The 72,089-nt window shown below is 38.6% G+C and overlaps 2 protein-coding genes across 3 annotated transcripts in view; both read left to right on the top strand.

The window, feature by feature from the left end:
* LOC309720106 (monocarboxylate transporter 12-B-like) overlaps window positions 1-10,590 on the top strand; it is an 11,426-nt gene extending 836 nt beyond the window's left edge. Inside the window, exons 2-10 of one of the 2 annotated variants that reach the window (XM_082556694.1) lie at window positions 1,083-1,159; window positions 1,283-1,516; window positions 3,128-3,231; window positions 3,771-3,914; window positions 7,494-7,589; window positions 7,814-7,970; window positions 8,308-9,027; window positions 9,122-9,183; window positions 9,742-10,590. In XM_082556694.1, the coding sequence (XP_082412820.1) occupies window positions 1,368-1,516; window positions 3,128-3,231; window positions 3,771-3,914; window positions 7,494-7,589; window positions 7,814-7,970; window positions 8,308-9,027; window positions 9,122-9,183; window positions 9,742-9,929 (1,620 nt within the window). In that variant the 5' untranslated portion in view covers window positions 1,083-1,159; window positions 1,283-1,367 and the 3' untranslated portion in view covers window positions 9,930-10,590. Of the gene's footprint in view, window positions 1-1,082; window positions 1,160-1,282; window positions 1,517-3,127; window positions 3,232-3,770; window positions 3,915-7,493; window positions 7,590-7,813; window positions 7,971-8,307; window positions 9,028-9,121; window positions 9,382-9,741 lie in introns of both variants that reach the window. The other variant, XM_082556693.1, reaches the window with a different exon arrangement.
* A 27,265-nt stretch (window positions 10,591-37,855) lies between these two features.
* Window positions 37,856-70,192, top strand: LOC309721043 (uncharacterized protein). Its single transcript, XM_082558375.1, has 4 exons — window positions 37,856-38,038; window positions 40,487-40,872; window positions 47,481-47,602; window positions 64,048-70,192. Exons 1-4 carry the CDS (start codon window positions 38,028-38,030, stop codon window positions 64,198-64,200), a joined length of 672 nt encoding a protein of 223 aa, XP_082414501.1. The 5' UTR covers window positions 37,856-38,027; the 3' UTR covers window positions 64,201-70,192.
* Window positions 70,193-72,089: the final 1,897 nt, after the last annotated feature.

Raw genomic sequence — 72,089 nt, 5'->3', positions numbered from 1 at the left:
AAATGAATATAAAGTGAAATCAAATATTCTGTGGCCACATTTTACAACAAATTACAGTCTTCAATGACTTAATGTAAACTTTTTAGTGTTTCAGAGCCAAAAGGTTTGCATTTTACTGCAGGGTGGAATTTCTGTGTTTCATACGTTTGCTGGTAGCACAGGCATGCAGACTAACAACCTGTTATTTTGTCAAGATAACATTTTGAGCAACATATGACATAACAAAAGAAGCTGCACACAAACCTTTGGACAAACACATGAGTGGAGTTGCAAAAGCACAGATAGGCCAAGTGCAATACTTTACATTTTAGTCTCTTGTTAAGGTTTTAATTGTCTGTTTTTTTTCTGGTGTTTTATTTTGAAGGTTTGCTGTTCTACTGGCTATTCTGTTGTATTTGTCACCACACATAAAGCTAAGACCCAGGAGCTGATTTGTAAACACAAATTTAGCTAATGTGAAACCTGGAGCTTAAGAAATGGAAAATACACATTTTGCATATCAACACAATCTGACATCGCACAGACTTTGTACTCAGGAGCTGGCAGGTTAAAGACTGGCTAATGTTCTCAGCTGATCCTCGCCTGTGAATCGAGTTGGCTAATCATATATAGGGTTCACTATTTAAGCTGTTTGAACCTGCCCATATCTCTTGCACTGCTGCAAGCTGTTTTGCAACACACTTCGACCCCATCCCTTGCTTTCATGCAATATTTAAATAAATAAATATCATATTGGTATCTTTCTACCTGCCTACAACAGAGCCATAACAACACATATAAATTACTTCAGGTAGAAATGACAGTCCCATACTAAAAATATACAAAAGTTTTAACTTAAAGGATCTAAGTGAACTACATATGCACCGTTTGTGGCATTTGCATGGTCAGTGTTTACAATAAATGTACTTTGTTTGAGTTTCTTGACCTACTTTTCAACCATGAAATCTGTGAAGTCGGTAACTAAAACAACTGACTCTAAACTCTAAAGGCCATTATGGTGTCCAAAAAGACTACATCATCTTTCTTTGTTTTTTGTTATTAAAATGTTCAGTAATTGCTTCTTTTGACTGCTCCCATATTAGGAAGGGGTTGGCACAGACTTTTACGCTGCAGCCATCCTTCCTGACACAACCCTCCCAGGGATTTGTGTCTCCTACTGGTATGTGAATGTGTAATAAAAAAGTTTTACACTGTGTATTTATGTGACATAACAATAACAAATACATAGGAAAATAGGTTTAATGTTATACTTATTGATAATGTAATTTCTACAATTTCTCAGGAGGTGGCAGAAGGCACACCGACAAATGAGGGTGATTTAAGAGACATGTAACAGACAGGTTTGCTGACATCAGCTGGTTCTGTAAATGGCTGGAGGGATGGCAGTTACCAAGCAGGAGACACTTGAAGGAGGCAAAAGTGCATCTGGAGTCCAGACCGAGCCTGAAGGAGGCTGGGGTTGGATGATTGTCGCTGGTTGTTTTCTCGCTACCATCTGCACCCGAGCAGTAACCAGGTACCAGTCCTCACTTTGAAGCTAATTATGCTTAAAAACTACAAAATCGCTTATCCATAGATTTTGCTGTGATTTTCCCATTGTCACTACTGGGCACACTCTTTATATGCTTGTGATACAGCTTCCATTTAGTATTTCACTGTATGATTTAATCTGTTATTAATTTAAGAGCACCAGGCCAACAGCAAATTATTTCCACTCGTTGGTGCACTTAAATCTTTATTCTCCACAAACTACTCAACATGACTTCACCTCCAGGTGTACAAAGCTCCAGCTTAGCCTTTTGTAGCAGGTGTAGGATTATTACTATGCAATATGCAGTTTTGACATGTAGCTGTACTTAGCAAGACTTTATGTTCTTAGATTATTAACACCTCAAAGTTATTACTTGGCAATAATCCATTCTGACTCACTTCCAAGGTTTAAGCGTCTCAGCAGCCATATTTTTTTTTCTACTAAGACTTTGAAATCCTGCAGAGATGTTTCCACATTTACGTCACTGTACATTACTTTCACAGGTCTGCCACAATCTGGTGTTTGGCTTTAATTGAAGGTTACCTCTAGATTTACACTATAGAAACTGACTGGGTGAACAAACTGGGTGAAATGTGTAATTTTTAAAAAAAGTGACCTGTATAGTTTACAGCATGTGCTGGGAAGAAGACGTTTGGTGAAGTGTTGTGTTTTTCCATGTAATTTACTAACATGTTCTTTATAATACTCAGTATTTCCCAACCACCCCAGCTCACGCAGGACATAATGTCACTTGCCATATATCTCAATAGATAATATAATCTTTCAACCCTGTGAGGTCACCCCTATAGTTTACATTTGATTTTGAAACCGTAGATTTTCCTGGGGGGAAAAAATATGTTTTTTTGTTTTGTTTTTTAACACCTAACAGGATGTTAGAGAAAACGTCTTAGCTTGTAAAATTGAAGAACAAAGCCATTCATCCTCTAGTTTGTTTCTCTGCCTGAAATAAAAGCTAACATTGCTAAAGCTTTTGTAGTACTGGCAAACAAAGTACAAGAAATGAAAAAGTGTGTAATGATGAAAATAATAATGCATCGAATTCTGTTTTAATGTGAATTTTATCAAGGCGGTGAGTGATTTACAGCACTGTTCTTGTCTGAGGCTTCAAGAACAAGAAGTCCTGCCTGGTGTTAAGTAACAGACAGCAAGGGTGAATAAAAATACAGGTCATGGAGTGCAGAGCCCTCCAACTGTTTGATATAAATGCCTGTCATAACCTGATAAACATTATATTGGTTGCCAAGTCTGACAGACTAGGATTTGGCAAGTATTAAATAGTCTAATTAATATTGCATTTGGCCCAAATCATCACCCAAAGTTAATATATACATGATATAGATAGTGGATGTAAGATCCCATCTTAAACTGACCTGAAGATACGGTGTTAGCCCAACTGACAGACTAATTATGTTTTATCTGTTCTTCGATATGAAGACTTTCTCTTTTCTTATTGACTTAATGTAATAAACCTCTTTGAAGTTGTTATTGAGGAAAGCTACTAATCCTATTATCATCAGTTTATTGCTTTATTTCACTCTTCCTTATTCATGTCACAAACAATCTCTCTGTATGCAGATGTGTCTCCATGTTCTTTGTTGAGTTTCAAATGCACTTTGAGAAGGATTACTCCAACACGGCCTGGATCCACAGCCTGATAGACTCCACCACTATGCTTTGTGGTAAGATGATCATTTGCACCAGTTATCAAAAGCACTTCAAAGGCTAACAGTGTATATTGGGCGATCGTGGCTCAAGAGTCGGGAGTTCGCCTTGTAATCGGAAGGTTGCCGGTTCGAGCCCCGGCTTGGACAGTCTCGGTCGTTGTGTCCTACACTTCACCCGTTGCCTACTGGTGGTGGTCAGAGGGCCCAGTGGCGCCAGTGTCCGGCAGCCTCGCCTCTGTCAGTGCGCCCCAGGGTGGCTGTGGCTACGATGTAGCTTGCCATCACCAGTGGGTGGATGACTGGTTGTGTAAAGTGCTTTGGGGTCCTTAGGGACTAGAAAAGCGCTATACAAATACAGGTCATTTTTTAAAATTTTTATATTCTTATCAAACCATACACAAGTTAGGAGGGTATAGTTTGGCCAGAAGGGGAAGAAACAAATCTTGTTGCGATTAACAGGCGTCTACACAAACTTGCTTTCCTTTTGAAAATGAGGCATTAATTGGAAAGAAAATCTTATGAATAAAACAAATCTACTGAAACTGTCTCTGCAGCTCCTCTGGGCAGCTTTCTTGGGAACCGTCTGTCCTGCAGAGCTACAGTGATTCTCGGAGGCATGCTGTCATCTGCTGGTCTGATTATCAGCTCCTTCGCTAACAGCCTGGAGTATCTTTATATGTCTCTGGGTGTCCTCACAGGTACATGTTCATGATACTCGGCTGTTATCTGTTATCTGTTGTGTACTGCAGATAACAGTTAACAGCCGCATGGGGGACTGCAGCAGTACTCCATGTGCACACGATCCTGTACACACATATCTAACATACACAGCATGATCTTAAATGTAAGCACAGAAGATTAAATGGTAACAGCCATGCGTCAACAGGGAACCTGCCTGGTTGTTGGAGATCTTGTCAAAATCATCTGGAAGGCTCCTGATTGTCATGGAGGGACAATGATGCCACCCACATTGCCAATGCATTAAAAGCATACCTGGATAGAAAAACACGCAGTGTAACATAAGTCATGGACAGAGCCCAAACCTCAACATTATTGAAGCATTGTGGGATCATCTTTATAGTGAATTAGGGCTGCCACGATTAGTCGACTAGTCACGAGTACGTCGACTATCAAAATCGTCGACGACTGATTTAATAGTCGACGCGTCGTTTGAAGCTTTGAAAGATCACAAAAGATGCAGGAATAAGTAGTAGGATTTAAGCGTGTAATAACGGACTGAAACAGAAGATGGCAGCACTGCATGTACAAGGATGCCAGCTGCCGTTAAGCTGTTAGTTTTAATATTAGTCTTATTATTCTTTCTGTGTCACAAAAAACATATTTTCAGGCGAGAATGTAGCTGTGTAAACCTCAAATATCTGCTCAGTTTATCAAGACACCACATATTTTCAAAAGCGCTCTGACGTTTTCGGAGACGTCTGTTACCCACTAGCTCGATAGCTAGCCGGGGTTACAGGCTCACTAGAGCCCGTGAGAACACCGGACTCCCGGCAAATCGTTTTCAAACCCACTGCCGTCTTTCGCTACTCAGGTTAAACATATATAAGTCACTTAGATAACTTAAAAATTTTATTGTTTGGCCTTTTTTTAGTATTTTATTTGTTCCTGAGTAAATCGGTTTGGCTGAGATTAAAGTTATAGTTTTTACACAGCTGAATAAACATCAAGCAGGCAACTGATCATCAGAAGTGTGAGATGCTCGAGAATATACTCCGGTGTGCTGTTATATTTTAGATAGCAAGGAATTTGTTAAACTTCACCGAAACAATCTGCAAATTTCATTAAAATTTAATAAACACTATCATCCAGAGGTGTGGACTCGAGTCACATGACTTGGACTCGAGTCAGACTCGAGTCATTAATTTTATGACTTTAGACTTGACTTGAAAAAATGTTCTAAGACTTGTGACTTGACTTGGACTTTTACACCAATGACTTGGGACTTGAATTGGACTTGAACCGGTTTACTTGAAAAGACTTGATATTTTACCCCAAATATAAAATTTAACATGCATATTATATAGAGATTGAAAATGTGACGTCATTCACGGGTAGAACCGCAAAGGATTCTGGGAACTCGTGGCAAGCGGTACTAGCGCACGCAGGCTTTTAATTAAAATCAGTTATACAGCGATAAAAAGAAACACAAAAATGTCAAGAAGCTGTTGTATTATTAACTGCAATAGCCGGTCACATGACAGCCACGGGAAGCCGACGGGTAAAGAGATCGGTTGTTTTCGGATTACGTCGTTGAAGAGAAATTGTTCAAGCCATGTTTCCGAAGTAACAAAGACGCGACGGATGGCCTGGATTGCAGCCATTCAATGATCAAATATAACGTCCCAGAACACTCCAGCTCACAGGTTAGTCTGCTCCAAGCATTTACACGAAGGTCAGTGTTTTTTAGTAGTTAATACGTCATTTTCATAACATAATTAGTGATATAGGTTACAAGCAAGTCTGGCGCTGAACAGAAATTGTCGCGCTATGCTCCTTTATTTATTGTGTTTATTGTGCATAAATAGTGAATTGTCCTGACACAATATTGTGTTTCGCTTCTGTTATTATGGTACATTGACAAAAACACATACTTTTATTCACAGGATAAAACAGGTTTTTTGTATCACTAATTGCCCAGTACGATTACAGCATACAGTATTATTGTCACTACATTTCTGTAATGGGTACCAGAAATTATTTCCACTACTACCCATCCCACTACTACCCACTACTACTACTACCCATCCGTCGGTAAACTGTACCTGGGCTTGTTGCAGTGACCTGAAGTTACTAAACTTCATGAGTGTATGCACTCACTCCAAGAACCGTATGATTATAAATATGCATATAAATATGCTAAGATGAGATAGCTGACTTCATCTAACTAGCAAATGTTGTCCAGGCTACGTTGGTGATACAGTTTTTTTTAATGTGTATGATATTTTTGTCATGCGATTTTAAAGCTGGTCCTACAACCGCATCCAAGAATAACATGCAGCTTATCTCAGAACTGTCGGTGAAAATTATTCTTGGAGCTAGGTTTAATTGAGCTGCATTTTAAAGAGGTGCAATTTCACAATTTGTGTATATTTTCTAAGTTCACTATTTTGTCATGTGTTGAGAAAAACACAGATTTTAAAATTACATGGTCTAATATTTACATTTAGCATAACTGCAACATTATTTTTTCGTTTTTTTTTTAAAAGACTGGAAAGGACTTGAAATTCAAAGTTTCAGACTTGTGACTTGACTCGGACTTTTACACCAGTGACTTGAGACTCGACTCTGACTTGCCTGACATTACTTGAGACTTGACTTGAGACTTGAGGATAAAGACTTGAGACTTACTTGAGACTTGCAAAACAATGACTTGGTCCCACCTCTGCTATCATCTTGTCTTTACTTTTAGTTAGCACATACCTTAAACACTTAAAGCTGTAAGCTAATGATAGTTATATAAGAGCAGATGCATGCTGGTGCAATAAGCTGTACGTTTTACGTCCAATGGATGATGATCTGATTAGTCGACTAATCGCAAAAATAATCGGTGACTAGTCGACTATCAAAATAGTCGTTTGTGGCAGCCCTATAGTGAATGAAACAAAAGGTGGCCAAAGAAGAACTTCAAAAGTCCTTCAAGAAGCCTGGAGAACTATTCTTGAAGATTACTTAAAAGAAATGACAAGAAAGCTTGCCTAAGAGAGTTCAGAATGTGTTGTACATATTCTGCTACTTATATACTGCATTTCCACACATGTCTGTACATTTGATGTGTGGCTCAAGACTTTGACACAGTACTGTACAAACATCTATATACAAAGACACAAGCTACTTTTGACTGGTCGCTACAGCGGGTAGCTACACATGTTTGATTTGGCACATTTTTACTACAGATGGCCTTCAAAGGGTTTGTGGGTTAAACCATTTAACAGAAAGATACCACCGACAGAACCTCAGGGAGCCTCGACCTATATTGTGACCACTTGAAGGGAAAGGGAAACAGTTTTTTTTCACTTGTTAAAAAGGAGAAAAAAACAGAAGCATTTTTACAGGGGAAAATATAATGATATGAGCCGTGAACGTTAATGATGATCTTACTGTGGCGTTTAAATATTGTTATACCAAGTTGCTTTGGGGGAAATATTTGCTAAGTAAATAGCAGATTGTAGAATGGCACATATGAGAGCTTCTGATGAGATTTGGCAACATATGGCAGATCTCCCAAACTACAAAAACCCTTTATTCATTCTCTGCAGGTCTTGGCTTTGCTCTCAGCTACACACCAGCCATAGCGATGGTTGGGAAGTACTTCAGTGAGAGGAAAGCTCTGGCTTATGGCATTGCTCTGTCTGGTAGTGACATCTTTACTTGTCTTCATTTTTCTTTCTTTTCACTGATACTTTATTTTTCTCACCTCACCTGTTCATTCTTCCTTTCACCGTTTCCACCTGTATGTATTTACTGTGTTCCTCTGTGCTTTTTTCAGTCTGCTTTTAAGTTCCTCATCCCATATTCCCCCTTCACTCTTTTCGTGTTTTATTTCATTCCATCAAATCCAATGTTACCTCATCTTTAGGCAGTGGCATTGGGACCTTCCTCCTGGCTCCTGCAGTGCAGCTCCTTATAGAGTATTATTCCTGGAGAGGAGCGCTGCTCATTCTTGGAGCATTTGTGTCCAACTTGTGTGTCTGTGGTGCCCTGATGAGGCCGCTGGAACCAAGAGGAAGTCAAAGGTAAGTTCTTGGGTATTTTGGTGTATTTTACTTGGATATGAAAGAAATATGTTGCCAAAGTAAAACTACTGACAGGTAAAATGGATAACATTATTCATCTCATTACAATGAAATGTTCTTCTGGTAAATGTTACCCAAATGGCAGCTCATGACGCAAAAACTGCTCAAAGAGCCACAGTTGTTTACCCCCAAATTCCAAATATCCCAATTCGATTAACTACCTACAGGATACACTAGGAAAAAAACCTGATCCATCTTGCCACAGATTTAAAAGATCACCTAATCCTTAAAAAATTGAAATCTAATTATTTTCTTATCTTTCTCACTCTATCTGAAGGACATGGGAGAGCAAGCTGACAAAATTTGGGAAAAACTGCATGAAGACAGTGCTGGATTTTAAAGTCCCTGAACAAATATCTGCTGATTGTATCCAAGTGGACCACAAGCAGCTGGATGTAAAGAACTTAAAGGGTCCTCAGGGGCTCCTCATACCAAACGGAACATTGAAAAACTTTGGACTTGAAAAGGGCAAACTAGGTAACATAGCATTTCTTCCAACCCTGGAGCCATCTGATCAGAAGTTAATAGATCTGAAGATAGGGAAATGCTTTTTATTTAGCAACTCACTAACAGACACAATGCTAGGCAACATTGAATTCTCAGATCTTAAGCTACCCAACACGACCGAGGACTTGATATTGGTGGAAAGCATTAGCTTGAGCAAAAACTTGGCAGACATGGATGGAAAGATAGAAGACTCAAAATTTAATGAAGCCAAACAAAGTGACAATAATCCTTTAGTAAACCCTTCATCCAGAGCTCAGTGCTTTTGTTTCAAGTCCAGGGAGGAGTTTGGCTTCCTTTTGATACCCAGCTTCCTGATTTTGTCCATGTCATTCCTGTTTATGGCGTATGGTTGCAGCCCTCCAATAGTTTACCTGGTTCCTTATGCCCTCAGTTTGGGGGTGCAGCCTCAGCATGCTGCTTTACTCATGTCTGTATTTGGAGTCTGTGGAATTGTTGGCAATATCACATTTGGATGGATCACAGATAGGGGGTAAGTATTAACCTGGAGTGTATTTTTGTTAGTTAATAATTAGTTTGTTGTATTAAATTCAAAGTTCAGTGGTGATGGATTTCCTTCGTTCTAGGTGTGTTAGGAGGTTTCGCATGCTGAGCTACACGGTGGCGATGGCCATGGAAGGCCTCTGCTGTATGTTCATGCCTTTCCTTAGCTCCTTCTCCCTTCTCGTGCCTTTTTCCATACTCTATGGGTACTTTGATGGTGCATATGTAGCACTAATACCAGTGGTGACTTCTGACACTGTGGGCTCCACCTATCTCACCTCAGCTTTGGGTGTGGTTTACTTCCTTCATGCCATACCCTACCTGCTCAGCCCTCCCATTGGAGGTAAGGATTCATGAATATACTACAGCAGAGTTAAGAGTCAAACTTTGTTTGTTCATCCTAATTATTCCCCCATGCATGTTCTAGCCTCTATACCAACCTTTTTAGGTCTTTTTTGCCTTCTAGAATCTGCTGTTTGCAAAGAACGAGCAGCTCTCTCCACTTGTTTTTGTTTCATAAGCCATAAGGCACCACCTAATTTTCATTCTTCATGCTTTTACATCCATATTTTCAGAAATAACTGTGCAGAAGTTTGAGCATAAACTCTGTAAAACAATGCCATTTTGGAGGAAAAATAAGTCCTACTTTAAAATATGGATTAAAAAAAAAAGTGTTTATCTTTTTTCTTTCCTATTTCTCCAGGTTGGTTAGTTGATCGGACGGGAAACTATGCAGCAACTTTCTTCCTCAGTGGGGCTTCCTTTATCTTCAGCTCTGCAGTCCTAGCAGCAGCCATGTTAGTCAGACACTGCCAGAGGTCCAAGTTGAACTCAGCTGCACATTTAAACCCCAGTCACACGGCCGCTGCAGCTCTGCAGAGCATCCTATGACATGTCAACCTTGCTTCTTATTCACTGTCTGCACAGGTGCCACTGGTCTGTGGGTGTACTAAGATAATAATAATAATGTGTGACTGGGCTAAAGATCAAGAAGCAAGTGGCCAGGAAGGAAAAAATATAGAGTTTTAGTTATTTCACAGTGACATTTTCCTGTTTGTTTGTTTTTTGTTGTTGTTTTGTTTTTTTAATGACTGGATAAATATTTTCTATAGTAATTAACAGTATAGTCTACTAACTGTCTGAAGTAATTTTGCTTTTTAAAAGATGATACTTGAGAAGTGCCTTCCAACATAATTTAAAAATGAAAGTTCCTCATGTCTCTTTATTTCTGTTTTTATATTGAAGACCCGCTGAATGTGAAAATGTAAGCTAATCCTAATTGTTGTTGTTTTTTTTTGTGCGATTCTACAACTTCACCTCCAAAAAATGTTGGCACGCTGTGAAAAATGTGAATAAAACAGGATTGCATTCATTTGCAACCCACATTTCATTCACAATAGAAAATAGAAAACATATCAAATGTTTAAAGTGACACATTTTACTGTTTCATGAAAAATAGCTCCTTATATTCAATTTGAAGACACAAAAAAATTGTGAAGACTTTAAATACTTGATGTCATATCTTTTCGAATCTGGAAAACCAGTATTGGATGTCTGTTGTCTTTAGGCTCTGAGACAGCACTGCATTGCAAACAGGCATGATTCTGGCATAGAAATCACTACATGGGGTCAGGAAAACTTACAGAAATCATTGTCTGTGAGCACAGTTCACTTTGGCATCCACAAATAGAGGTTAAATATCATGAAAAGTGGAGTCCAGAAAAACTGCTGTCATCTCTGGGTCAAAACTCATTTAAAATTCACTTAAGCAAATGGAAGCCTGTTCTGTGGTCAGATTCATCAAAATTTGAAATGTATGTTTTTTGGAAACCATGAATGCTGCCTCCTCTGAACAGAAGAAGACTGGGACCATCCGGCTAGCTGCCAGCACTCAATTCAAAAACCAGTCCAGTGTCTATAATGGCCATTTGCAATATAGAAAGACACCATCAAGCTTGAAAGGTATGTGCAGATTTTAGAGCATATTTTCCTATCCAGGTGCTGTTATTTCACCTCATCTTTAGGCAGTATTTTCTGCATATTTCAGCAAGACAATGTTAAACTGCATACTCCAGTTATTAGAGCAGCATAGCTTCTCAGTAGAAAAGTCAGGGTGCTGAATTTCCCTACTTCAATTCAGCCCTTTTACCGACTAAAAAGATTGGGAGCATAAAGAAATGAAAAAGACTTTATTTATACAGCATCAAATCACAACAACTGTCACCAAGGCGCTTTATATTGTAAGAGAAAGACCTTAGAATACTACATTCAGAGAAAAATGCATCAATCATATGACCCCCTATGAGCAAGCACTTTGGCGACAGTGGGAATGAAAAACTCGCTTTTAACAGGAAGGAACCTCTGGCAGAACCAGGCTCAGGGAGGGGCGGCCGTCTGCTGCGACGGTTGGGGTGACAACACTGCTCTCCTAGAAGTCGAGCAACAGCTCAATTCCCAGACATTTTTCGATTAATGTTAAAACACGAGGGGAAGCTACACAGTGGTAAGCACAGCCCAGTCTCAACTTACTTGACACACATTGCTGCCATCAAAATTAACAATTTTTTTAAAATGATGCATCATATTGATATGTAAAAAAATTTGGAATGTTCTGTTGTGAATAAAAAACGGGTTCACTGCATTCTGTTTCTATTTGCAATTTACGCAGCATCCAAACTTTTCTTGGAAAATTACATCAAGGTTAAGGGGGTTGTTTTTAGCCACCAGGGGGCAGTAGGCCCATGTGTGCACTGTTCACCCTCTGTCACTAAATCATTTAATGCATTTCAAAAAGTTCATTCAAAACAGATGTTCTTGCAGAGACTGCTTATTGATGTGGGGAAGTGTAAATTCAGCTTGAGGAAACCAAAACAACAAAGCAAAATAAATGAAAGTTTACAACCGAAATTCCCTTGTCACCAACAATTATGAAGTCTATGCTGTTTTAGAATGAATCTAAACTAGGACCGTATTTGTGCTGAATGTGCATTGTTTGATCCCTTTATTGGAAAAATAAAGAATACAGAATAGCTATCTTTACAAAAGTGGAAGTCAAATTTAATGTTAGTACAAACTGTAAAAATGGTGACAATTTAAACAGGTTTAAATTTGGACCTTTATGTGTAATAAATAATTCTGTGTGAAAACAAAATGTCCAGTTAGGGCTTTTGTGAATCATCTGAATGCTGGACATACACTGAATTTGTTTATGATTTGTGGTGTGTTATCTATGGATTTAGAAATGTGCATCGTGTGAGTTGATGCCTGTGCATTCAGGTGTGTGTTTGTTGGTAGGGGTGGTGTGGGGTGGGGGATGTTCACTAAAGAGAACATCCCGTTCTGGGTGTATCCGCCCACACACGGGGAGCCCTGCATTGTTCCGCTGCTGAAACCACCATTTGTGTGTGTGTGTGTCTGTGTGTGTGTGTGTCTGCTGGGTATTTTTTTTCTTCTTTCTTTTCTGCATTCTGAACAGTGACTTTTGTGTGTCTGTCTGTGTGTGTTTACCTATCACACAGTAAATGCATGTGTCTGGCTTTTTAAAAAATTATCAGCACCCTAATATCTTCAGTTATTCTTTGTCATTTTTGTGTTTGTTAAGCCAGAACCAAGTCGTCACACAGAAATGACAATAAATTAAGCATTTTTACGACAAAATACTACACAACTATACTTTTAGATCAAAGGAAAACATCAGTTTATCAATCAATTAAAAATGGTAAATGGCCTGTATTTATATAGCGCTTTACTAGTCCCTAAGGACCCCAAAGCGCTTTACATATCCAGTCATCCATCCATTCACACACACATTCACACACAGGTGATGGCAAGCTACATTGTAGCCACAGCCACTCTGGGGCGCACTGACAGAGGCGAGGCTGCCGGACACTGGCGCCACCAGACCCTCTGACCACCACCAGTAGGCAACGGGTGAAGTGTCTTGCCCAAGGACACAACGACTGAGACTGTCCAAGCCGGGGCTCGAACCGGCAACCTTCCGATTACAAGGCGAACTCCCAACTCTTGAGCCACGATCGACCCAATTATATCAGTATCCGTCAAAAAAAGAATGCCGTCCATAAAAGTATTTTACCTCTACATTTTCACAATGAGCCCACCCGAAACCTTGGCTGATTGTGACCTACATTGTGACATGTTTTCACACCTTGGCAGTGTGATTAGGTAGAGGATCATTAGGGGGTCCATTATCCCTCTGGGGGGGACACTCCCACAGGGCTTAAATCTGGGACTCTCCACCATTTGACCCTAGAACCGAAAAAGCTTCTCGGATGAGAGGTGAAACATCTTCAAACAACTTAAAGAAGTCCAGCGCTTTTCTTTCTGAGCTCCTTAGACCTCTACTTGCAACATAGATTTTGTTGATCTGTCACAAACATCTTTTAACCTTCAGTGTGTGAATGGGTGGATGACTGGATGTGTAAAGCGCTTAGGGGTCCTTAGGGACTAGTAAAGCATTATACAAATACAGGCCATTTACCATTTACCGAGATGACTTCATACGATGCAGTGTGCTGTGAAAAACGATTGATAGCACCCAGTCTAGAAAAGGGTGAGCTATTCAACAAAGGTTGTTGTGGTCTGTCTGTAGCTGTATACAGACGTGTGATGTTTTCTGTGAAGCTAGAAATCTGATAAGGTAGTTCTGTTTCCAGTAAGCAGTTTTGTGTTAAACTATGCTGTAATCCAAAATATACAGTTGCATACATTAGGTGCTCATGAAGGTGAGCCACTGCATTTGGCTATATGGTTATAGTTTCTCACTTTTAGTCTGAAGTGTGTGAAAGAGAATCCACCTCATTGATTCACTTGTTTTTTAAAGCAGCTGGTGAATGTTGTTAGTAGCACACAATTGCTGTCAGATAAATGGTGGCATAAAAAATACACAAGTTCTTACTTCTGTAATTGTTTTGTTAAGTAGGAATGCTAAAGTAAAATACAGATACCTCAAATCTGTAACTGGGTACATGACTTCTGTTAGATCATCTGAAAGCCTTTACAGGTGGCCTTGGTGATTAAACCTTGTGTGTGTGTGTTTGTTTGTGTGTGTGTGTGTGTGTGTGTGTGTGTGTGTGTGTGTGTGTACTTTTTAGTTAGAAGTTTCCAATGTGTAGGTGGATGCGTGGGAGGCAAGCAGAGGAGGGGTTTCCTCTGAGGTTGGCATCCCCGAAGACACCAAAAAAAGAGAAAAAATACAGAAAAAAGGACTTCCCCTGTAATAACTCAAACACACACACACACACACACACACACACACACACACACACACACACACACACACACACTTCTCCTTCCTGTTTCATGTTCGTGCTTGCATAAATTTAACTGATTAGGCCCACATTAGAACTCTTCATACATTTGCCTGGTTGCTTGTACAAGAGTTTTTTTTAGTCTCATTGCATTAGCAGATTTTCACGTATTAAATATAACACATTTGTTATGTCATCATGATATTCTTTCTTCTTAATGTACTTCTTACGTTTGCTCCAGGATTCAATTAGATTACTAATCCACATGAGTGGGCAAAAACCATAATGATGTTTCAAAGTGTCCTTTGATACTTTCTTTGATATTCTGGGAGAATTTCAGAATATTAAAGAACAAGTCCTCTGCAATACATTCAAGCACTTTTCAACTTGTCCTTTAATGTGTTTTTCTCTTGTTTTGCATATATTCCTCTTGTTTGTTATTGATTCCTGGTGTCTTACTATTTATATTTTTTGCACTGTTGATGTGAAGCAACCACAACTTTATTGTACATGTTTAATGACAATAAAGGGCTATTCTATTCTAATTTGCAACCATCCCCATTAATGTTATGCTGCTTTGACCCCTGCAAGTAATACAACTGTGGCTGGCTGTGGAGAAGCTTATCTTTCTTGCAGATATTTAAACCAGTGTCTTCTTAATATTTCATTCCAAGAACTCAGTGTGGGTTGTGGCTAACAGAAACCAATATCACACGTTCACAGGAGGCCAGCACATGCAGATTTACTGGGTGCTTACTTACTGCTTTACTGCCTTAAAACAAGATTTTACCTTAGGATTGATCTGCCTTTAAATTCAATAAAGTGAATTATTGTAATTTAGATTTAAATAATATCTTTTTGCTGTTTTAAAGACCGATACTGTCTAACTACAGAACAGCACTGCTGCTGTGCATGGGGAGAGGTGATGTCACACATACGCACACATAGACAGCACCTGCGTTGTTGGTTTACACTAGATTCACTCTCTGATAAACTTTTGTCATGCAGCAGCCAGGTGCATAATGCCACTGTATGTCTCTGTGTGTGTGTGCTTTACCACATCACTCACACACACTTCTCTGTGGGAAGACAAACACTGTGAAAAAACAGAAGATGCTCCTGAGGAAACACAGGTGAGAAGGACAAATGTAGACACGCATGCATGCAGACAGATACTGTATGTTCCCTCAGTTGTTATGTTTACTCTGGAATAGCAACCCGGCTTGGTTATTTTGTAACATTCTGTCTGCCATGTTTGCTCTGAAATAGTGACCTATCCACTGTGTGCCTTGTCTCTTAACCATAGTTAGCTGAGATAGGGTTTAGCCCACGTGGAAAGGGTTTAAAAATATGCATGTATGACATGATCATTTTTCATTAGATGTCTTCATCTTTATTTTCATATTGTTTTGTGTTAGGGTTAAACTTTTAATACAATCTTTCTGTTTCTAGTCCTGTGGCTGGCTGTTTGTGTTTGTTTTGTTTGTGGCCTCAGGTCTTGGGTGTTTTTGGAGGGTTTGGTTCACAGGGTTGTGTTTTATGTGCTTTTGCAGATAAAATGCTCTTGGTTGGCTTCCTCAGCTGTGGTACAGCAATTTTTTCCTTGGCTATTTGTTGTAATTTTAACTGTGACTGATCTGTCCTCTTCACTGAAGTCCTGTATTTGGATTCACGTTTGCTACAGATGTTAAAGGCACCAGTGTGCATAATATGTCCTTATATAAGATAATCAAGCATGTAGGAAACTATCTAGTCCTCATTTAATGCAGTGTCTGCATATCTATTAATTGTATGCATGTATGTTTTAAAATATGATTGCATACCACCTGAACTGATAACAAGCCGGATAAACCTTTTCCTCTTCAGTTCAGAGGACGTGGCAACAGTTCTCCACTTTGCCTCAATCCATTTTATGCTGCTGAGAAGACGGCAGCGTTTTTGGATTGATTTCACATATGGGTTTTAACTTGCATTTGTGAATGGTACAATGAACTGTGTTCACAGGCAGTGATTTCTGGAAGTTGTCCTGAGCCCATGCAGTGATTTCCATATCAGAATCATGCCTGTTTTTAATGCAGTGGCGCCCGAGGGACCGAAGATTGATTTTCGGCTTTCTCCGTGCACACAGAGATTTCTCCACAGTCAAGGAATCTTCTGATGATATTATGTGCTGTAGATGTTGAGATATTCGATGTCTTTACAGTTCACGGGTGATCCGAAGGGCCAGCTCTGTTCTAGGATGCCCTCTGGACCCAGTGGAGGTGGTGAGTGACAGGAGAACGGCGGCTAAGCTGTCATCCCTGATGGACAACATCTCCCACCCCATGCAGCAGACTGTGACAGCACTGAGCAGCTCCTTCAGTGGGAGACTGCGGCACCCACGGTGTGGGACGGAGAGATTTCGCAGGTCTTTCCTCCCCACTGCTGTCAGACTCCATAATAAAGACTTTAACTGATCAAGCACACACATCCATACATATGCAATAATACTAAGTGCAATAATCCTTTCTGTCATCGTTGTATTTTTACTCAGTTGTATATAGTATTTGTATTTGTATTCTATTTTTATCTTATTGTATATTTATTTTATTTTATTCTACTGTATATAGTATTTTATTCTATTCTGTACAGTTGTGTACTGTATTTATTCTTATTGTATTCTAATTTTTGCCTCATAACTTTTGCACTGTCCACTTCCTGCTGTGACAAAACAAATTTCCCACGTGTGGGACTAATAAAGGTTATCTTATCTTATCTTATCTTATCTTATTTTATTGAGGACCATAATTCTGTATTTGTTCCACAATTTGTGGATGTAGCTTTTTGCAGAGTGGTGAGCCGCTGCCCATCTTTTCTTCAAAGAAACTCTGCCTTTGTAAAATGCTCTGTCATGCTGCTGACTCATTGCCAATTCCAGATCTAATGACTTGCAAAGTTCCTCCAGAAGTTTCATGCCAATATTTCTGACACACATATTTGTTTAGATGTTACACAGCATTCTAACGTTTTTGGAACTGGGATTACAATAATAAGGCTTTCTCTTTAGAGCATTGTAAATAATCAAAGTTTTCTTGGATTCATGTTTCAGAAGTTGCTATTTCTCACTATAAATAACTACATATATCATTTCTGTAATATTTGGAATATAAATGTACTTCTTAACATGCATATTTTGGCTGAGGACTAGCTTAGAAAAGATATGGCTGGACTTTACTCTCTTTGCCTTTTAAAATAGGATTTTAACAAGCCAGAACTCTAAACGGAACTCTTTGTCCTTATGTGCAGCAGGCCACTCTTCACATTCAGTCACAAGGCTTCAGCTCCACTCAACATTTGAAAGCAACTTTTGTCAACTGCTGAAGCCAGAATGCATTAAGTGACCTCTCCCAGTGCAGAAAATCAGATTTTCCTTGCTCTGATGACAAGCAAGAAATTCAGCAGGCTCACTTAGGGTGATGGCTGATCTGTGGAGACATGGCCTTGTAATTATATTAACCCATCACTTTGTACATCTCACTAAAAACCACATAAGACATGCAACTTGCATTTTCAGACCAAATTACAGAACCAGAAAGATGCTTGTTTCTGTAACCAAAAACAGCAGATCTTCATGGGCAGTCCTAAAACAGTTCTCATCAATCCAAGGATAAGGAACAAGCAGATGTGATCCGCTCTTCTGCTGCTTTTTGAGTCGACATCAGGGACTGAGTTGTGGTTCATATAGGGCTACTAACACATTGAATAATGATTAAGGTAAAGCTCCACGGAGTGAATAGCTACTGACTCGCTTTCAACCAAGTAACTCAATATATATATAATAATAATAATGGATTGGATTTATATAGCGCTTTTCAAGGCACCCAAAGCGCTTTACAATGCCACTATTCATTCACTCTCGCATTCACACACTGGTGGAATGGTGGAATATATACTACATGCACTTTATATACACTCGTCGACCACTTCATTAGCCACACCTGTTCAGCTGCTCGTTAACACAATCACATAGCAGCAACTCTGAGCATTTAAGCTTGTAGACATTGGTCAATATGACCTGCTGTAATTCAAACCAAGCATAAGAATGGGGAAGAAATGTGATTTAATTGTATTTGGTGCCAGCCAGGCTGATCTGAGTATTTCAGAAACTGCTGATCTGGGTTTTCCCTACACAACCATGTTTACAGGCAATGGGTGGAAAAAAGATAATATCCAGTGAGTGGTAGTTCTTGCTGGAGGAAAATTGTCAAACTGCTTAAGGCTGTTAGGAAGACAACAGAAACTCATCTCAACTCATCTTTGAATCCATAACAGGTGCACATCATACTCCAAAGCAGATGAGTTAGAGCAGCAGAAAACAACCCCGGGTGCCACCCCTGTCAACTAAGTACAGGAGACTGGTTACAATTTACATGTACTCCCCAAAATTGGTCATTGGAACATTGGAAAGACATTGTCTCAGTCTCAATTTCTCTTCTGCAACATTTGTTGCAAGGGTCAAAATTAGGTGCCATCCCACCTTCTATCAACATTTCAGGCTGCTGGTGGTGTAATTATGTGGGGAACAGTTTTTTCCCCTTCGTAACAGCTAGCCATCATGTCAGTTCCTTTATGACTTCAGTGTACCCATCTTGTGATGGCTGCTTCCTGCAGGATAATGTTCCTTGTCACAAAGCTCAGATCATCTGAACATGACAGTAAGTTCACTGTACTCAAATGGCCTCCTCAGTTACTAGATCTCAATCCAACAGAGCCCTTTTGGGATGTGGTGGAATGGGAGATTGATTTCATGGATGTAAAGCCGACAAATCTGCAGCAACTGTGTGATGTTATCATGTTGAATTCCTGATGAATGTTTCCAGCACCTTGTTGAATCTGTGCCACCTAGAATTAAAGCAATTCTGAAGGATAAAGATGGTCCAAGTGGTTGGTGAGGGTAGCATACCATTATAGTGATCATTTAATGAAGTTTTAAAGTCTCTCTCTCTCTCTCTCTCTCTCACACACACACACACACACACACACACACACACACACACACACACACACACACACACACACACAGAGAGAGAGAGAGAGAGAGAGAGAGAGAGAGAGAGAATAGTCTAAATGGCTAAAAGCAAATGAATTAACCATAATTCTCTCCCCAAACTCAGTGATTTACCATCTGAGAAACTCTCAAATACTCTAAAAGAGAGTGTTTATTATTTTTGGCCCTATTTTGTTGAATTTTCAACAAATAATATGGATTTGAAGATCTAATGCTTTTCAATGTAGAGAGCACTGGGGATCTAAATAAATAAATTGCACTTAATAGCCTTTGAGAGGCGCTGTTTATTTAGTTTAGTGTGCTTGTGTGCTGTAACATGACACCTTACTGAATTGTGTTGCCAAATTTACAAACTAGAATGTGTGATCTGTGAGCGGGAACAATGGCTACTACTACTACTACTACTGCAGTTGAATGTACCACAACTAGTGGCTTAGACACCGTCACATGATATTAATGAAACATAGAGGGGGAAAAAGTGGACAGACTTGCTTAAGATGTGACTCTTCATGGTGTCAAGTGTTCCTGGAGCTGAAGTATACACACAAACACGTATAAAGAGCTGGTAATACTTAAGTTGGTGAACAGCCAGTGTGATACTGCTGGCTACTGATTGTTCGACTAGTTTGTGTGGATTTGGATTGTAAAACTGATGCACTATTAATCTGTAAAAATTAGAATGTGATGTTCAAAATATCAGAATTTTGTCAGCCAGCTTCACACACACATTAAAGCATGATGCTATTATCTCCCGTGCCAGTATCAGTGGTAGTCATGTGTTTCTTTTACCTAAAATTTTGGCAGGGTGTGCAGTAGACACAAAGTTAGATTGTGATTAACTTTATGCACACTGCTTCAGGCGGTCGAGGTAAAGTAAACCACACTTTTTCACACCCCAAAGGCTATAATCTTTCCAGTCCCCTTTCTTTACCCTCCCACACAAAAATGCGCACACCTTTAGAGAGTTGCAAGAGGTTAAAAGAGAAGAGGAAATAAAGAATAAGGAGAGCGCTGATGAGAGTGACAGAGACAGAAAGAGACAAAGAGAGGCAGAGATAGCGAGTAAAAAAAGGGATTTGCGTCTAAATTTTAAAAACCTCACAGCGTGCAAGCAACAACACAGATGAAAAACAAACAAGGTTAGAAAAGAGACACAAAAAGAAAAGTTAAAGGTGTGCTGCTTTGTTGTGGGAGATTTCTCTGCCTTGCCGGTTGTTGCCGATTCTCACCTGCTGTTTTATGTTCACCACAAGAGTTTTGATTACAGTATTGCAGTCTTACAGACTGCAATACTGTATGATAGCAACTCAAATTAAAACTTACAAGGCATACAGTGAAGAAGGTTTTACCTGAATGCTTGTGTTAATCTTTAATTACAACTAACACTACACAGTATTTTTTGCCATAATGTATATTTATGTATTTAATATTTTGTACATAATTTGTCCTTTTTTACTCTTTTCTGTCTGCTGTTTAATCTTCAAAAGACGCAGATGGGCAGACCCACCTGCTGAGTGGTTATCACACATAATACAGTATACATAAGTATACATACAAAGTTCTGCGTCTCCTTGGATGATCTAAGGATGTAATACAAGCTAGCCTGGATAATAGTATGATTATGTTCAGAATCAACAAAAAAATAAAGCGATAGATCTTACAGAATATTTATGGAAAAATAATCTTATTATTCCCATTTTGCAAATCTTGCATTGGAAAGCATTTTTATGAGTCTCAAAGGAAGTAAATAAAGATATAAGTCATCTAGAACGGCTATTTTTCTATTACGTAAGGATAACAGAGTATAGATGACAGTTGTTCCATCCATGTGTCATCCCAGAGTCATCCCATTATGTGCTCACGGGCGAGCGTTATCTCTGTCGACATGTCGGGATTTTGCAAGTGTAGCATGAGCAGGTTTTACTCTTTGCAGCAATAGCTCTCCAGCGCAGGGATACTGGTTTCTGGATGGTGTCGTTCAAGTTGATACAGCTGTCTTTCTGCCGCTTCTTTAGTCTTTAGTCCATTTTCCTCGTTTGTGCATCCACCATCAAACTAAAACGTCAGCTTGATTCAGACAAACAAACATACAGCAACCAAAAAGTCAACTCACATAAATTTGGGGCCAAATTCAAAACTGAATACCATCCATGTAAAGTCACATGTCTTGGAAAGCTTACATGAATTGACACTTTGCTGCAACTCAATTGCAGTAATCTCTACAATGGAGGTGGTGAGAACAACATTAGCATGAACCACAAAGCCACAATAGCCACATTAATGGGAAATACACCAGGGAGAAATGAATAGAAATGATCTGTTAAGACTAACGTTTATGTAAACAAACAAATTGACATTCTTTCAGATTTTAAAATAATGTAAATTCAGCTCCCTCTTTAGACATCTGATCTCTTCTGATGAGTATGTTGGTATTTTAGTTGCTCTAATTTCTACAAAGACAACACTGTGTTTGCCTCGGCTGTTTAATGGTGTGTGATGTTACTGCATGTCGGTTTCACATTACAATATTCATGTGTCAATGTCAGTGTCACTGTGCTTTGGATTCTTTCATTTTTAGTGCATAATCTTTGCATTATTGAATATTGCATGTGTGCATGTCTGTGTGAAACCAGTTTTCCACTCATCTTCTGTCTCAAAGGCTTGTAGAGGAAACAATGAGTTTTCATTTTGAGTCAGCCCACTGTTCTCAATGGAAACTTCACACACAATCACACACAAACAAAGAGATATGGTATATGATGGAACATGCTGCTAACATGTGTGTATCTGTCTGGTTTGTTACCAATAAAACCCTGATATTTTGATATGAACAATACAAACAAGTAATAAGCATGCTAAAGAGTACTGGCTATATTATTCCACATTCAGAGTATGCTGTGTTGTCCTTAAACCTCAAACAAAAACCTTATTTCTTGCATATTGTGTTCCTTTGTACTAATCTGCCCATTTGCAAGCAAAATGAGGCATGTGAAGAGGAATCACATGCCTCACAACAGTTGCAGCAACCTGTATTCAAATTGACCTAACTTTCCATCAGCTTCATAGGAAGCTTTTCTCTTCTTCTCTCGTGCAGACACCATTAGAATTGAGGAAGACAGTTGTTTCATATATGTTCTTTTTACAGAGTATCAGTTCACAGCTTAATGCAGATTCATTGTTGGGCAGAGAGGTGTATCGGGGGAGATTCTTGTGTATTCCTGAGGCTTATTTTGTGGTTAACCAGTCAGCAGTACTTCAGAGGAGCAGGGAGATGTATTTTACTGCTCATACTGAGAGGATGTAGTGTTAGGGAGTGTCAGTACTTGGCTGATAACATTTCTGCAGGCCAGTGTTAGTTCGCAGCAAAGCTGCTGTAAATCAGTGACATGCAATGACATCTAATCCACTCACAATTTACGCAAAACAATTCCACATAACTGCAGACCATAATCATGATACAGAGAAAACATTTTGCTCATGTCCAGACTGGTTCTGTGGCTTGGACTGCAGCTCACTTGCACACTGCTTTTAATGAAATGCTAAAGCAATAAATGGAAATGATATCTAGCAGTCAGGCTCACTACCTTTTGGCAAAATGGCAATGAGTTTCCTTTGATCGTAACTGTTTTTTCTAAGTCTGTCATTCATTGAAAGTCAAGATATGATACATTACTTGTGAGAAATCTATCATGACTTTGTGACTGCTTGCAAACTCAAATTGTGTTGCCTTCAGAAGAGTCCAGGTCTATTTAAGGGGAAGTCCACCTCATATTGAGTTATTGTTTCAGACGGTTAGCAATGGCGGTCATCTCCCCCTACACAAAATCCAGCATTTTGGTTTTATGTCTTCTGCTTGTTAGAAATTACATTTGGTTTTTATTTTTCCTTTAATAAACCAAACTGCAGGTTCCCTGTTAAAAATATTACATCTCTTTCAAAAACTTTTGAGCATGCTTATTTTATTTATTTATGTATTTATGTCATAAAAATGCTAATATTATAAACATAAAATCGAATCGCAATTTTAGCTCCAATGTATTAACGTCACTGAAAATACAGAAACTTGCCTCTTATCTCACAATCTCATTAGTTTCCTAATAATAAAAACAAACAAACAACATTTTTAGTATTATAGCACAATGACATTGATATTTTTTGCTCTATACCCCAATGTGGGACTAAAATGACACCAGCCCTCTGCGGGGGGAAACACCGAGTGCATATTCTGTTTCTACTTCTTTCATCTAAATATGCATACCGTCTCAGAATATCACCTTTTGGGTTTTTAGGGGAGTTTGTGGTGGGTTTATTTTTCACATGTGCTGTGCACGTGTGCTGCACAAGACAGAAATTTTAAACACACACGTACACGCACACACAGAGGAAAATTCAGGTAAGAAAATGTTATGAGGTCATGTTGTTGAAATTAGATGGCTCCAAGGTAGACCGCTTTGACATTTCAGCAATCCTTTCTTTGGCAACATGCTTTCGCATTATGTTTTGAAACTAAAACAAAAGCTTTTTTTGGTTGTTGGCATGTTAAATGCCATGTCTTTTTGTGCAAATAACTTTTACAGCAGTAAAAGGGGATGTGTGACTGATCTTTCACATGCAGGTGTATAATGTGTGCTTGCCCTTTTGTTACATTGCCTCATCTCAAAATTTCAAAATACCTGCTTTGAACAAGGCCTGTGGAATGAAATTGTGGTGTAGTGACAACGTGTATCTGGCACCAATTTACCACAAGAAGGCTAAAATGTTGCTAAAATGAAATTTTTGTAAGAAAATTTACTAACGTTATGCTGCTATCTGTATCTACACAAACCCATTTTAAGCCCTGACAAAAGTAATTTTTATTAACCAAACTCAGTGCTTAGAACAAACAAACATCCTGACACGATGAAACGAAAGACTGAAATGTGCATAGAGAGATGAGCTCAGAACATTTTTTTTCCAATTATTGGGTCAAATGTGATAACAGCACAAAGGTGTGTGTTTTTTCCACTCTTTGATTTGACCACATGTGGCAGTTAAGATACACAAACACAAACATACACAGGCACTGTAGAGACCATCTATTAGAGCAACCATGTCTATTTTTCCATTTCCTCTGTTCACACTAAGCTGTTGAGGTACCTCTCTAACCACGTGCTTTTCTTTTCCAAAAACGAAATTGACTTTCACCTCACAAAACGCAGCTCATTTTCTTTGTTTTGCACCTTTGTGTGAAGCTGTGCACGTGCACTGCTCAGCACCTGACGGTTTTAATAAATGTGCTTTTTGTTTGCTTTGCTGCTTCGTAAACCCGCCGTGGCCCTTCAGATGCAACAGTCCCCAGGTTCAGCAACTGCTAAGGCAAAATTCGCCCACACAAAGTTGCAGCGTTAAAAACAGCCGTGTTCAATATATATAAAATCAAAATAACCATACAAGACTTCGGTTGGAAAGATCTCATGCATAATCACAGGGACAGACAAATTCAGCAGCTGAAGGACTCAAAATCAGTCAATTAAAATACTACTGCAAATACTTCAAAGGTCAGCCTGGAGGCCACAAAAGGAAGCAACAAAGCCATCAGCTTGAACTTGAAGTTTGTAGAATTCACGTCATGGAATAGTAAATGTTCGCATTTTTATTTAATCTACTCAACGCAGATTCTAGTCAAGGACCCCTTTGCTATATTAATGTTTAACTTGACCTAAGGTTTACTTAGCAGGAGTTCAGTTAAAAACTGTTAAACTACATGTAGATATGTAGTAAAATATAGGAAGTAGATATGATAAATATATACACTAGTGTTTATGGGTATGCAGTGTGAGTAAAACATGGTCTTTATGATGGCTAACAGTGAGCTGGATTAATAAAAAAATAAAAATAAAAAAAAAGACCATATCTGAAATGAACCACTTTGCATGTGCACATCATGAATCTGAAAAAAGCACTAAGATTCTTTGATATTTTGATTTCGACGGTTTCTCTCTGACTTTTCCCTACAGTCCATGTTGTTGTTGCACTTCTCATTCAATACCATGAGGGTTCTTTAAAGCTAAGAATTACAGCATGTGTTTAACAATCAAACCAACATGTTGCTTTGAATGTATGTTATTAGTATAAAATCCACTTTGTTGTTGAATGTGAGGAACTGGTAATTTCCCCCAGTCAGCATCTTTCTGTCTTTTTTCTTCTTCTGCCGCAAGAAAAGAAGCTTAATTTTTTAATTGTATTACAAATAACACATGCAACACTTCTGACAGGATAGTTACAAGAATTACAGAGGCATTTTTTGCGTTGCTTCATGTTGGGCACTTTGTGTTCTTTCATTGTATTTTAGAATGGTTCATTCCTTTAATGGAGGCACAGAACACTTGAACGTATGCTGCCCATCAGTTTACATCTTTGTGGCGTACTAAAAGTGCAAATTTCAGCAGAAATTGCAAACCAGTATTTCTGTTGGTCTTTTATCTGTTAGCCTTTGAGGTTTGTTTGGTGTGTCATGGCCTGAAGGATAAACAATATGCCGAAAGGGGTTCCAACCCAACGTGACAACAGAGTAAAGTATTTAATTAGAATGATCCACGACACAAGGTGTGTGTGTGTGTGTGTGTGTGTGTGTGTGTGTGTGTGTGTGTGTGTGTGTGTGTGTGTGTGTGTGTGTGTGTGTGTGTGTGTGCACATGAGTGTGTCTGTCACTAGTGTTTGATCACAGCAAAGTGAGAACAACTGTATTACTGGACTGCTGGAGCAAAACAAGAGTATAAAGGATTATAAGCAGAACTGCGAGATGAGGGTAGAGACAGAAAAAAAGGCAAACAGGGAGCGGTTACTTTGGTCATTGTGCTATACAGCTTCCTGTATTTGTGTCTTGCAAATCAGTAAACAAATTTATGTAGAGTGAGCTTCTTTTACAGGTTAGTTAGGCTTCCAGTGAGGTTAACGAGTGTGGTCATGAAGCAACAGACTGCAACTGACAGTTTCTCATCAAAGCAGAAGATCTCCTACAGATTTTCCAGGTAACAGATAGAGTCTTTTGTCCCTCTGGGGGTAGAATTGCATAATAAATAAGCTTATTCAATTCCCAAGACAAGATGCGTAGATGTATGATCTTAAGCTGCCTCGACTAGATTCTTTTGCGTGTTAGTGCATTTTGGGGAATAATTGAACCCTAAATCTTTAAAAGTAAATATGAGTGTAGCAAAGTTTTAAAACATTTTAAATGATTTTGTTCTATTTTTATGGCTTGTTTATTTATTTATTTATTTATTTTTAATCAACATTTTCTGTGCTGGCATAGATTTACCAAATGAACTGGACCATTGAGACGAGACAGTACAGAAGACTCACTATTTGGATATGTTTGAAAACATATTTGGATGAGCTAGTGGACAGACATAATTAGTCCACCAACATACTACGAGCATACTGAGGTGAGCCTAGAATTTCATTCACCAAAAATGGATCACAGATTCTTTAAACACAGTCTTATGTGGCGTTAAACAGAAGACTGCATAATCACTGCACATGAACAAAACCTCAGGAATGCACCAACACCACAAAGTCTTCTGTATCAGCATTTACCCGTCATTCGAAGTGGCCACACCCCTAATTTTAAGCTTTACTTTCATTTAAAAGGCTGAATTAAGAAAAAAAACATACCTTTTTCACTCATCTTTTTCAGCAGACAGGACAGAGGCTACTGGATCACCTGGTATCTGATTATAATCTAAATTTAAACAGATGTCATGGGCAATCACCACAAGTACATGAGCTGGATTCAGATGTTGCATGTGTTTTTTTTATATATATAAAATGATCTACTGTGCAAGTGCAGGGTATTATATTACTAATGTAACAGCCTCTCAACCTTTATGTACCAATTTAAAAGTATCTCTGTAGCATTGTTTGTTTTTTGTATTTATCTTTAAAGACTTATTAACAGAATTATGGGAAAAAAATGAACCCTTTTACACAAAAATGCTTTGTGTGTCAGGCTGTAAACATTCTTGCTTCTGCTTTGATGCTAGTGATTTTCTCAAGAGTCTAATGGGACTGACTTGCTTTGGAGCCAGCCTCAAGTGGCCACTGGAAGAATTGCAGTTTCCCTTTTTTAGTTGTCCCTAAGACAACTAAATCCTGTTTGAGCAACAAATCTTAAAAGTTACATTATCGTGATATTTTGGAAAATATTCAGCTTCTATTAACAACTTACATTTTTCACATAAGCAAACACGCTGTTTGTTTAGTCTTTTTTGTAGGATAAAAGAAACAGTTCAGCCTCTTTCGCATAAAGTGCCCAACTCTTGATGTTCAGAAGTAAATAGTAAAAGTAAACTGTCCTTTTTTTCTTCTCTTTTCATCATTTTGATATAAGGTGAGTGTCCTGAGTTGCTTCTTTCACAGCGTGTCTTCATCTTGTCTTCCTCCTCTCACCCCAATTGGTCACCCGTCCTTGAGCCTGGTTCTGCTGGAGTTTTCTTCCTGTTAAGAGGGAGTTTCTCCTTCCCACTTTCGCCAAAGTGCTTTCTCAGTGGGTGTCATATGATTATTGGGATTTTCTCTCTTTTCTTTGTATTATTGTATAACTGTTGTAGTGATTTAGAGTTATACAGATAAAAATGAACTGAAAAAACTAAAGTCCAGAGTACTTTGTTGCAAAGCTTAAATAGTTTCAATTGTTTTATGAACGGAAATCTTTTTCATTTTGAAATTTGGTAGAGCTCCACATCCTGTGCTGAATTTTCTGAGGTTAAACCTTGATTATTAACATGGACACATATTTGTGGATTTCCAGTGTAGAGTCCAGAAAAGCAATGTATTACACATTATTGGTAGCATGTTAGTCAACTACTAACTGGAGAAAGTAGCTGCTTACAGTATATTTCTTTTACACTGTTTTCTTGTTAGTCTGAAAAATGAACTGAAACACATTATCTCTTAATGCAATGTGAGACAATATCCATCTTAGACTAAAGTCCCACATAAAACACAAATTCCTATCCTAATGAGGACAATCTTTCTTTTGTTTTTTTTTTATGTATGATCAGAAAGCTGACAGCTGCATAGCAGCCTTAATTCAAATCAATTTTATTTATATAGCGCCAAATCACAACAAAAGTCGCCTCAAGGCGCTTTATATTGTACAGTAGATACAGAGAAAAACCCAACAATCATATGACCATAAGAAACTTTAAAGTGATTCTGTTTTAGAAACACAAAGAGGCAGAAATGTCCTGCTCATCACTACTTCTGTTACCTGATCAACATCAGGTTCTGGCTGCTGGACTTAGCTTTGAAATCACTCTAGGTTCTTGGCTAGCTTTGTGTTAGCATGCTGTCTTTGCAAATGTTTGCAAAGAGCCAAAATTTTGTTAGCAGTGTAATAGTTGTTTATGTCCTGCATGAAGTTTCCACTTCACCACTGCGCTCTTGTCCTTTTGGTGCAATAAAAACAAAAGTAATGTCCACGTCTTCACTCTTCAAAAGCTGTGTGGCTGTATTGCTCCACCATTTTCCTCCTCCCACACACAAACTGAAATTAGCTGATGATAGTGTAAGTGCTAGAATACGGCATGTCTGATGTTTTTTTTTCTTTCTATGTGCCCAGAGAACAGACAACAGAAGAAACTTTGTAATGCAGAAAGAATGAATAAAAGAATGTTCTTAAGAAATGCATTAGTACAGTAATGCGTTACAAACTGTGTTACTCAAAAAAGGGAAAGTGACTACAGTAATGCGTTCCTTTGTAACATTACTTTACATTACAATATGTTACTTTGTAACGACCCAACATTGCTGATGTCCTGAAGGACACTGTGACTTGCTGCGTTTTCTTTGCCATGCAATCCACAAATCTTATGTTCTTCTCATCATTAAGTGTGGTTTAAATAACAAGAAACAATACACAAGGAGCTAAGAAACATTTAAGAATCAACCAATCAGTTACTTTTGATTCCTTTTTCTGTCTCACATAAAATTCTGTCTGTGTTGCAAATCCGGTAAGCCAAAGTTTATAAATTATTTTTTTTAAAGTCCATGATTTTACTTCAAGGAGAGTGTGTAGAGGCACAATGCCTAATGAAAAAATAGAAAAAAAAAGAAAAAAAAAGTAAATGTGTGTGCACATGTGTATGCGTGTATGCGTGAGTGTGTATGTGTGAGTGTGTATGCGTATGCGTGAGTATGTGTGTGTGTGTGTGTGTGTGTGTATGTGTGAGTATGTGTGTGTGCTTGGAGGTGGGGGTGGTTATCACATAGATGTGACCTCTCTCAGCATGGTGTTAGGTCTTCAGAGTCACAGTGCTATTGTGTCCTGACCTCTCACATTACAGCCGGTCAACACTAAGTATTATGGAAATACTTGCATGCTTGGACACTCACAAACGCACACTCATACACACACTGTTGGTCCAGGTGGTCAGTATTGTCTTCTTGGGGGAGGGGGATGCTTTGCTTCAATGCTTGAGCACTAGCTGGTAGTTTCCATTACCACTCAATAGCCTGGTAATCACACTTTTTTAAAACTCAGACTTAAATATATGCCCGTTGCTCCGCTTCCTTTTTAAATAATTTGTTTTAACTCAGAATGCCTCTAATAATGGTTTACATTATTAATGTATTTTTCAACTAATTAATCATTAATCACATTGTCTAGAAAAGTGCTTGAAAAGTAAAAGAATGTTCAGTGTGAGAAATAGTAATCAAAACTTTTCAGCACCCAAGATGATTTCTTGTGTAACCTGAAGGGACTCAAAGCGTTAATTATCATTTTGCATTGCAGAAAACTCATTTTCTGTCAATCACTGAATCACCAAATAGTTTCAGCTCTAATATTTATTATTTGAATAAATAGGCAGCAGGTGGCAGTAAAGTTGAACTTAGACTGTATAGTTTCCAGTATAAAAAGTGTTGCATGTTATTCTTTCTGATTTCTTCGTTTACAATGTTTGGCAGAAGTGATTTTTTTTGTATCTCTGTAACAGCTGAGAACAGGGCAGGACCAAGTGGGCAGTGTTTGGTAGAGCTTAGGTAATGGGTGATACACAGGACACTAGTTACTTTCTCTCTAAACTGGTTTAGGCAGTGAGTAAAGCTTGGATGGATATTTTATGACGCATGTGGCCCTCTTCCCACACACACACACACACACACACACACACACACACACACACACACACACACACACACACATACAAGTTAAAACTACAATTCCAGCTTTGAGTTCATTTGCAGTATTGATGTCCACAGAGGGAGAAACTGATTCTTCAGTGACCGTTCGGTGAACGTTTGCTTCCTGATTGGGCCTTCTCACTCAGTTACTGTCCTTCCTTGATTCATTGCGCTGAAACAAAGCAACAGAGCCTCTACTTCCTGTTTAGACTGGCACATGCATACCCAGTGAATGTGAATTGTCATGTAACATTGTGTAATAGTCCTTATTTCTCAAATGGTGCCGAAGCATTTTGTAACCTGAGATCGTTTTTGTTCTGCAATGCAGTTTTGAAATGAAAGTGCGTTATCATTTTCTGCCTCTGATGCTGCGATGTCCGTGTACGCCGTACAGATGGAGGTTCAAAGAGCTGGTTACAAGGCTTGCTAGGCGTAACAGTTTGCTGCTGCAACCTCATCTATTGCTAAACAGCTCTGATGCATATGTTCATGTGAATCTTAATGTGTTTCAGAGAATGTGGTGTATCACTGTATATTATTGAACATAGCTCTTTTTTTCTATTTAATGCTCTAACGTTCTGCCTGTGTGTTGTTAAATTTGTTTTTGACTATTTCTAAAGTATATTTGCTTAATGTTTACTTTCTTGACTGATTAAAAAAAGAAAAAAAGCTTCTATGTACATATATTTAAATAGAATATATAGGTTTTCAAGGCCAAAAGAGTCCTGTCTGTACACTATAAGTTGTGTCTTTCTTGCTGAGTAAACAGCGAGAAGCCTGACTCAAATTTTCAATGCTTCATTGACTAACACCTGGGTCGATAAGCTGTAATGAAGCCTGTCCTGAGGCAACATATTTAGTGCAGTGACAATAATCACAGCAGTAAAATAAGCTTTAATTTGTTTATTACCAACATTACCAGCAACTACTGAGGGTGCAGCTGTTAATATCTCCTGTTTCTCAATAGGGAACTGATGCCTGGGGGAGTGGACTGCCATAATAACTGTTATAACACTGATAGAGTTTGTGGACAAACTGTGAAATATTTGTCACCCCCAACCTACTATTTATCAGGTCATATAGACAGGCGACCTATGGCCATCATTTTGTTAGTATGACAGAATTGCTGAGTTGGCACTGCAGTAGAATTAACAGCTATTTGTGTGTATATTGTGTCGACTGTAGTGAATAATCTGTAATTACTGTTAAATTCCCTGGGGGCAGCTGAAAGTTTCAGTGTTCCTGCAGTGTTGAGCTCCAACAATGATTTGCCTGTTTAAACCGATTTGCTGAGGAGAGCGCAGGCAGCCACAAACATCATTGTAAAGCGGGAAGCACTTTAACAGCCGTGAAATCAGCCATGCGTGAACGTCTCTCTTTCTTATCTCGCCCCTCTGTTAACTCAGCAGAAGTGATAGCGTGACAAAGGCCACGTGTATTTCAATTACCTTGATGGCATGTTAATTCCACCCAGCTTCTATGACCACCTTAAAAAATGTCATCATGCTATCATGCTGTTCCTTGAAAGCACATTACTTATCGAGGTGCTTATCTAAGTTTAGCTTGTTAGCATGGTGACACCTGTAAGTACAGGTGAGGTTGTATAATAAAACTTAGTAAGTTTTATTCTCCCTTTCTGATTTCTCATTTTTGTCGCACTTACATCCAAAGCTACCTAGCCCTATTTTAATAAAGTAATTGTGCTCATTGTTAAATCATGAATGAAGAAACCATCGTTTTTAGAAAGCTGAGATCAATTTTACTGGCAACACCCAGGCCTGGTTACTGCCAGACCTGTGGAATTAAGAAATCACTTAAGTAGAACCTGTCTGGCAAAATGAAGCAGGCTAAAAGATCTCTAAAAGCAACATACCATGCCATCAGTTTTAAAAGAAACTCAAGAATAGCTGAGAAACAAAGTCATTTATCAGTCTGAAAGGGTTACAAAGCCATTTCTAAGGCTTTGAGGCTCAAACTGCAACAGTGGTGCAGTGGTGATGATTTCCAGGATTGACCAGCCTACCAAAATTAGTCCAAGAGCACAACAACGGCTCATCCATGAGGTCACAAAAGAACCCAAAACAACAACTAAAGAACTGCAGATATCACGTGTCTCAGTTAGGATCAGAGTTCATAATTCAACAATAAGAAAGAGGCTGAGGAAAAATGGGAGCGTTCCAAAGTGAAAACCACTGCTAACTAAAAACAAGACAATGGCTCAGCTCACATTTGGCAAGAATGCCATACCTGCAGTCAAAGATGTTGGTGTTGGTCTGATGGTCTGGGGCTCCTTTCCTGCTTCAGGACCTGAATGACTTGCTGTAAGTGATGGAACCATTAGTTCTGCTTTCTAACAGAGAATCCTGACAGTTATGCAACAGGACATCGAAAACAAACCAGTAAGTCCACCTCTGAATGGCTCAGAAAAATGAAGTGGAGAGGCCCAGTCAAACATCAGACTTAAATCCAACCGAAATGCTTTTCACAACCTTAAACAGGCTCTTCGTGCTCAAAAACCCTCTAGTGTGGCTGAACTAAAGCAATTCTGCAAAGAAGAGTCCTCTACGGAGATGTGAAACACTCATTTCCAGATATCACAAATGCTTGATTGCATTTCTTGCTGCAAAGTTGTTAGATTAAAGAGTCACTCGTTTTTTTCACACAGGGTAGGTCTGGGTTTAGATATATTTTTTTCCATTGGTAAATGAAATCATGATTTAAAATGTTTTTATTTACTGGGGTTCTCTGTAACATTGTAATGTAACAAATATATATAAACTAAGAAATCAGAGAGAAAAAATTTTTTCTGCTCATTTGCTAAAAGAAACATAATGATGGTGTGTTTTCAGGGTCATGGCTGTTCATTGCTTTCAGCAGACATGAGTATATGTAACATGAGCCAGAATAAAAATACATAGGCCTTTGGGGAATGGATTCCAGTCTGTAGAAATTCCTTTGTCAATTTAAGAAATCTAGACATGTTTCTAATACGGTCTGAAGAATCCAAGACTGTACTTATTGAACCATTCAAAAGTAGCCAATGGAAATAATTAGTGTGTTTTAATATCAAACAAAATCAGGGACACACACATTTTATTTTAACTTTCTTTTATTCAGGCGTTACTGCCCGTGGCATTGTTGCAGTAATAAAACCATTTTAAATTATAATCAAGGAATTGTTAAAGTTATTACACGAAATTAAAGTATTTACCTAATTTCATGCTCATTAGCCAGTGTGTATTTAGTGGTTCCATTGTGTAGTGATTTGTACATTTGCCTAACAAGCAAAGGTTTCCTGGTTTGATCCCCAGAGGACACACAAATCCCTTTGGGGTTGTGTCAAAAAAGGCATCTGGTATAAAAATCTAACATGTGGTGACCCCCTGTGATTAAGGGACCAGATGAAAGCAGCTTATTTAGATAAAGCTCCCATATTCACCACACCCGGTAGCTCCTCATGTTTTGGCAAAGTTTTTCTGGTGAATGCCCTTCCTGACACAACTCCAAAGGGATTTGTGACTAAACCAACAAATTATAAATTCTGTAGCACTACATAAATGGTAATTATATTAGACCATAGTGCTGAAAACCACTGATATAAGATATTCATAAATATATTCTTATCGATATATTTTTTTTATCTTGCTCAATTTGACTTATAACCAGTTATCAGCAGGTGGGTTTTGTAAAACACTTGATGAAGATGAAGGTTATTATGTTGTTTACCACTCTTGCTATTTTGGTCTCGTAGTTCTTTATATTATCTTTCTCATCACTGGCACCATCGACAATATCACCTGCATCATCATCATCACAATAAACAGAGTTGTAAGCCTCCCAATGAACACAAAAAGGCAGAGTTGTAGAGCAGTTCACACACATTTTTCCCACACTCTGAGCAACTGATTGGTATTGATTACATGCAAATGGTACTGAGTGTCTCACTCTTGTCTGTTCATACTGATTTGTCTGTGTGTGTTTGTGCATACGTGTGTGCAACTTTTCCCTTAGTCCTTTATCACTGCAGGTGCTGAAGTTGTGTAGATTGGGCCTCCCTTATTGTTTCTTGGCAGTTGATACTGTAATGCAACTTTTCCATTTTGCAGCAAAACTCCTCCGCGCCTCACTGTGCACAATACAGAGCAGGCGCTCGCAACGAGATGGGAGACTTGTCTGAATGCAGTAGAAATGTGTAAATGTCAAATGTCTGCTCATATACGGTGTGAACCTTAGCTGAAGAAGGAATACAATACAAACTTAAGGTTACCTGTTTGATTAAATTATATGTATATATGTGATCAGAGGTTTCTGAGAACAAGTCTATAAAAACTGAAAGTTTTAACAAGATCTAAACAAATTCTTACAACTCAGGGTCATCGCCTCATGCCCCTTAGGACCATTATCTGTGCTGCTATTTGATGATTTCTCAGTTAAAGTCTTGCTATATTCTCTTGCATGTGCTTCTGTGATGGGCACTTGATCTCTTCCAGTGCGTCGAAATGCTGGTCCTTCGACATGACATTTTTTTTTTTTTTTTTAAGAAATTGACAAAGGTTGATATAGAGAAATGGATAAAACTGCTAGATTTTTAAAGCCTACTGTGGCAGCATATGCTAGTAAGCACACCACAGTTCCTAAAATGTCTTCTGAATCTCTTTCAATAGAAATCAAAGGATGTTAGAAACTGTGTGCTGACAAACTCACTCTTGTATGCAAAATAGTGATGAGAATGATGAGATTTCTTTCGGTCTTTCATCTCACCTGATTTGAAAGTGTAAGTGTAAGCTCTCATTAATATATTTCATATCACATTTGCTTTCTGCCCAAGTTTGAACTCTCAAAGTAAATTGCGGATTATACAGCAGCCATGCTAGAAGCTGCTTGGTCAAACCTGAGAAGATAAACTTGAGTATGAGACTGGATAACTTTTACAGGTACACTTTTGGACTTTTATGGATCTTTCACAACAAAATCATTAAGCGGTCACGTGGTGAAGGAATATATTATATATTAATTAGAGAATGGCACACCAGAATTTAAGCTTTTCTTACCTGTGTTTGAATCATTCCATTATCTTACTGTATGTTGTTAATCAGAATCAGATGAACTTCCTGCAGTGCAGATATAAACTGTAAAATCCATGTTTTGTTGCATCCCCAACTAACTTCTTTAGGTGTTTTTTTTTTTTAAATATCTATCTTAAGGAATACAGTTATGGTACTAAGACGGCCTTAACGATGATTCATAACAGCAGTCCTATCTCATGTGTACTTTCACGCTAGCAGTCATATGTGTAGGTGTCAGTTTCATCCAGATTGTGAATGTCTCAATTTCAAATGCAGAAGATGCATGAGGCCAAATGGCAGTTAAAAGGAAAAAGTAGTAGTAATTTCAGTTTATGAATTTCTTGAAGAAGTGTGTGGGGGTTGGGTGCACAGGGGCAGGTGTTAATTTTGCAAATCATTCTGTAGTTTTAACTAGACCGAGTGCGAAAGCCTTGAGAGACCAATCAGTTCTTTATATTTTGCTTCCAAGGTGTCAGATGTTCTTCTTTTTTTAAAGTGCTCTTCAGCAATATTTCTTTAAGTTTCCTGAATGTCTTTTAGAGTTTTTCTTTGAGAATTGGCTGCTTTTTCATTCATTTTTAATCCAGACCTTATACCTGACAAGGTACTTAACACTACTACAAATCATTCAAGGCACCTAACTCAAGGGATGAACCACTGGACTGTCTACACATACCAGACAACTTAGCAATGAATAAGTTTTAAATGGTATCTTTAAGCACTTTGTAACTAGTAGCGTGTTGCAAAAAGAGATACTTTGTTCCAGTTTCTTTAGTCAAATCTAATAACAGGCCGAAGATATCAAGATGTGAGCATTCTCAGGTTATGTGTCAGATACCTGACACATAACCTGAGAACGCATCTGGGCTTTCAGATGACCCATCTACTGTTAGCTGAAGCCTCATCAGAAATGGTCTCAGTGAAAGTGACTGTCTTATGGAAGGGAAACAGCGAGAAAAAGATTAGGTATTCCAAATTACACAAAAACTGAACTGAAAATCAGTGGTAATCGATCTCATGAAGCGATGAATCCAAAGTTACAATTTTTAGTTCAAATTATCAATATGCAGGGAGGGAGTCAGGAGAGAAATATAACAGTGAGTGACCACAGCCATCTGAAAAACACAATGGAGGCTCTTTGGTACTGATCTTCTCATAATTGATGGAATTATGAATGCAGGAGGTGTCATCAGATTTTGTTCCACTATGTAATATCATCTGAAGAGCTCAATTTCTCTGCATGATAATGATCCCAAGCACACTGCCAATGTGCTAAAAGCATACCTGGACAGAAAAACACACAATAGAATATTATCATTCATGGACTGTCCTCCTCAGAGCCCAGACCTCAGCATTATTAAAGCAGTGTGCAACAAATGCATCCAAAGAAGCTTTAGAATGTCCTCCACAAAGACTGGAGAACTATTCCTGGAGACCATGTAAAGAAATTAAAAGAAAGCTTACCTATGAGAGTTTAGACTGTAGTGAAGAATTATGGCATAGCATTTCAAGCTCATTGTGGTTGCAGAAACTTTGTTTTTGCCTTATATACTGCACTTCCATTTATGTTTCGATGTTTCATAAAAAACTGCTGCACAGATTTCCCATTTTCCTAGCAAAATACAAAGAAATGATGGGTACTGTAATTTTGTATACAAATCCTTACATCTGGACTGTGCCAGTGCACTTTACCAGATTTATGAAACTTGGATGAGCAAACTTGTACTTGCACCTTTTAAAAAGGGTGCAAAAAGAAGAAGGTAAAGTATTATACCATTTATTTTTCATCTTGTTAATGTCCTGCAGTGGAAAAAGGGAAAACCAAAAAATCCAGCAATAGGCTTAAATCTTATAATACTGAATAATGTGTATAAATGTAGGCAGATGTAAAAGTGCCAGAGAGATCACAGAGTGCCCCCTCCCTGTTTTCAGTCATTGTTCCAGCGTGCATACAGCACTTGTTTAAAATTTGGGAATCAATCATTTGCCTTTGCCAAGTTATAAACACAAACAATTGGGGCCAGATAGCCTGTGGCATAATGAGTGCAATGACAATTTTGGTTTAACAAAACTTTTTGTAATTACATTGCAAATTTTGTTTCTGTAACTTTTAATAATTGGTGTCCTTACATTGAGCACAAAGAAAGCCTCATGGGTAGCCACTGGAAATGCTCCTCTTGACATACAGAGGTCGTTCAAGAGCTGTAATAGGCTTTAAAGCATTGGTCCCTCCCAGGGGCGGACCGACTGTTGGAGTAGATAGTGTACTGTTACGCACAGTTTGCCTTATTGACGCGACATAGAGAAAGGGAGAGGAAGCAAACAAAGGGTTGAGTTTGTTTACAGGTTTGCAGACTGATTAAAACACTTCATTCTTTTTTGTTGTGTTTTCATGTTACTTTTTTAAGCTCTACTTGGATTATGTACTCAGAGGCACGATCCTGAAATGCATTCAAGGTGAGTTTTAAGGACGGGCTCCAAAAAATATGTGTGTTACTTAAAAAAAATACACAAATCTTTACAAACGTGCTCTTTAGATGTTTCAGTCGCTGTGTCAGGTGTCACGTTGCAAACAGCCGACACCTGCCTAGTATATTGGTAGATTTGTGGAAAAATCTAGAAATCAGTAGATCTAAATTTGAATTATTCATATTATTGTGAAATGTCACTGCAATCACCATGAAGACATTTTTGTTTAAAAGGTGTTTTAAACAAAGGTGCTCTTCCCACGCATGTCTACTAAGTGGTTACTAAAGCAATTAACAAAGTAGTGCAGTGGGTGTTTGAAACGACCGTCCCGTGTTTGATGGGACTTTCTTCTTTTACATTAATCTGGATTTGGGTGTGAATTTTGCAGCGACCCTCTGACTCCGCCGGTATATTTGGCAACGCGGCGCGCTGGCTCGAGTTCAGCTTATTAATCTGCTAACTCTGTAGACGGGTGAACGTCTGGTTTCACCCGACATCGGTTGTGTTGACTGTAAAGGAGATGCTGTCAATGCCGGTGTCCCCAGGGATGCAGAGAGGGGAAAAACATGCGTTTTATTTGCTCGATAGAGTGACGACAGCTTCTTTCAAGAAATAAGCACACGCTCAGTGGGTTGAGGATTTAAGCGACAATTCTCCATTTAAACTCCTCAGAAGAGCTGATTTTTTTTGTTTGTTTTTTTGTTTCATCTTTCCCTTGTTAAGGGAGGTTAAAGAGTTCGTCCGCGTTTCTACTTAACGGCTACTGTCAGGCGATGACGCCCGCGTGGGAGATTTTTATCCACTCCGGCTAGTTGGCTTGAACTTTTCTCCCATTAATTCTTGTGATAATGGGCAATTACGGACACTAATGGATATGTTTGGGCATGCTACTATGAGACTCCCAGGACTGGAGATGGCGCACGACACCACTTGGTTTTGCAGATAACCATGCGAGGGATAGCGAGTAAAGCCGTACGCGCACACGGCCGCTCAGCTATTTTGCTGTTTGTGTTTTAATAGTTAAGTGAAACCTAATATGTTAACCGAGAGGTCACTTTCTTCTATCCGATGATAATGTCAGCCGTCACCCACGAAGACACGGAAACCTCTTTGTGTTCATAAAGTTTCGGTGCAGACGTGTCGCCGAGCGAATTTTCTTACATCTTCTGCCCTGTTGCACCTACATAAAACACACCGAGTTAGTGTTCTCGTACCGGCTTTGCGGATTTTTCTTCCTTCCCACTGTGTTGTTTCCCTCTTGGCGTAGTAGCCGCACGAACGTGTCACTGTTATTTCTCTAGTGCGCAAACTGTCTCCGGAGGCGCTCGGATCGGTACTGAAACCCACAAGGAAAGTAAAAATTTTCATATGGTTGAAGTACGGCCATCGCGCCCGGTTCACACAGTTGTCGCTCCTCCTCTGCTCCTCTAAAAGCAACGCTATGATGAATATTTACATTAGAGATGTGCGAAATAAAAGCGCGAATACCGGCGAATAAAAAAAATGTCTGCCTAGAATTTCATTTTGGCAGACGCCTTGCACTACAGGTCATTACAGCGGGGGATTCGTGGGCCGAGGAAGCTGCAGTTTATTCTGGACAAACAGGAAGTGCCGCAACAAAACATCATTTTCATGATTTTGTTTTGTAAGACTGTCACATTGAGAGTCTGAAGCTCAGTAATCCAAACGGAAAATGGCACATGTGTAAATCGTTGTTATCTCAGCGCAAATCACCTTAAATAAACTGACTTTGCAGAAACCAGTAGACTACTTGAGTGAACTTGATTTCACAAATCCCTTTATTAACTGCTAATAAGCACCGATGTGAGAAATTCAAGATTGTTATATTTTACTTATTTGAAAATGCTGATATGCAGGCTGATTGCGGTCTGTTGCGGCGCATTTATTTCTGGCTGTTTCTCTGTGACGCAGCTGAAGTCACTCTGGGGCTTCCTCATGCTTTTCCTATCAGGCAAACAGAGATGTGCCGCAATCAGCTAATTTATTTTCAAACAATGGAGGCGCACCGGGCAGCCAGTTGGACAGGAAACCTGGGCCACAGAGCAGGAACACGCTCAGCGCACAGCCAAACACTCGCTCCTGAACTCCCTGTGCTTATCTGAGTTTCAGCTACACAGAGAAGTAAGTTACAATACAGTACCGTTTCATAAAAGTCACTTATTGTTAGCACGTTACATCTGCTATGATTTGGCAAAAAAAGGAGAGAAAAAAAGTTGGCGCGTGTGTAAAATTAAGTTAAGTGACAGAAGTCCCGCAGTTCTGATGGGATATTTGGAAACAGAGTCACGTCCTGCCAGCGGATCGCTGGAATACGTGCGCCTGAAACTCCAGACGAAACAACAGCGAGAGGCTGTTGGCTGTTTGAGCACAGGGATGACCAGCCAAACTGACGGTGCCGCTCTGTTCATTCAACAGACCACCAAATTCGTCCGATGGCTCGACCGCAGTAACAGCATCGGAGGCCAGCGGAGGAGATCTACCACCTGTCGGTGCCACAGGAGCGCAAACGTCCCGTTTAAACCGCGGCTCTACCGGAGGAGGAGAACCGGATTCGCCTTCCTGGTGCAGAACCCCGAAGAGCTTTGACGTTTTTCAGAGCCGGACGATATTCCGCTTCCCTCGCCGTTCCTCCAGTGGATATTTTTCCTCTGACTGCGACTCATTGCCAAGCTCCCCGCTCTCCCCGAAGCCAGTGATGTCTGACAAAGCGATACAGACCCCGAGCCTCACCGGACAGGTGCTAATACACGCCCTGCAGCGCATGGGTGAGGTGCACGGTGAAGGACCGGGCACGCAACACGGTGAGCACAGACTCTTCATGTATAACTCCCGCATTAATGTGAGTGCACGCACGTGGAAGATGTTCAGGTGTCTTTTTGTAAAGTCGTTTCCCAAGTGATGGAGTGACAAACCGAGATGCAGGAACTCCATTTGGTAATGTAAGGTGGCTGTACTTCACATTACGGTAAAGGTGTTTCTCGCCTTGCGCCTTTCGTCATGATGTTGCTGTTGTTGTAGATGGTAAAAGAGGACATGCACACAGTACAATTTTCATGCTCACAATAAAGAATGCAAATTAAAGTGTAGGAATTTGTCTAAATGCCTAAACGCACTGCTAATACTGTTATAGGTGTGGGTGAAAGTTTGACCTGACTCAGTCAATAAAGACTACCCTGGACGTAAGACGGCTGTGTGGGTATGCAGCTTAATAGGAAACTAGATAGGAGTCTACAACTAGTTCCCTCACGTTTCCTCTATCAAAGATTTGGGGCTTTGGGCGGTCGGTGGTGTTGAGTGTTACCAATGATAGTGAAAAGATGAACAAAAACATACTTAGGATGTTTTTATATCTAGTTTCATACTTAAGATGTGTTTGTTTTCACCCCTTTCTCACTCTAGAGCTTAGTCATGAAAGAGAGCCGTTTTTCCACTACCTTGATGTGCTATGCTTGCTATTCTCACATGAGTAAGGCTGTTGCTTTTTTGTTTTTGAGATTCTGGTTTATTGACTAATACTCTGCATGTGCTACTCTGTTTGCCCTTGAAGAGAAATCCAACAAATCCAGGTGGAAACATGCTTATATAAAACACACTAATGACTCCTCCATGCTGCTAAATCCACTTCTGCTGCTTCTCTGTTTTCATTCCACTGTAGTAGTACTTTGTTTTTCTGGCGAGTAATGCCTGCTGCCTTCGAGTGTGTAAAACCTTTCTAAAACCTGCAGGATACATTTGAATAACATTCTCAGGTTTAATTTAAAAGGAAACTGTTGACTTGTTTATACAAAGGGTGAGTGATAGTTATAACATTGTGGACAAAGGTGGATCCAATAGGTTGGATGTGTGATTTTGTTTTGCAAAAAACAAAACAAAAAAACCCATAAAAAAAAAGCAGAAACGGTGACAACTTGTATTCACATTAGTTTTCAAAGTCTTAATCCCACCCTTACTCTGTAAGGGTTTGTCATTTTCATCTTCACATTGGTGGTTTGAGGGAGACAAACACATAATGGTGTAATGCGTGATGACCATTCTGTACCATGTTTCTGTTAGGAGTTGTTAATCCTGCTGATGTTGGTTTGTTTCAGACGTTGTCCTGACTCATGGCTAGACTAACAGGGCCATGCCCAGGAATGTGTGCATGTGTGTACTATTCCACACACAATGTAGGAACCTGTCAGTGAACCTAAAGAAACACATTTCTACTGACATCATCGTTACTGCCACGATGTCAGATTTATATACACTTTTATTAGTCAAACTTAAAATGATGTGAAAGAGTCATAATGTATCAGTATTTCATAATGATAATTGAGTCTGTACTCTTAAAGACTCTTGACTCCTCAAAGTAAGCATTATTTAGCGTTCGCTAAGTATCACTTAGCAAACTTGCAGGTGAAATGCAGATGTGAAACACACAAACATTGAGCAATGGCTGAGCATGATATTTGGTAATGGAATCTTTCTGGTTTCCGTTTGTAGTCCAAGTAGTATTGGTTGGTCACATTTAAGTGGGCTGTGTTTGCATGCTTTAACAGTATTAAAGATGGCTGAAGTTTCCTGCTTTGAAAAGTGACAACACAGAAGTACCTTAAAGCTGCATTCTGTTTAATGGCCAGTAGGGGTGCAACTGAAGGTTGGCAATAAACTTGTAGTTGTAAAGTATAAAAGCCTATGTGGGAAAATAGGCCTCAGCTCTTTTGCTCTTCAACCTCAGAAGAGACTTACCCAATGGGGTAATTGCTGGTTTAGGACACATTTATAAAAAATAAAGTTAGTTTTTGTAAACTGTCATTACTGGAGTAAAAAAGAAAAGTGTTCATCCTGGATAATCTTATTGATTATAAATAATAAGTCAATCATAAGTGTGGATGACAGTGAGCATGTGGTGTCCCCGGGTTTCACAGTCAGATCCACCTCTCACCCATTATATTGCAGAAGTTGACAAAGAACATGCTCAGTTCTAGGATTCATAAACTAAGGTTAAGGTCAGGTTGTGTTTTAGATAGTCTAGGGTTGCATTCTGCTAAAAAAAAATGTGTATAAGCTGAACTACATGTTGATTCTCCAAACTGCACCAATTTCGTGTCATACTTTAGCCTCCATCAGCATTGATGCAGACTCAGGTTATACCATTCCACAGTGTGAAATATTGTTGCTCCTCAGATGCTGCTGTTGTTGCAGAAAAGGTGTCCATTTGGTGTTGGACTCTTGTTGGTTAGGTTTAGGCATCAAAAGTACTCGGTTACACTGAGTTAAAGATGAAGAACTTTGTCCCTTCTCAACATTAATTTAGTATGCTGAAACATAAGGCTTACCGAGTGTGTTTAAATGTGACACTAAAAGTATTGGACCACACCTCTTAATCTTTGAATCCAGGTGTTTTCTGTCTCATTGGTACAGGTGCACAAAAGCATGCACCTAACCAAACCATGTAGCCTGCTTTTACAAACATTTGTGAAAGAATGAATCGTTTTAAAGAGCTTACGTTGATGCCACCTCTACAAGTCAGTTTGAAATGTCTTCCCTCCTAGATATTGCATGATCAGCTGTAAGTGGTATTATTGCAAAGTGAAAGCGTGCAGGAACCACAGCAATTCAGCCACATAAAGTTACATAGCAGGGTCACCAAAGGCAGTGGTGCATAGTGTGTAAAAGTCACCAACTCTTTGCTGACTCAATAACTGCAGAGCTTCACGGCATGGGTTTCCATGGCCGAGCAGCTCCAGCAGGTGTACTGAGTAGGTGGCCTGGTACTTTTGTTCATATAGCATATCTGATGAGTGTGGATTGAGGCCCTTATTGCTAGTACCTTTATCCATATGTCCTCTGCAAACATACCGGTAACAGCAGTATTTGAGGCCTTCAGGATGCTAGCAGGTTGTTACTAAGAATTTATGTATTTCCCTTTTTATGGAATTAATATATCGATTGAGGTGTAAAGTAACTAAATACATGTCAGTTAGCTGTTAATTAGAATGTTCAGTTGATACTAAAGTAGAAGTAGAAGCTGTTTAACTTATCCAAAGAGCTTAAAATGAAATTCAAATTGCCATAATAAAAGATGAAAGCAGATAAAGTTTTAAATATTATAAAACAGGAAGTGCAAGTTATGAGCTTAGATTATATCATCATATAAACACATTTTCAAATGTGGACATTAAAATGTTGTGCCAATATTATTTTTTAATCTCTATACCACAAACTCATTACAAATCATTCGTGCCACCATTGTATTTAGATGCTCATTAAACGTTAAATATTTAGTGTATACTCCCACAGCAATTTTATGACCAACGGTTTTGAGCATACATTGAGGGATTCCCCAAAATGTTTTTATCGGTTATCACAGCCTGGATCCTATTTTTATTGTTTTCTGTTTATTTCAATCCCAAACAGAAATGAAAGAACTGCCACCTCCAGCATCACTGGTCTAAAATAGTGCTCCAGTTGTCTTGTTTACATCAGCACAGCTTAGAAACAGAAGGCTCATACTTTTAGCTGTGATGCTGTTGGCTAAAGTTGCCCATCCTGTTGCTTGGTAACAAACAAAATTTTGCCAGGAGGTTAAAACTTGGCAAAAAAAAAAAAAAAAACAGATAAAAGTACTAACAGAGTAAATGCCTTCACAGTGTTGCTGCAGTGGAAGGCAAATAAATCTTCTATGGAATAATGCTGTTCTGTCATCTTAATGAGAATAAACCTATTTGTTTTGCTCAGACTGGTAAAATTGTGCGGTTACGTTACATTACAGTCTAACCCTCTCTGTTTACATCTCAGCTTTAATCCTTCAATTTGTTTTTCTAAACACAATGGGGTTTTATTTTTTTGTAAATATCAAAGTAATCTCCTAAGGCTGAAATAAAACTTCTGAAAACCTGAGCATATTCTCTGCTTTGTATGTGTCGCTATTCTTTTTCATAATAGCAGCGAGTAGCTTTGCTGATTGCCTTGTGTCTCTTTTATTCTCTTTCACTGAAGCCAGACAGACAAGATAGCAGTCAAAACAGAGCAGTCCATGTGTGTGGTTACGTGTTAAGTAAGCCACTCAAAAAAGGACTCAGTATGTGTGTTTAGTAGCCAAAATAGGCTTCAGGTCTTTTGTAAGATGCAGACAGTAACTTGCATCTCAATCAGTCCACTGCATTTGCAAGATAGGACCAATAAACACAAACTGACTTGTGCAATAAGTTACACATTGTCCCCCCAATCACACACAAAAGTCTCACTTATCAAGATTGCTAACTTGTTTGTGTGTTAGATATGGTGCAGGGGCTTAAGGAAGATCTGTTTATCTTGTTGTTGCTGCTCGACATCGCAGTACTTCCTCCTGCAGCAGCAGGAAGATCACACTCGCAGTGCAGTCAGGTTTCTTCAGTTTTAGAGCAAAACAGATGCCTCTTGTGAGTTTTTGTCCTTAACACAGTCTAATTATAATACAACCTCAGGGCTGGATGGAACAAAGATAGATTTTGCCTGAGGCTTTGATCTTACAAATAAACTTTAGCTGAAATTCAAGTTACTGAGCTGCACAAAGCCGACTTACTGTCTGTTAGAGGAATTCACTATTTATTCAGGTTACTCTGGTACTCTTTTGACCTAAGATGCGACTGTTTGCTGGCATTTGTTTTTTGCTTTTTAACTGAATGCCCTTCGGCATGAGCAAACTGTGGATTATGAGCCAAAATCGGTTGTCAGCAGATTGCATTACAGCAGCCAGGTTGATGTCTTAGAACTGCTCCTATACAAAATCAGTATCATCATGTATACTATGTATAACTGTCGTTTTGGTTATTGTGGTCATTGTCAAAGGAACATCCTGATAAAGTAAGTCCTCGTGCATGATACAGTATTTAACCCGCTAAGTACATGCAGTGTTACTTAAAAGCATCTTGGACGTCAGTACAGAAATCTTTGAAAGGAGGAAACAAGTAACATATGCAAAACTTCATAGGAGTTCTTGTTTTGTGTTTTAAAATTCATTATTTGATGTCTTGAGCATCCTGGCATCGCCTACCTGCACCGTTCGTAGCTTCCAAACCCGAATAAATCAGTGAGATTCAGTGATTACTCAGCATTTATTACACTTTGAGGCATTGTAGCGTAGCTCCTTGCCCATATCGCCATTAAAATCCCTCTTGCTGATGCTGCAGTCAGCAGCTTGATGGATTGATTGCTGTATTGGTCTCGTCAATATCAGAGGATGTGAGAAATATTAAGTCTGGGTTTCATAATGGCGTGCATGAGTCATAAGCGGAGATCGGTAAGAGGTCAGAGCCTTTCATAATCGTATTGTAGTTCAGACTGAAAATCTAACAGATTAACCACGAAAACACACATTCACGCGCACTGACACATGAACGCACTCGCACTTTTCCTCATCCTGGTCAGCTGGCAACTGTAACACCATGAAGCACTCAAAGTGCACTAAATGTGTCTGATAACCTTCTCTACTGTTAATAATTAACAAATATGTTTGTCATTTACCTATTCTGTCTCACCTCGTTGAATAAGTACCCTGATTTACATCTCCTCTGGGGTTTTTATTATGTCACTGTGAGCATGCATCGATTATAACATCAAATAAACTGAACTGGGTCAAAACCAAAGGAGTCTCACTTTATGAATCACACTCTGATTGTTTTTCTTCTTTGTCTGTCGTATAGTTTCTTCAAAATTTTACCATTAAAAGGAGTTTATTGGTGTGTTTTTTTGATAAAAGCAGTCATGGATTGGCGGGAAAGCCGAACATGCACATCACATATGATTTTCTCCAAAACAACAACAACAACAACAACAAAAAAAAAACGATGAAGGTTTGAGTTACAGTGCTTTTCTGTTACATCTGTTCATGTTTTTTTTTTAAAGATTCAATATCAACAAGTGAATCAAGTTCAAAGGAACTTAGCTTGGCTGCAGTCAATTTGGTGTAACCACAGTCTGAGCCATGTGCCCGGTGATGCCCAAAAGGACTTTATTTTCTTTCTGGGCAACCTATTGTTAACATAAGTTACGATCAGAGAGCCGCCATTTTGAAACACCTCGTATGTAAAGCTATGTAAATACATGCGCTCGGTTTCTGTGTTCCTTTGTGGTTTCTCTTAATCTTACAAGTCATATTTCAAATATCTTTGTGCTGAAGTTTCACAGTGTTTTCAAGTCTGAACCCCTAACCACAAATAAAGCTCCAAATACTTTTTGGTTATGCTTCACTTATATGAAGCATAAATAAACACATATTTTGTCTCGGTGGATAAGTTTTGAGCATTTAACCTCTTCAGAAATGTAATGAAAGATCATGTGAGTTAATGCTGTTGCACCCTGGAACTGACACGCAGGATGTATAACAGTTGTTTACCTGATCATCATATGCAAAGATGGCATGTTTTCTTTTTACTTTGTGTTGCAGATCCGTCACCCAGCCCCTCTAGGACGTGGCAGCAAAACGCAGCAGGGGACATGCAGGCAGAGACATTCGGACAACAGCTCAGACGAATAGGAGACGAGTATAATCATCTCCTATTGCAAAGGGTTAGTGATCACTGACACTATTTCTGTGTGTGCGTGAGAGAGAGAAAGAAGTCATATGTGTGTTAAAACCAGCCTGCAGCAGGATACATTTTTACATCTCTTGACCAGAAGGCTGAACACCCTGCAGCTGTGGTAGTGAAGCTGATCAGCTGACAGACAAGACTGCCATTAACTAAAGGATATAAACGACTTTTGCCAAATCATCTCATCTCAGCAACTCAAAAATATATAGGCTGTTGGAAAATTGCCTTTTTCATTCAGTGTTTCTCTGTGAATCCAGATTTGCAGCTGGATGCTGCTGAAATGAACCACATGTTCAGCAGGGCAGGAAACAAGAAAGGAAAAAAAAAAAACAGGACAAAATGTGTGTGTGTGTGTGTGATCAGAGTCTCTTAGCAGCTGGTCATTTCCACTCTGCTTTGGTTGATAAAAATAAAAAGACCTGTGATCAAAGTATTACACGAACAGACAGCCTGAATCTGCAGAAAATCCAGATGCCACAGTTACCACTGTAGTTAAAAAACATACCAAAAAACAGGAAAACAGCCTAATGATAGAAAAACCTCAACAGTGCAGGAGCAGGTGATGGATAGGTTAAGCGTAGAGAGAGGAAAGCAATGTTTACAGAAGTTGAAAAGAAACAAAAATAAACCTTGTGATACAAATTGACCTTTTAATGTGGGGAGAGTGAAAGAAGTTCATTATGCAGCACACGAAAACACATATGTTACATAGATGTATTTGTAAATGCCGAAGGTGAAATTCATCAGAGCTTTTTCAGTTTATTAATATATATCGCATTTGAGATGTTAAATATTTTCTGCATGCTATGCTGCTCTAGCCTCTCAGTTACAGTATTCTTGAAACTTCCTACTATATACCCTTTAGGCCAAATCACACACAAAAAATACAGGTTTAAGAAAATTCCTATCACCTTGCTTGCTTCGGTACTTGTTCCATGAGATTGCAGTTGCAGTATTCTGACTATTGCTCTGCTAAAGAGACGTTCATATTATTCTTGGGAGTATAAATCCTGTGAATGGTGCAGTTGTGAAGTTGTAATCAGACTTAATTTCCTCTTGGCTTCTTTTCCTTGGCAATATTTCGGCATATTGCATCACTCCGGCTTTATTTACTCCTCTATCAAAGAGCTGACTGGAGCTTTGGGAAGACAGAGAGGAAGCGAGAAGAAAACATGATCTAGTTTAAATTCACTTTAATCTCATCACAGAAATGGGTTAAAAAATAGAAGTCAAGAAAAATGCATGACAGGCCTATTATATCTCAGTAAGGAGCTTAAAACACTCCCTCAGTGTCAAAAGCTTAACAGTTACAAAGCTGCAAGTCTCCATTCGAGTCTTTTGATGCATGAGAAATCTGCTTCACTCACTGAGTGTTTTTTTTGTCTGTGTAACTAATGAGCTGCAAACAGGAATAGAGTGAACCTTTTCTGCAACTTTGCTTCTGCATTTTTTCCTAACCAACTCATATATCTGATCTCTAGTGACCCTGTGCTTACGTATTAGAGATTCAGCCGTGTAAACTGCTAATGCATTAGTAATATAAACAAGCACAAATGTAGAAATCAATGATTAAAAAATTATTTTTCAACATTTGTTAATATTTCTCAGCATTCTAATGTTTAGGTTTCCTCCCCCACACACTAAACAAACCTAAATTAGCCAGTGCTGTAATCACTGACCATACAGTTACTCAGCTACGGGAGTCATGATTTTGGAATGTTTTCAGTAAAAAAGCAGTAAAAAAGCTGGTGTTTCTCACATCCTCTGTGAGCAATTTCCATTATTCAGTGCTGAAGATGGTGAGGAAAGCAGAGTACAGGCTCTGACTCAGCACCTTGTCACACAAGTTTGGAACGTGTGTGTATTTTAGTGCCTCCGTTATCTTGATTGCAGAACCAACCAGAAAGTGAGCGCATGTGTGTTAGGTAACTTAACAAACTTACAAAGAAATAGGCTGGGGATGTTATCCACTGTCCTGACATTGTGATCGTTCACCCTAATCTACTCGGCTAACTGGCAGTTGCACTGAAGCACTGAAGCTTACGTAGCTTGCACAGGAAGGTCAAACGTTAAACGTAAGGCACTGTGACTGATTAAAGGCCCAAACAAAGGAGCTCAGGATGCGATACCCAATGAGGCAGAATATAGTTTACTTTTACATATATGTAAGTGACATAAAGTTGCATTTTTTAATGTTAAAAAAAGTAAAGGCTATGTTAGTTCTATTGCATGTAGATACCTTTATGATATAACTATCAGTTTGGGAGGGGTTTTTTTGCTCTTAAAGAAATAAACACACTGACTTTTCGATCAGTCAGTTTAATCAACATTTTAAATTACTGATGTTAAAGTGACCTGTAGTTTGTGGGACTGATTCTATATGTTCCTCAAAAGTATTAGCTTACTATAGCCCACTTTAGTAAGACTGATCGGTTCATTAAGTCATATATTAATGCCACACATGTGTGGAGATTTATAGTTGAATGAAGGAATATGCAGTGCTTGTGGTAAAAGACAGACTGTATATAGCCTTGACACACCCATGTTGTAGTTTTTGTTTCATAACATCTGAAACAAGGCAGCACGGTGGCACAGTGGGTAGCCACACAGCAAGAAGGTCCTGAGTTCAATTCCACCATCAGGCTGGGGTCGTTCTGTGTGGAGTTTGCATGTTCTCCCCGTGTTTGCGTGGGTTCCCTCCGGGTACTCCGGCTTCCTCCCACCGTCCAAAGACATGCAGCTTGTGGGGATAGGTTAATTGGATAATCCAAATTGCCACTAGCTGTGAATGTGGGAGTGAATGTGAATGCGAATGGTTGTTTGTCCCTATGTGTTAGCCCTGCGACAGACTGGCGACCTGTCCAGGGTGTACCCCGCCTCTCGCCCTATGACAGCTGGGATAGGCTCCAGCATCCCCCGCGACCCTGAAAAGGATAAGCGGAAGCGAATGGATGGATAAACATCTGAAACATACATAATACAAAAAGTACTTCCTCATGAACAGTGGCCTCCAGCCCCTTTAGTTTTATAGCCAGCATCACCAAACAATATGTCAGCACCCAGCCTGTAATGTAAGTGCTAACGAGATAAAGTGAAAGCCTTCATTTACCTTTATTTGTTTTTTTTTTGATGAATTAACTCCATCTGCCTTAATAAAATATAATGTCACTATGCTGTTTTCACTAAGGTAGGTGAGACTGGTTGAACTCAAGAGCTTAACAGATTACAGTATTACAACTCAGTGCACTAACGTCGGGGAAAGTATTTAATTTAGTCCATATGTGAACAGTCCCACGAGCTGGGATTTAGTACGTGATAAGCGTCAGTGGCGTGAGCCTGCCATGGCCTCAACGGCTTCGAAACAAACTTAAACACAAAGAGGCTGGATACATGTGAGAACAAAATGAGTTAAGGCTGTGACTCAACACCTTGTCACACTATCGCACTGCTGTGGAAGACAGGAAGAGATAGGTGTGCGCGTGTGTGTTTTTTTTCCAGTGTGTCTTAGTGGGAAATCATCTGTGAACGTGGTTGCAGAATCATCCAGAAAGTAAGTGCAGGTGTGTTTGTTCTTGCTGTAGAACAATAATGAGACGGAGAAAAGAGGAACGTGGAGACTTGTTCCTTGTTCTCTTGCCAGGTGTTGATGCTGCAGTGTATAAATGCACATGTGTGGTTACACATAAGGTTGACCAGGTTTCTCACTTTATGGGTGATTGCACAGTTTTAATCCCTCGCCTTTCATCCCACATATTGAGACAACAGTGCGCATTTTGATTAGCTCTAGTTTCCAAAAACCAGGACTGCGACACAGGCACACTTCTGATGTCTGGATTTTATCCACTAAAGAAAGCATACAAGGAGGTCATCGTGAGTGAAGTGCTGTTTAATCTACTTGAGCTATAGCTAATTTAAAAAATTGCATGCAATTACAAAACCTCAGGTCATACAGATTTCAGTGTAATATGATGGTAACTACAAAAAGGAAAAGGAAATTCAGCTGTAATAAACAGTGAAAGAGAAACTGCTCAAGTTTCAGTGAAACTGGTGAGAAATGATTGTCAGAGATCTTTTTTCCAGTTTTTAATCATAGTTATCTTGCAGTTTTGCAAGGATGAGAGTATGAAAGCAGTCTTACAAGAAATATGCGGTTTACAAAAAGATCGGGCTATCTGTCGATGCATCTTTATGAAACAGAACAGTAGCTGAAATAAGAGTACACTGATCAACCTTAAAAGCATTAAGTTTCAACATTAGAAATAAACATCTGAGTGCACCAAGAAGTAAAATAAACATATGAACTCATGTTGATATATTTTTCTACCACTGTGAGTTTGTGATGACAATTAATTCATAAAATTAATGATTTTCTGCAGCGTAATTCTCTTGTCTACTTTGCAGCTGCAGGGTTGTATTTTACTGTTATATTATTTCTGTTCTTTATAGATATCTATCACCCGTTCCTCTTGTAGCACCTCGTGCTCAGTTGATCTATTTTACGCAGAAGAGTCAAATGACCCATCAGAAGCTTTGATTTATGTGAGCGCACTAAGAGCCTAAAGCAGAAAGCCCGAGTTAACAAACAAATCCGATAACCACCATTGTGATACCAGTTTTCTCTGACTAGATTTTAGACTTTTTCAAGCCAGCTGATACAAAGAAATCCTGGCTATGTTGAGCATGCTTCATAGTACGTCCTACTGGTCACTCAAAATACTTACATTTTCAGAAGGTCAGCAACAAGACATTTTTTAAAGATAATTAAATCCATCTATCTGAATAATGTGAATTATTACCACTTCAAATATTGAAGTTTTACATTTAGCATTCTTTTTATGGTTTTTTTAAAGCCTTTATTATGACAGGAAAGCTGGGAGAGAGCAGGGGGAAGACATGCAGGCTCTAAAATAGCCTTATTGCATTATGAGTCACCTGTTCAACCCGGTGAACTCAAATGGCACTCCATTCTCGTGTAATTCAGAAAGCAAATTCTCAACAGATGTTCTCTCACATCCCTCAGGTTTCTTATGTCTTATCTGAGTGTTTGTGAGTGGCTGTGTCTGCGTTGAGATATCCTGGTGGGACTGCATCCTTGAAGTGACCTGGAGAGTTGAACTTTAGGAAGATTTCTGAATACAAGAAAATATAAGAAGTCTTCAGCACTGCCACGAACTTTACACCGTAATCAAACCGACACAGCAGTAAATGATGAATCATCTGGCTCCAGTACAGCCGGGCTAGACAAGGGTTGAACTGAGGTGATTAAAGCATGTGGTGTGACTGCCTGCAACCCTACACCCTTTTGACCTGTTGCTCCTTAAAACTAAAACAGTTTTCACTTCCAGCTTCCTTAACTCAAAAATGCCAAGCCGGCTGTGAGCATTTCTTCAAGTTGCATTATTTCACATACATTTTTGGATCTCTACTGATCCAATAAAACCATCTAAAAATATAAGATCAAATTATCAGTCTTCTTTTCTGCACATTTACGTGCTCCACAGAGAATGATTTCTACTAATGTTGATGGGCCTCTAACTTTTCTTCCAGCGGATCTAAAATGCTGACATTTTGTTTGTTTTTTTACCAAAATTTCCAAACAGTTTTTAATTACAATGCCACAAAATTTGGTACATGGTACACGGATTGTCACATTTGGTAAATCACGGTTCCAAGATGATCTATCCTTATGTGACTTTGCTGATATGCTCTTTTCTTCTATAGTTATTAGAATTACGTTTCTGGTCGTGTGTGAAACATTATAACAGTTATAAGAAAGATTAGAATGAACTTAAACTCTTACCACCAGGTCAACAGTTGAGCTTGAAGCTGTCCAGACCTCTGGGTTATGATCAGGAAAACTAATGACACATCCAACCACCCTGTTTAGAGTCATCTCGCAACCCTGCTTCTTTGGCACTCCTCAATTTAGGATTGCGAGTCACTGATCCAAAGGTGTCTTGAAATATCTATGAAAACAGGATCCAGTTAACAAAATTTTATACTTAATAGGGGAATTTATTATGTTTTTAGCTTCAAAATGAAAAACATTATTATCAGCCCGTATCACATTACTTTTGAACACTTAGCTGCCAGCATTGCTAAGGTTGACAGAAGAGCTTTATTCGACTTCATTGCCTGAAGCCTAAGAGATGCCTGAAGGATAAGAAACAGTCTGCCTCACTTCAGACTGCAGAGTGACTCACAGAGACGCTACACTGACACAGACTCTGGGTTTAGTTCACTTTACTGCCTGAGAAGTTTGAAAAGCACTTACTACTGTAACATACCATGCAACCATACTATATTATAGTGGTTAATTATTTTGCTGGAAAACATATGCAGCAGTGTATAATCTCAAATGTAATGAGTAAGCATTTGTTTTTTTAGTAATCTTCCACACACTTAGCTTTTTCTCCTTTGCCCTCAGTTAATCCATCCAATCTCTCTCTCTCTCTCTTCCTCCCTGTCTTTATATCTGTCTCTCTCTCTCTGTCAAACATTTACACAATGTGTGCATGTTTGTTTTCAGACTTCTGTGAACATGCCCAAAATGGTGTCCATGCCCATGTGTGTTTGTGTGTGTGTGTGTGTGTGGTGCGACAGCCCAGTGTCCGTGACAGTGTAGATTCATTATGGCTCAAACCTGCGGTTACAGAACTCTAAGGGAGCAAAGCACAAGGTCTAATTATCCTGTCCAAACACACACGCACACACACACACACACACACACACACACACACACACGCTTACAGAAACTCCCAACACACACTGTCTTTCAGTAAGAGGTACAAGCCTTTGTCCTGAAGACAGAAATAACTCTGAGGAACACTCTGGACCAGTTGGGTGTCACTGGCTGGCTGCTTGTATTTGTGTGTGTGTGAGAGAGTGATTGAGTGTGTATGAAAGACAAAGGGCAGGACAATATTTTTAACCCTTGCTTAACCATCTAGGTTTGCCTACAGCACTGTTTCTGTGACTACACAGTGCCTGCCGTAGGTTCTGCCTGTTTATGGCCTGCTAGCTGAACAGTTGTTTTGTTAAAGGCGTTTTCTGAACTTAAACACCATTATCAATTTCTGCTGTCAGCTATTGTAACGGAAGGAACTTTGATGTCTCAAAGTTTCAAAGAAACTAGGACAGTAGTCACTGAGAGAGGAAAGTTATTTCAGCATCAATACATTTTTTTTCTATTTGGGGGCTTCAAATATTTCACTATTGACTCATTTGAAATATTGACTAATTTCAGGTTTCTAATATAAATCTTTATAAATGCATAATCATCTATTTCTCTCAGTCATGGCAGTCAACACCACACCTCAGTTTACTTTATTATTGCAAGATTTGGCAACTTATCATGGCCTTTTATCAATATTTACCCCACTCAGGATAACATAAAATCTCTAGGTCAATGCTAGCACAGCTTTCCCTCCGTTTCTCGAGTGAGATAGCAGAGAACTGCATCACTGTGATGTTCACCCAATCTGGTGCTTCGAGCTTTCTCTCAGAGGAATAATTTTACTTGTAAATATAGCGACAATGGTGAATTAATGTTATGGTAACTATTTGTTTCTGAATACCACCACCTCTCTAAAGCCCTCAAAAGAATGGTATTCAGAACACCCCAACCTTTCACCCATTATTCAAGTACACACAGAAAAAGTACACAGAAAAAAAATTAAATCTTTCAACTCAGTAGCAAGAGTTGGCCATTGTTATGCAAGTATTTGTAGCCGTTATTATGCATATTTCCCAGTGCAACTCTATGAATGTCAGTTTGGACAGATTGTGCAAGATCAATGAGTAGATGTTCAAGCTGACAGTAAAGACATATTTTACAGGAACAGGAACTTGTTAATACTTGGTTGCAGTACTTTTGCATTCAGAACTTAAATTTTACATTTATTTTAGCAATGGTATGTGATTAAGTGAAGCTATAGCATGCATGTAAGACCCATGGCATATTTTTGTTTTAAAGCTTTTTTTTTTTTAAAAAAAAGAGAGACAACTGAAAAAGAAAAGAAAAACACTTTAATTCAAAGTGGCACAGACACCACAGAGATGGTAATAGTAGATAGAAAAATAATGTAGCAAAACCTGAGTCATTTTGCATTGTGTGCATCAGTGTGTGTATGTGTGTGGTTGAAAGTGTAGCCTTGTTTTGAAAGCTATTTTTGAGAAGCAGCATAGTAAGTTGTGGTAACCAAATAAAATCACACGAGCTCTTTGGAAGTGGCTGACTCAATGTTTCCACTGTGAAAGGAACGAGGCAAGAAGAAGAGCAAGATAGAAAGATGAGAAACTTAAAAACCCTTGCATCAGAGATGTCTGTCTTCAAAGACTTTGGGCAGAAACAATCACTTGCAGAATGCGCACAACTTGGCTGTCTTTTCATTCGCATCACCTTTTGCATCCACAATTTTTAGATTTCTGGATCCAAAGTGCATCTTGTCAACTTTTAATATTTCTCAGTGTCATGGTAACACTGCAAAGGTTTTTAAATATGCTGCATTCAAAAGCCAGTGGGGAATCTTCGACTTCAAATCTCCTTTAGTGCTCTAAAACTGGCAGAAAGGCACGATGTTAACAGTAAAGGATTCATTTACCTGTGGCTTCCCAAAACAAACAGACCAAAATAATTCACTGTGCAAACATGAAAGAATCTGCAGTAATTGTGATAAACTGTTTTATCTCTAAGTAGATGAATTGTATCATCTTGTTTGACTGATGGGCTGAATTCTGTTTTTTTACTGATTAAATGCCTGACTGGTGAATTGCCGATGATTGGCTGACTTCCTGCCTTTCTGAATCTGTTTTTGTGAAAGTTTGGCTTTTCGTCCTTTGGCATCTTTGTCACACTTTGCCTGCTGTTATATCCCGCTAGCAATTACTGTGGGTGTGTGCGGGAAAATGCATGCACTGTACACGGTACCTTCGTGTGTTTGCACGTGCTGTTTGAATTACTTGTTAGGAGCCTGCAGAGTTGCAGTGACAGCAGGAAAATGATTTGTGGCAGCAGGTTTTCTATTCTCAGATGAAGGATGAGGTTATTTGAGGTAAGAGTTCAAATGAGGAAACTATTAGAGAATTACCAATGTGTGTCTGGGTGTGCATGTGCGTGTTTCCTTTCTGTAATCCTGAGGTATACAGTAAGCTTGAAAATGAAAAGTTTTTTGGGAAACTGGTTTTGGCTTCATGTCAGTCTCTCGGCCCGCAGTTTGTCAGCTAAAGGAATACATCTGCTTCTGATTGCAGTGCAATTCAAACCTCTTATACTGACTGTGAAATACAACCAATCGTCCAGAGTAACAGATCAACCCTATACACAGTGTTTCTGATTTAAGATGTTTATTGGTTTATCCCTGGATTTACAGTAATGTTAAAACAGCAAAAGAAAGTAGTTAAAACATGTTAATGTGTGATATTGTAAAGCACTGTTTGCTGTTCTTTATCATAAGCAAAGCTAAAAACGTTCTGCTCTCATACTCAAAGCATGGACATGACACTGAGATCTTCTCATCAAACTGCCAGCAAGAAAGCAAACAAGTCTGTTTGCCAAAACGGCAGACTATTTCTTTGAAATCTATGAAGTAAAGAAACTTCCAGCATGCATGTTATCAAATAAAGTATTATTAGTCCAGTTCTAATTATAGCTTAGATGCAGTTAATTTGATAACAATGAGAGGTGGTTTTAGATAGTCTGCATACAGGCTCCTCTCAGGTACACCACATCCTCCTGTTATGTTGTCATTCATAGTTTCTCAGCTTTCATTTGCAGCCAAGCATGACTATAGATCAGCACATACTGTGATTTGGAAGGTCATTCAGAAGTGGAATTTTGGCCTTTTTGATCAGGATATGAAATTAATCCAAATCCTTAATTTGGAATAAATTCACATGCTGTGAATCCAAGCAGTTCCTATTGAGCTTCCCTGTTTTTCATTGCACTGGTTTTGATAAACCACATAACCCATGTTCTTCAGTGTACCAAAAACAGCTAATATATTATAATAGTATCTAGACATCAATGGACCATTAAATAAAACGTTATAATGAAAAAAGCTTTCAGTAAGATTGCTTTGCGTCATGAGACCCATACATCTGCCAACAGGAGCCCTTCCCTTACTCTGCAAGCTGAAGACCATCATGACAGTCAAATCATTACAGTGGTTGGTGAGGTGACGAAAGAGCGCAGAAACGCTGCCAACTAAAGCAAAAAAAACAAAACAAAAACCCACAAACCTTGTGTCTGTGTTCCAACGCTGCTTTGAGGAGAGACAAGTCTCTAATGTGCAACATGATAAACATTGCTGCAAGCAAATTAACAATAATAATAATAATCTCACTGTTTCCATAACAAGAAGGTATAATAACATCTCTGAAGGCCTAGAGAAAATAAGTTGCCGAAGGAAAATTGCAACTCTTTATTGCTTTTACAAAAGTTCTTATTCGGGTTGAAATCCAGTGTAATATTCTACTATAAACAAAGGCAAAGCTCTAATGGTAATGTGTGATGTGAGACGCCAATTTTTGATGCCAAATGAAAGGGGAGGCTGAATTAATGGGTATTAACTTCACTCAAGACAAGAGTCTTGATATATAGTAATGGCAGACGTTCAGGTTGCGGAGATGAAACTAAATTGCCAAAAAAGTCAACATGTGGAGAATTTACTCTTCACTTTGCTGCCAAATACAACAGTCCCCTGATGACATTCAGGGAAACTGAGCCTTAGAGAAATCAGTCTTACTGTATTGACTCTCTGCCGGTGATCGGCTACTTCCTACACTGGTGTAGCTGAATTGTTGATTTAAAGTTAAAAAGTTCATAAAGTGATGATTACTGGAGGAAAAATCCACAAAGGAAGAAAAAGTATCACATGTCCTGTCAGAATAAGATGTTTTTCCAGATGTGCAATTTTTTTTCCCCTCTGTCATGGTGAATTTGATTTAAACCACTGACAGATAATAAAACTTAGTCTTCAGTCCTACCAGCTCTGTGAAGCTATTCACAAGGGTACTTGAACCCAAATGCTAGCACCACAATGCTAACAGGATAATATTTAACAGATATAATGTTAACACCTTCCAAGCGATTGTCTCCAGATTGCCGTTACCATTTGAGAGCATTTCTGTCAGGAGATGTTAGTAAAGTGGGATTGTTATTTCCATCTACAGCAATTTATATTTGGCACCACTGCTATGTTCTGTGGCCTTCCCACCCTTCTATACCCACACAGGGAAAGCCTCAAGTGGGGAGAGCATTAGCTGGGATGTAAGTGGCAAATGGATCAGTTCTTTTATAGCACTTTTCTACAGTACCTAAGGGGTCAAAGCACTTGATATAACTTGTCTCATTCGCATAAGCACCTTTTTCTATACACGTGCTTCCTATCTAAGAAACATTCACAAAGGATGCATTGGATGGAGAGCAACTTGGGTGTTCCAACAATCCAGGCTCTTAATATCTTGTCGGATATTTGGCACACAAACTAGAGCAACCAGGGATTAAACTAGCAACCTTCCGATTAGCAGATTACCTGCTGAGCTACAGCCACCCCAACTACAGAAACTATATGCATAGATATCTTAAATGGCACACCAACCTGTATGAGATTAGCTCTAGGAATGTTATCAGCTGGTACCCGTGATTTGCCTGCCAGAACTAACCCTACGGTTGACAAGCTATACCCCATTACCTTCACCTGCCATAACTGTTTCAGTGTAAAAAATCAGGGTCATGTCTTCTTCAAATAAGCATTCTGCTAGCTCTTTGGTCATCTAACTTGCTTCTTTGTTTAGTCAGATGTGGAATTAGAAGCACATTGTGATTCATTTCAGGGTTAACTAGTGTTCCCCTCACCTGTTTCCTCCTCTGGCATTAGAGGCTTCTGTGGCTTTTGGCTCACTTTTCAAATTAAACCACACAGCTTTTATATCCCTGTTGCATCTGTAAAGATCCTGTTTTTCAGAGTACAGTGTGGCCTGGGGCAGGCAGCATTATTTTGTGCCAGCGGATATCTGGATGATGTTGCACAGTCTGTCCATCCGGGCTAAATCTGAAAGGCTTAATGCCACAACGTGAGGGAAAAGAAAAAAAGATTCTTCCTACCCTTGTAAATTCCTTAGCTGCTCTTTAAATTATTCATGTATGGCAGTTTAAGCAAACATTTTGTACGGAACTCATTAAAACTCACACCTGAAAGCTGCATTTCAACCAAAACCATCCACTGTTAGCTACTCCGGGTAGTTGTGGCTGTAATTTCCAGCTGTTAATTATATAAGAGAGGATTCAGTTACTCAGGTGTTTTATTCTTAAAATAGGTTTAAAGTGGGTGAAGAAAATACATTCAGTAACTTGCACAACATTGTGTCTGAGTGAAGTAGCTAAAGTCTCTGTTGTTGTTGTCTAAAATGGCTTTCTGTGTACACAAGTTACTACATAATTTTCATTGTGGGGATCCCCTTCCACAGTAACAGGAACCTTGTTGTTTCTGGAGAGAGGTTTTTTTTTGAGCATCCACCCTGAGGATGTGTTCCTGTTCTACTGACCAGGGAGATTATTACTGAAAAGTTACTCTTCCTGCTGCTGAAGAAATGGACTGAGGCCAAGACACTGAGCGATCAGCTGCAGGGTTACTGTACAGAAAAGAAAACACCTGTTTCAGTCAACAGCCTGCCAAGTGTATCTAGATGACTGAGGCAAGGAGTTACAAATAGACACAGCTGAGGGGCACAGTGTGAAACAAGGCAGGTGATTTCTGTTATAACATGCAGACAAGAGGACTGGGCACCCAAAATCCAACCAGACTCAGCTTTCAGCTTGTTTGCTTCAACTTTTATTTTTTAATGATTTGAAAAAGAAAATTTGAGCAAATTCAGCTTGACATTGTGATAATGCTTGAATGTGTCACTGGAGCTACAGCAAGTATGGGGATCAATAAAGTATCCATTATTATTATTATTATTATTATTATTATTATTATTATTATTATTATTATTATTATTAAAATAAGTATTGAACACATCACCAGTTTCCTAAGGAAATGTATTTCTAAAAGGTGTCATAATTACCATGTAACAGCATTAACCTGAGGCTACAGCCCTACACACCAGCACAAATCTCTATCCAAATGAAGACACGTGTGAGCTTACGTGTGGCTGATTTCACCACAAATGATGGCTCACTTTATCACGGTGCTGTGCAGGGGTCCGCATTTACTCAGCTTTAACATCACCCTGGGCTCTTGGCTAGCTTAGCGTTAGCATGCCGTCTGTACAGGTGCCTGCAAAGAGCCAAACTTATGTTAAAAGTATAATGCAGTTGTTTCTGTCCTGGAGCGGTTTCCACTTTACCATCACACTCTCATCCTTGTGCAATAAAAAAAAAAGAAAAAGTAATGTCTATATCTATGCTGCAGACTGCAACACTATTTTCCTACTACACACAAACTAAAATCAGCTAAATGTAACGAGACTGCAAGAACCGATAAGCGGGATCAATAGGCAGGCAAAATAACGATTCCAAGGAATTGGACTACTGTGAGCCATTTCCTGGGAATCCCTGATAACAACTGAGAGTTTCCCTGGCAGTGTGTTTGGGACGATCTTCCTTCTAAAAAGGTCCACCCTCATTTCAACATCATCATCATCATCATCATCCTGGTAGATTGCTGCAGATTTTTTTAATCACAATATCCTGGTACATTTTTCCATTCCACCTTCCTTCAATTACGTGCCAGTGCCGTATGCTGAAAAACAGCCCCACACCATGGTGCTCCCACCTCTAAACTTCAGTTATGTGAAATTGTTTTGGGGTTGATATCCAGTGCCCTATTTTCTCCAAACGTGGTGTGTATTACGGCATCCAAAGAGTTTAATGTTGGTTTCATCTGACCAGACTACATTCTCCCAGTATTTCACAGGCTTGTCTTAATGTTGTTCAGCAAACTTTAAACATGCTTCAACATGCTTATTCTTCAGCAATAGAGTCTCGCGTGGTGTACGAGCACACAGGCCATGGCGGCTGAATGCATTACTTATTGTTTTGTCTTTGAAACAATTGTACCTGCTGATTTCAGATCTTCCTGTAGCTCCCCACATATGTTCCTTAGCTCTTAAATAACACTTCTGATAACTCTTTTCATTCTTCTTGCTGGGAGCACCTGGTTGTGGTCGTCACAGTGAAATTATGTTCTTTCCAACTCCACATTATGGCCCCAACACTGCTCACTGGACCCTTCAGTAGTTTAGAAATTCTTTTGTAACCAGCACCATCAAGGCTACAACGGTCTGCTCAGTAACTTTATCAATCACAAGCGATTTCTTGTGTAACACCTGGGAATGAGACCTTTTTATAGGCCAATCAGTTGGGACTGAAGCAGCTGATTTTAATTTGCAAAAATTGGCAGGATTGCTTTCTAATTACTAATAGATTTCAGCTGGTGTCATGACTTTGCATGCTTTGTTACGCCTCCCTTTCTTCATGTGTTCAACAGCACATTTAGAAATACATAGAAAATTGGTGACATGTTCAGTACTTAATTTACTCGCTGTATTGACAATTCTCTTTTTAGCAGAGTTGACTGAACAGTTTATAAAGCAATTAACTAATTAGGAGTACAGTAGCACACCCTCATTCACAAAAAAGTTGAGAAACTCTATGAAATGTAACAGTAACAGAAGACAAATATATCTAATTTCATTAGTATTTATTTATTTATTTTATTATTTTAACAGTTTGCATAATATGTGTTTGTTAAAACATCTTCTGTGCTCAGATTATATCAAACCAATCATCTTCAGTTGTGCTTGGCATTTCGGCACTTGCTGTATCAGGCATTTCCTAAGCTTAACCTTAGAGGTTTTCCTGTTTCACATCTTTGTATCTTGCTTGGTTTTCCACCACTGTATGGAAGTGCAACATTAAATTACCATTTTAATACATTCTTGTACTGAACCATTTCATTGTCACTGTAGAATACATACAGCATTAATGTTTGACATCTGCTGTGGGCTTTTCTCAAATGGTAACATGAAGTTTATCAGGCAGCATTGGGCAGTAGATGGGGCTTTTGAAGTGCTGCTAATATCGGCTGCAGCAAACTTTCAGGTTAGCTACTGTTAATTAAAAGTGTGCTGGAGTGAAAGGACTGTGACAGCTTTTGTTACAGTACCACATTCCTTGTTCTGGGAATGTGTATGTATGCTCTCATGTAAAGGTAGTTAATATTCTCAGAGTGTGATCAACTGTATAAATTCTGCTGTCATGCAACATATAAAACAAGATTTTAAAAAAGTCAGAACTTGAAAGATCAGAAGCTTTCATACGAACCCAAAATATAAGAAGACATATACATATATGGGGTGACCGTGGCTCAGGGGGTTGGGAAGCGTATCTGTAACCGGAAGGTCGCCGGTTCGATCCCCGGGCTCTCTGTCCTGGTCGTTGTGTCCTTGGGCAAGACACTTTACCCTACCGCCTACTGGTGTTGGCCGGAGGGGCCGATGGCGCGATATGGCAGCCTCGCCTCTGTCAGTCTGCCCAAGGGCAGCTGTGGCTACAACTGTAGCTTGCCTCCACCAGTGTGTGAATGTGAGAGTGAATGAATAGTGGCATTGTAAAGCGCTTTGGGTGCCTTGAAAAGCGCTATATAAATCCAATCCATTATTATTATTATATAAACACGTACATTCAAAAATGCACTCACACCGGGAGATGGAGAGAGTAAAAAGAGAGTTGTGGCAGGATGTTGAGAACTATACTTACATGCTTCCTGTAGACGTAAACATACAGTAGGTGTCTGCCCCTTTGATTTAAAACGTCAAGTGATCACAGGGTGTTTACATGAGCTTTAGATCTACATCACTGCACACTCAGAACATTTTGCGATATGGCAACACACTATGCAAATGCTAATTCAAATTCTTCATGTAGATATAATTTTTTTTTTACTGTACATGTTGTTAAATAAAACAGTTTAACCGTTTTATTAAGTTTAGGCATATAAAACTGCATACAATAAATACTTTCTTGGTAATTACTTGCACAAGGATTAGCATCAAGCACCCTCACCCTAAAATACTTACCTTTTTGTCTTGATTAGACAATGATTAGTCTATAGTTCCACATCAAGAAGCTCTCAAGTGAATATTTAAGACATGTCAAACAGAGTTGTTGTTGTCAAATAACTCAGTAAGAAGCAAAGTTAAGTAACACCAGACTTGTTAACCAACTCATGGAGCATTGGGTTGATTTTATATAAGCCCACATATATACAACAAGATATTCTAGTAAGAACAAGGAGTTAGCTTTTGTTTCAATAACTGGGTTTTTGTTACATTTTAATGCAGTCACATGTGTATTCTATGAAGCATAACTGTCATTAACTAAAATATCTCTTCTTCTCTCTGTTCTTTCTGTTCCAGAGGGCACCTAGACCGGTTGTTCTCCTGCCGAACATAGTGCCTCATATCCACCAGGAGCCTGTCACCCTTATCTGTGTAGGCCTACTGCTGATACTGATTGGGCGATGGATTTGGATACAAGGCAATACAAACACCCAGGACACCCAGGTTTAAAATGAGAGTGGTAGACCTAGAAACCCGGCAGATGTAGCATTTTTTTACTAACTGTTTTTGGATCTACGTTTTTTTGGGGGGGAACTCATTTTTAGCCTCTACTCTCTGCTTTTCCATTTGCAAAAAAGACTGCTTTTGTCTCCTGGAACTCTAATCCTTTTTTGTGTTTGCACCAATGTTTTTCCGTCATGGCCTCAAAGATTTTGTGATGCTACCAAAGAGGCAAGATTTTGCAATTCTTTGTGGGCAGGGGCAGTCGCAATACCTTAATATGCCTCTGCAAAATGACGCCTATGGAAATTCAAATGTGCCTTGAACAGTTTCTCGTTTACTTCGCTAGCTTTCCATACAATTTTTTTTTTGTACAAAGATTATGTTGTCCCCAGGTCAAAATATCTGTCAAAATGGATGACTTTGGTTTGGAATTGCACCTGCATCACATTCATTGCCATCATGCAGCAGACTCATGACCTCTGTAGGAATCAGCCGGACCAGACTTGCATCAGTATCCAACATGTTTTTAAAAATACTTGTGGCAGATTGACAGCACACCAGCATTTTAGAACTCAAATGAATTGGGTATTATGTTTTTCTTGAATCTATAATCTGGATTATTATCCCTTAAAAGGTACTTTTAAGTTACTGATATATAGCAGGAGACATCTGTATGAATCTTCATTTGTTTTCTAAACATATATAGCATAGAAATTTGTTGTCTTCTAAAACTGCAAAATTGATGTTTTATCACTGTGTTTCATGACTACTTTAACAACAATTGGTACATAATACACAGCACAACCTGATAATGAACTGAGCCCACCCAAGTAGATTTTACCATCTGCATCTTTTAGACTTTATCAAAAAACCCTTAATCATAACACAAGATGATATTGAACCAACTTCCTGCAGTAGTAGATACAAGTCTTCCAATCTCCACTAGAGAACTCAAAAATGGGTTATACCACCAAATACTATCTGTGTACATGGCTTCCTACAAGATGACATCAAAATGCAATAACAGTTTTCTTCTTTGGTCATTTTGTATTCAGCATTAAAGCAAAGAAAAAGAGTGTGTTAATAACCAAAATCTGAATGTGAGTGTTCCATTTTTGTTTAATAACAAAATTGGAGGAATTGTTACTAAGTTGAAATCCAGTTAGCAGAGTGGTGTTGATGAACAAAGTGAACAACAAAACTATTAAATAGTGTCATTTCACAGTGTCTTGTTTATGCATTATGCAACCTTTAAATTTAAACTAATCAACCATTACTGTCTTCCACCTTCTTCGTTAAGCATCTGGTTTTACCATTAGCAGGCAGAGTGCAATGGTTTCTTGACAAGGTCACGATATCCGTATATTAGCACAGTGATTCAGACCTGGCCAAGTCTCCATACGCTTGCCAGGTCATTAAATAGTTAGTTTGAGTTTTGGACAAACACCAAACATTGAATAGTGCAAGTCAAAGACTCTTAAATAACTAAGTGATTAGCGAACAGCGGAAATAGAGGCTTCAGATTAAAAACATGTATTTGTATCTTTGAACTCTTGATGCCAATGAAAACCTTTGTTGTGTTATAATGTAAGAATTCATGATCCTTAAAAAAATAGATATTGGGTTATGTTACGAAAAAATAAATGTTACCACTTAATCCTGATTAAATCTGAAGTAAATACAAACAACTGAGTACACTTGTCTGTGTTTACAAATATCAGAATTTACTCCCATTTGAATGTTGAGGGTAAATATAAATCAGTCCATTTTCTTGACTTTGAACATTGTTTGCTATCTGAATATAATGTGGTGTCAATGGATTATGCAAAAATACATTTAACCGAAGCACTTTATAATACCAAAAGTGCATGCTTCTACTAGGAAAGTTGAAGGAATCAACTGTGCACTACAGTTTATTGGAGGTGCGAAACCAAATCAACCAATACTTCTTATGTTCTGATTCATGAAAATTAGAGAAAAAGACACAAAGATAGAATTCCCGCTCTGTTTAACTGGCTTTTTTGAGAATAATCACAACATCCCTACCTCCTTTAAAGCATGGTGCACAGCCAACTCCTTGAACTTTTCTGACAAACTTTACCAAGCAAGCAGACTGACTAGGTTTGGTTGGAGTAGTAAGCATTAAACACTGTATTTCAAAGGTCCAATGTGAACACTGACCAATTATATTTGTGTACAACTCGTGTTTTCCATGTTGGTTTGAATGGTACAAGTTGAATATTCCCAAATTCATTGACATAATATACGTTAACTTGATCGGTACCAATAATAATAAAATGACATTGCCTAGTGTGCATGTTTGTTTAAGCATGGCACAAACAAAAATAGGGAAGTATCTTTTATGCCCCTGTGAGCAACCTTGGAGATGTACTGTGCTATTATGTGTGATACATGTGTTTGATTTAAAACTTCAGAATTAACGTAGTTCAATCACTGTTGACGACTCCCTGTGAGGTTAGCCCAAAAGTTTGTTGTAACACAGCAATAATCAAATGTACGTTTGCACAGTTGTGTCAACACCACTGAAAATCACTGATACATTAATGTGCTGGTATTTATCACTGCTACATAAGAATTTCAGCTACTCTGTCAGCTGTGTAATCTTACATTTTAATAGCTATTCATCAGCTATAAGTAATCATTTTCAAGCTTTCTCCTATGATATGATGAGATGGTTTAGGACTGGTCACTAATTGAAGGTTTTGCAGGCGTTATCTAAAGATATTTAGCATTACTTGTAGTGGATAAAGTCATTAGAATAATCTGTACTTGTATTGTTAAAAATCCACTTCTGACAGCAGTGTCATATAGATTATATTTGTCATATAAACATCACCGTACACATCTGGCTTATTGGTACAAGATTAAAATAAAAAATCGCAACAAAGAGACATTAATGGCCATAAAAAATACATTAAAAGATACAAAGAGATGTAACATAACCACAGAAAACCACAAAGAGCTCTTACCAATGTATTGTTTATTTCTGAGAACCACATTTGTCCACTTATGTTAGCAAAACTGCCACAGCGCAACCTAAACAGAAAACGCAAAAGCTGTTTTACACTACTTTCTGTTTCTGGTTGTATTTCCTCTTTGTTCTATCTTTTCCTGTTGGAGTAATGTATTGCATACCATGTAACCTTTCTGATTTGTCTCTGTTTGGAATTGAACACGTTCCAGGTGTGTGTTCATGTGCACCAAACCTAAGTGCTTTTGCTTTTGTCTCTGCTGTGACACTGAGATCGCTGTAACTGCGTGTTGATTTTTGATATCGTGCCATGTGAAACCTACAACCTCATTTTGAAGTACTGTATTACAGCTGGAGTGTGAGAGAAGAGCATGGCAGGGAGGAAACTGAAAGATGAATTAACGGCTTATGAAACTGATATGGAAACCTGGCAATGTGCAGATTCTCCGCCTATCATTTGTAGGTGTTAGAGCACAGAAACACTTGTATTACATTCAGGGTTTTACTGACTCGCTTTAACCCTGCTCAGGCTGCGTTCGCATATTGTGCTGTGCTCTTTGGGGCTTTAAGATAACAGCTATTATCTACATACAGTTATGTGAAAAAGCAAGTTGCAAGTTGTTAGCTTTTTTGGCATATCTTCAGTGCCGACTGATAAAGGTGGTCGACATGACAAGAATTTTTCAATCATGAATTTGACAAAAGCATGAACAGATGTAATGATGTGTGGAGAAAGAGAGTCACCGTTGGTCTTGGTCCCCTTCGGCAGAAATCATTTTTAGCAGGTGTTTTGTATAATTGTTATAACTGTCCTTGCTAAATGTCTAAAGTTGCAAAAGTTTTTAAGGGTTTTACTGATATTGCTGCACTTTTCTAATCCCCCCCATAACTTTTAAATGGGATCATATTTGGGTTGTTTTATATGACCTTTCATGGTTAATCAAATCCATAACCCTCAACATGTTCTTTTTGAGGCATTCCTTAGTAGACTGGCATAATTTATGGCACGTTTGGGCTGCTGAAAGGTAAACATATTTGCAGCTGAATCAAAGACTAGACGGGCAGGCTAGACAATAACCTAGGTGGGAAATCAACAGCAAAATTATTATCCACTATACTCCAGAATTGAAATTGCATAGGCTGAGAAGTTAAAATCTCCCCTGTTTCTGTTTGTTGTCTTGAGTTTTGTTTTGTTTGGGAATAGCAAAGGCTTTTTTATGAATGAATAAATACAGTTGAGGTCCAGTGATACATACATGTTGATGCCAACAATTATAGGCGATACCTTCAGAGTTTGTGATTACAACTTTTAGATTTATGAAAACTTCAGTTTGCATCAGTCTGCCTTTGTTTGGAATTTAAGGTGGTTCTAAACCCTGGTTGAAATGTTCTGGTTTTTGAAGGTGTGACGAACACCTTTTCCACTCAAATTATTTACATGGAAAAATTACATAGTACATTTATCCATAGGCATTTTATGAAATGTTTAACAGATATGCCAAAAGAAGCCAGACTATTAAGACTATTCTCATGACAGGAAAATAAGATAAAAATAAAAAAATCAGTGGAATTGTTAAAAAGATAAAACACACAGTATAGTGGACCCAGAGACATAGCGGTTTATTTTGCTTTTGCTGAAAGTGCTGTACAGAAATGCATCTCTTGGATGGAGGTTGTTTGTGCAAGAACTGAGACAAACAATTCCAAATGACCCAGTAAAATTGTAGCAAATTTGTCTTTTGTTAATATTGTAACTGTACACTGAACATGTAATTATTGCTTCAATTTAAAATAAAGCTTTTTACATTCAATTTAATCAAAAAATCAGAGCAGTGTGATTATTTGTCAATACAAACCATCTTTTTATTCTAATTTGCATATGTTTGGTTATAGAAAGTTGTTTATTTGAATAAAATTTAGTTGTTAATATGAACAACTGTGAATGTGTAACCAATGTAAAGGTCAGACTTTGTTTGAGGCAGTCATGTGTACATTTTCTTTTTTAAAAGAAAACAGAATCCCCCTATTTTTCCCCAGTAGCCCATTTGCAGCTGAATTTTATGCATAAAGACTATGACTTTGAGAGATACTTGTTTGCCATACTCAGCTGAAGGCTTTTATATCACATCCACACACATCCAATATGCTCACTTTATTTGGAAGTATTAGTGAAACATCTAAGTGAAGCATATAAAATCTCTTTATGTACATCTTTCAGAAAAGAAATTATAGAAGTAAAATATATTTTACTAGCAAATATATTTTATTTTTATGAGATCTGTATTTGATCAAACATCAGTTTGTTTATTGGCATAAAATCTCAAAAAAAAAAAATGAAATAAAGTTGTTTCCCTTTCCTTTTGTGTTTGTGTGCGTGCGTGTGTTCGTGTGCTCATCTGCAGTACACGGAAAGTACGGTGCCTTCCAGAACTTGGCAAAAGCACATGCTCAGATAATTATATGTCTTCCACATTCAGACTCACATACACAACTCATTAACACACGCACACTTGGTCACACACACAAATGGTTTCTACACGCCTGCAGGCACACACACACACAGACACCAACACAAACACATTCATACACATGTGTGAGTCAGAACTGTAGTCCAGCCGGGGTGGATTCCTCCATCTGTAGAGAAAGAGAGAAGTAACAGTTTTAACTCTTAGTGGTTTGAAGGTAAGAGAACAAAAGGTGTCTAAAATGACTTTCATATAGCAGGTTTGTGTTGCTCAAAGTTCAACTAAAATGAAAATGTATGACTGTTTTCTGACACAGCATACAGATCTGCTTTGTAAACATAATTCAGTATTATATGGTGTGCACTCTTTAGAAGTTCAACATGCACTTCAGTTGCACTAATGTCCTATGTACAGGTCAATGAATTGTCGTATATTTAGTGTTTAGTCTGTTTCGTAATCAGTACTACAGACTTTTGTTCTTTTGAGAAATTATTTTCCCTCAATGTTTTACATAGACCAGGAGTCCCCAATCCCAGCCCCACGAGGGCCGGTGTCCCTGCACGTTTTAGATGGGTCAACACACCTGAATCATGTGATTAGTTCATTACCAGGCCTCTGGAGAACTTAAAGATGGTTATTTATCCATTTAAATCAGCTGTGATGGATCAAGGACACACTTAAAACCTGCAGGGACACTGGCCCTCGTGGACTGGGATTGGGGAACCCTGACATAGACCCTTAAAGCCTAATCCACAACCATGACACATGTTGATTCTATTGCATCTACTATTCCCTAAGAACACCACTGCCCTTTTCAGGATCAGGACAGGTAAGATAAGATAAGATAAAACTTTATTAATCCCTTGGGTGGGTTCCTCTGGGAAATTCGGTTTCCAAAAGCACAGCACCGACAGAAGTTACAGAGTCAGACTTAACTTATCAACAAAGTCTTGATTGTATTTTTTGTTTCTAAAAGAAGAGAATGAATTAGCTCTTCGGAGTGTAATGTGGTAAAGGAATGCTTCACTTTTTGTAACGCTGGTTTCAGTAGTTTTAACAAGGAAGTAGCATTTTGTGTATTGCACCTGACCTGATAAAAGTGCTATCACTTACCTTCAGTATGAAGGTACAGTGTCTGAAGATAATTATTTAGACTGCGCCAACAGTGATTCAGGACAGTCACTTTAATGGTTCAAGTAGCAACTGGTTTGTGGGAAAACAAGTGTGCTCTTGTTTTTAAAATTTGGATTATGCACCACTAAAGTCCAAGTATCAACTGCCATGATTCATTATCTCTTTATGCCTCATCTCAGTTTTATAAGGCAGGTCAAGGACTTCATCGTTACATGACGTATTCTTAAAAATGTTTGTGTAATCAAAGAACCATACTGCAATTTTGGCGCTTTTGCAGTCATTCAACCAACAGTTTGTTGACATTTCTTAAGTATTTAGGGCCAATTGTCAGAAATCCCTGCTAATAAGAAGCAGTTTTAACAATAAAAATTTAACACTAAATTTGAAAAAGTATTTTGATTATGATTTTTGGCAACAGTGGCACTCATGCTGGGCACACTATGATTATATAGGAAGTACTTATAAAAATGGTTTGTGGTTTGACTCCTTCAGACTACACTACCTACTGTGTAAAACACAGCAGGAACCAGGTGTGCGCATAGTTTCCTCACTGCTGCTTTTCACACATACAACTAGTGTAACAGAGTTCTTTCTGTATTAGGGCCAAGAGGAGACATATTCAGGATGCTGTGGTCAGAGACCTCCAGTCTATTCTCTTCCTGTATTGAGTGCTGTTTGTGTGAAAAGTGAACCACAGGAAAAAAAAAAAGTCCTGCATTTAAGGGGCAAGTATATAAGTGTTATCGACAAAGAGCATACATAAAAGTATTCACATCTAATTGATGTAAAACTTTGGCTAGCCTATAATAAGTTTTTATATTAAGTATAGAGTACAAAATAACTACATTTCCACAAGTGCAAAACAATGTATGCACTCAAGTAGAACAAAAATGGAAACTACTTGCAGTTGTCAGTATATAAAAACAGATGTTCCTGTAAATCATAACTTAAAAAGAAAAAGTGAACTTGTTAAGTCTGGTGAATTTCTGCTGAATTAGACACTCAGGTTTTCACAACAGCACCTGCATGTGTAAATAATGTACACATATGACTCCAGCAGCACTTTTAGTGAACTTCATGTCTCTGAGCAAAATCTAGATCTTGAAATGTATTTGAACAAGGACATGTAAACATGTTGTTTAGTGCTTTTTTTTTAGCAAACTAATAAAATGCTGGAATTTCTTCATTCACCAAAACAAACCTAAACTCTTGGTTGGGATGTTTTTTTTTTTAAATTTGTCTTCTATTTGGCAAAAGTTGAATCTGATAAGTTCAAAAAAATAACCTTAATATTTGAATAGAAA

Source organism: Aulonocara stuartgranti (assembly GCF_965226115.1).
Source record: "Aulonocara stuartgranti genome assembly, chromosome: 13".
Lineage (NCBI taxonomy): Eukaryota > Metazoa > Chordata > Actinopteri > Cichliformes > Cichlidae > Aulonocara > Aulonocara stuartgranti.
Note: the sequence above shows the minus strand (reverse complement) of the source record. Positions and strands in the feature narration are given on the sequence as shown.

Coding starts and splice junctions, on each gene's coding strand:
- LOC309721043 (XM_082558375.1), top strand. Junction 40,873..47,480: donor AGGACCGGGCACGCAACACG/GTGAGCACAGAC, acceptor TTTGTGTTGCAG/ATCCGTCACCCAGCCCCTCT. Junction 47,603..64,047: donor ATCATCTCCTATTGCAAAGG/GTTAGTGATCAC, acceptor TTTCTGTTCCAG/AGGGCACCTAGACCGGTTGT.